This window comes from Camelus bactrianus, chromosome 1 (assembly GCF_048773025.1).
Source record: "Camelus bactrianus isolate YW-2024 breed Bactrian camel chromosome 1, ASM4877302v1, whole genome shotgun sequence".
NCBI lineage: Eukaryota > Metazoa > Chordata > Mammalia > Artiodactyla > Camelidae > Camelus > Camelus bactrianus.
This window is the reverse complement of record NC_133539.1, coordinates 39,378,055-39,450,143: the sequence shown is the minus strand read 5'-3', so window position 1 is coordinate 39,450,143 and position 72,089 is coordinate 39,378,055. Positions and strand designations below refer to the sequence as shown.

General features: G+C 35.8%; 1 protein-coding gene across 1 annotated transcript; it reads right to left on the bottom strand.

Annotated features, from left to right (window-relative positions):
* Window positions 1-47,031: 47,031 nt before the first annotated feature.
* Window positions 47,032-58,942, bottom strand: LOC105077933 (olfactory receptor 5K1-like). The gene is made up of 2 exons (XM_010966424.2): window positions 57,696-58,942; window positions 47,032-51,151 (listed from the first exon to the last, which is right to left on the bottom strand). The coding sequence occupies exons 1-2, from the start codon at window positions 58,614-58,616 to the stop codon at window positions 51,056-51,058; spliced, it is 1,017 nt and encodes a 338-aa protein (XP_010964726.2). The 5' UTR covers window positions 58,617-58,942; the 3' UTR covers window positions 47,032-51,055.
* Between the last annotated feature and the right edge of the window lie 13,147 nt (window positions 58,943-72,089).

The window sequence follows — 72,089 nt, the reverse complement described above, 5'->3', positions numbered from 1 at the left end:
TTTAAGTTTACTCAGCTGTCTTTATCTTTCTTACCTTGCCTTTTCCCCCTTCATTCACTAATCACTCTTTAATGCACTACATATTTGTTAGTACATCTGTAATAGGTTACTCCTTCCCTAATTCCACTCACCCCCATCATTATATAGACTTAAAAGGAAAAGGGTTTCTCTGTTATGTTCATTCCTGTATTTACAACACCTTGATAGTATGTGACACTTTGTAGTACTCAGCTAGTATTTCAGATGAGTGAAAAATTATACTCTCCTGCTCGAGAATTTGAAGTGATATTCGATTAGTTTTCAAACAAATCAGTTTTCTTTATTTTGGTATTCCAGATGCACCATAGTCTCTCTGTATCTTAACTATGAACTTGCTTTCTTCCTCTCAACACCGGACACTTGGCCATGTTTATTCCTTCATTGTTCCTGTGTGTACCTGCTTCATTCATTTATTCATAAAGTTTCCTTCAACTTTAAAAACACCTTCTTCAACTTCTCTTTTCATTCTTCCGCTATTCATTCTTATCTTGAATCAGATCTGCATGAATACATCCCTAGGTCCTTTAAATTAAATTGATTTTCCTTTTCCTAATCTACTTGATAATTACCTGATATTATACTGCATTTGCCACTTTATCATGTTTGACTCGTTATTTGTTGATTGTAAAAGTATTGCTAATCATCCTTAAGTGACCAATCATGTCATCTGTATTTTGGGTTTCTGACAACAAACTGAGCTAGATCCTCAGGACACACTGTATTGATACTTAAAATCAAATACTTACATTATAAAGGATATTGGAAGAGATGATGAGTATAATGGGAACAGGATAAGAAGTTCTTTGATTTTAGAAATGGCTCCTGACAAGAGGCTCATAATCGAGTGGGGAGAAAGACACTTACATTGCTAACTAGCAGGTAATTCAAGCTGTGATAGTAAAAAGAGTAAAATTCTATTTAAAAATATGGTGAATGATGTGAATGAAGACCCAGAAGGAAAAAGAAAGATTTTTCATTGGAAGTCTCATTTAAGATAAACTTTGCAGGATAAGTAGGATTATAATAAGCAATACACATGAGGAAAAGAAGCCTAATGGAAGCATGTAATAAAAGCCTGGAAGGTTGAAAGAGTAAGACCTAATTAGAATATGGATCTTAAACTGGGGTGGCTGAAGCTTACTCATATGTGATATAGGAGATACTTATAGGTAGTATAAGGAAAATGGGAAAATAGATTGGAAATAGTTCTACTTGGTTCCTTCCCATTTATTTTTTCTGCCCCTATCAGTTCACTAAACCTTCTTTCTCAGTGAGATCACAACCATCTCTAAATGCCACCTTCAAAAAACATCTAATTCTCTTCTTAACCAAGCCGTGGTGTTGGGTATAGAAATTCTTCACCTCTGGTTCTGTGATAACGCTTACTGCTCCTGTCTTCCTGAGTGTTAGATCTTTATCTTTTTTTTCTCACTTTTCCTTTAATGATGCGTGTGTTCCCCTTGGTTCTACACTTGACCTTATTCTTTAATTCTAGAGTTTCCCCCAGATTATTTCATCTAATTATGTATCTCCACTATATTCCATCCTTTGGTGGCATGACTAGAGGAGAGTTCCAAGCTATTTTTGGTGTATATTCATATCACTGAATTCATTGGGAGTATATTCTAGATATATACATTTTTATTTATGAATAGGTAAATGTACCACTGTGCTAAGATACTATGTATGTTATAAAATAAGAAAAGATAACATAAAAAGAATAAGAATTAAAGAAATGGTATTAAAAGTTTAATTTTTATATTAATGCTATAAAAACAATGTTGTTCCCACTAACACTATTATTAATTAAATAATCATAATCTTACATTCAGAGAATGAAATGTAATATTATGTGGCGTATTAATAAAATCTTAGGGCTGTGATACAGCAATTCAAGATCTTGTTTGAATTTATTTCCAAATATATCTTAATGTCTGACACAGTTGAAAAGATCCTACACACAGATAAATCTATCCAAATGGAGAAGATTGCAAGTTTTAATAGCATCCCAAAACAGGAGAGGGCTTTTTAGCAGATCATGTTGTGGGGTAAATAGCCTCGATGGGCCAAATGACTCAACAGGCCAATGTTACTAGAGGTATCTGAGGTAGGAAGAGATGGGAGTGGAAAGTTTATGGAAAACTCTAATAGGAGAATTGCTTATGGTTTTGGAGCAAGGCTTTGTTCTCTGCAGCAGAGAATTATGAACTACTCAAAAAAATAACTGCCTAGTATGCTATGAACCCTGATAAAGAGTTCTTGACTTTGAAACATCAAATGACCAAGAGGCCAGAACTGACTACATGAACTGGACTGTATCAGACTAAAAAGTATAAGGTTGAGCAGACCCAAGACCAATTCTTTGGAAGATGAAGATGCCACATTTCAGAATCAGGCATGAGCAGGGTGAGAGAATAGAGTAAGCCACTCAAGTAGGTTACCCACAACTCCTTGTCATCAACTACCACTGCACTGATATTTTTCCCTCAGCTCACATGTCTTGCCTTAAAAGGCCAAGTTGGCTCTTGGACAGTTAACTTGGTATGTTGATGCAAACCAAAATGTATTGCTGTTGAGCTATAGCTCCACCCAGGGTGACCTTGAAAGGCACCAATAAGGGAAAATTCTCCTTTAGACAGTGGAGTGATCATCCATTGTCATTGTATAGACAGAAAAATGGTCCAAGCTAAGAATATATAGATTCAAGGTAGAGGTGAATGATTTGAATATTGGTCATTGGCCTGTGAGGAGAAAGATGAGAAGATCAGGGACCAGGATACACGAGGAAGAGACTTATGAATGGATCTCCTGGAGTAAATATGAAGTGTGGAGATCCTCATATTCATGTAAATGTCCAGCAGAGAGCATCTACCATGGAAGGGCTACTAAACAACCAAGTAGAGGTAATGACTCAGCCAGTTGAGATCATCTTACTTTGTTCATCTGCCACCCCATAGCTGGATTATGGACACTTGAAAACTGGCTATATGACCAGTATGGAGCCATCCATGTACCTAATGGCATAGGCTCCAAATTTTCCAGGCTGATCTAGCAACTGTTCCTGCCAAGTGTTCAAATTGTCCAACAGAGATCACTGCAGTGTCCCCAGTTTGGCAACACCCCTCCAGGAGATCAGTCAGCCACTTGGTGGCAAGAGTGCTGCTGTGAACCTTTTCCACTCTAAAGTGGGAAGAAGTTCATGTTGAATAGAATCAGCATAACCCCAGTAAGTTTTTATCTTTCCTATGTGCAAAGCCTCAGGAAGCACCACTGAGGCTGATAGACTGTTGCATAACATTGCATTGGATCAAGAAATCTAGTTTGCAGTAAGGATGATGTGGTATTGGTTAGTGGCTTGTCATTTGGTTCTATTCTATTATATTCACCCAGAAGTTACTGGTTTAGTAACTGATGTATGGAATGGCCTAATGAAAATATAATTGAGGTATTAGGACTGCAGTACTCCAGGGTGCAGGATCAACCAGGAAGAGTGACCATTATTTGTTGCCATGTTTTCAGCAAATGAATACCAAAAAGTGTCCATAAACTCTTGGGGAATTTGGACTCTATGTCCCTATATCCGTGGATTATATGGGTACATATGTGTTGGTTCTCAGAGTGAAAATGCTCTGAACAGGGGATGTAGAAAGGGGCCCATTATACGTAAAGCAACAACTGCCATTCAGTCTTTTTGGGCTTCTTGTCCCAAGATTCCACCAGGAAAGGGAAGGATCACAAGCATTTTGGGGTAATTAACCCAGGTTATCAGGAGGAGGTAGAGCTATTGTGATGCAATTGGAGAAGGAAAAAATATGTTTGGCATTCAGCTGATTCATAGGCATATGTTGTTACTCTCTTACTCAGATTTGACAATAAGTAGACAAATACTATAGCAATATCCTGAAATGGTTCAGGCATCCAGGCTCACACCCCCCAGGGATCTGATTCTGGATCATCCCACTATGTTAGTCACCTGGACCAGCAGAGGTTAAATGAATCAGGTGGAGGGAGAAGGTGAGTATTAGTGTAGCCTTGAGACTAGTTGCGACAGTGGGAACTACAGGTGACCCATTAATCTTCATCTTGTAAGATTTTCTAGGAAAAGAGAAAGACCCAAATCATGGTGAGGCTTTCCCTGGAAATTGGTATAGTAAATAACAGTAATATAAGAGGTGGTTGCTAATAGGCCTGTGGTTCACAATCCAGATCTCACCTTAATTGTCCAGTAGAATGCTAGTAGGTGACAGCTCTCAACTAAGTTCCTTTCCAGGAAATGTCTTTAGCTGAAGAGAACTCAATTTTGAAGGTTATATAACCTTTCTAGAGTGAAGCCTGCATCCAGTTACTATTCATAGAGGCACAAATTCCAGCCTTCTGCTTTAATGCATGAAAACTATGACGAGACATTCCAGCTTCACATGTGACTGGGCAAAGTCTTTTTGTGACTACATTCAACTGACTCTTCTGCCCAGTTTAATTCCTTCACCCCCTCAGTATGTATGAAGCTGAGGGCCTTCCTCAACAAACTTCTTAGATGCGAATCTCCATCTTGAGTCATTTTCTTGGGTACCTCAACTTAAACAAGTTTCTACATAAATGAAAGAGTATCACAAGTTTGGAAGACACATCTGCATCTATCCATCATAGATAAACCATCTATTAAAGAAATAGTGTATTCCTGTACCTACCTATTAGTCCCAAACTATAGCATCCCCTCACCGCCCCTTGAATAGAATCGTTTATCCTTGCTGACCCAGAATGAAGTAGACATTAGAAATAGAATACAAAATACAAAATGATAGGCTTCATCAGAATGAAACTTATATAAGAACAAATTAGAAAATATGAACAGAAATATTTAATTTGATGAAAATTCTTTCCAGAATAAATAACCATAGACAAAGAACTCTTACACAATACCTCAGTCTGAACTTACTATCTTTAAATAGCATTTGCATATATGGAAAAACATCTTTTATCAAAAATTCATAAATAAAAATGAGAGCTGGACAAAAAGAAAATGTATAAGATGAGAACTACGGGTACAAAAGAAATTGGATTGGATTAAAAGACATAGTCACATTAGAAATAAACATTAAATTATGAGATTCTGAAAATGTAGGAGATTCTATTATCTGTATGTGTCATTGAAGACAGGAAAGGAAATATGAAGAGAATGAAAGTGAAACAAAGGGGTAAAAAGAATTAGAGGAGGAGATTAAGATAGTGATAGTGGAGTGGGACTCTAAGCTCATCTCCTCCCATGAAGACATTAAAAATACATCTACATGTGGAACAATTTCATTGAACACAAACTTGGGACAGGTAGAAATACTCTTATATTACCAAGACTAAAGAAAAATGAACAGAGTTGAGTAGAAAATGAGGAGACGTGATCATGTCAGGGTTTGTGACCCTGGAAGGGGACAGAGAAGCGAAGGCAGTTTCATGGACTCAGAGATCCTGCCTGAGGAGTGACATTTTCTAACCACATATTGGACACCCCAGGCCTGTAGTTCAATACCAGGAAGACAAGTTCTTTTAGCCAGTTTGAAAATCAGTAAGACTAAGAAAAGGGCTGTAAGAAACCAAGATTCCACTCATGAAGACTCTGCACATGCTTACTTACTCCTAGTCACAAGACAGATAAAGCAGATTGAAAATGACCTGCTACCTCCCCAGGACATGCACTGGCAAACACCAAGCATCCACTCTGGTCCCCTCAGGCCTGGTGCAGCTTTCCGCTAGGTTGAAGACTGCCATTGCTGAGAAGAATGCACAGTTGTGGTTGACATAACCAGCTTGGGCAGGGCACTGCATCAACATGGGTCAAGGATGGCCATTACTGGCATCATGGAGGTGGCATATCAGGAGCAGTTTGTGATGGTGTTCTAGGACTGGCCCAACACATGCCCTGGCCCATGCTGAATGCTGGCTCTATCCTGTTTGTCCAGTGCTGCTCCACTCTGAGGTGAAGATGTTGATTCTGAGAGTATGAAGAGTGCACACTTAGAGGGAATGGAACCTGCTCAGAACTGACCTTCAGGGCTTTCCCCCAGAACTTCATTACTGCTCTTCTCCACTCCCTCATAAGGATCTGTCAGCCACTGAGCATAAGAGAAGCCCCAGCTCACACATGGCTTTGGCTTTGGTGCCTCAGTCTTCAGTCCTCCTTCCAGCAGTGATATTTGCCAGCACACCCTGGGGGAAGACGTGATCCATGCCCACTTCAAATCAGGCTCACATAGGCTGCATAGGGGTGATCCCACAGAAGGACACCTCTTCAAGACTGGGATAGGTAATGGTCCCACCTAATTACATAGAGACAGAGTAAATTAAGCAAAATTAGAAGAGGAATTTGTTTCAAATGATAGAACAAGAAAACTGAAAAACAACTAATGAAACAAAGATAAATAATTTACCAGATAAAGAGTTCAAAGCATTAGTAATAAGTGTTAACTGAACTATGGAAAAGAATACAGAGAGAATTTTAACAAGGAACTATAAAATATAAAAAAGACCCAGTCAGAGCTTAAAATACAATAAATGAAATGAAAACCAAACTAAAAGAAATTAACAGTAGATGAGGTGATAAAGAAGAATGCACAAACAATCCAGAAGATGTAAGAATGGACATAACCCAATTAGAATAGCAAAGAGAATAATCAATTTTAAAATGAGAGTTTGTGGACCTTTGGGACAAATCAAGTGTACCAACAATTACATTATAGGGATCCTAGAAGAAGAGAGAAAGAAAGGTGTCAAAAATGTATTTGATTGATGAAATTATGGCTGAGAGCTTCCTGAGCCTGAAGAAGGAAACAGATACAGGGAGCACAGGGAGTCCCAAACAGGATGAACTCGGAGACCCACAGCAAGACACATTATAATTAAAATGCCAAAATTAAAAGTAGAGAATCCTGAAGGCAGCAAGAGAAAAACAAAGAGTCACAACAAAGGAACACCCATAAGTCTATCAGCTAATTTTTCTGCAGAAACTTTGCAGGTCAGGAGGAAATGGCATGATACATTTAAAGTGCTGAAAGGAAAAACCTACAACTTAGGATACTCTACCCAGCAAGATTAACATTTAGAATTGAAGGATAGATAAAGAAATTCTGACACAAGCAAAAACAAAAAGAATTCATCAATACTAAATGGATCCTAACAGAAAATGGGAAAGGGTTTTCCCTAAATGGAAAAGGAACAAATAAAGCAAGAAAAATTTATAGGAAAAGAGAAATCCCAATAGTGAAGACAACTATATAGTGAAAGCTAGGATCAACCACTTAAATGAGCTAGGATGAAGAGTTAAGGGCAAAAAATTACAAAATTATAACTACAACAAGCAGAAATAGACATGAGGATGTAAAATATGGTATCCAAAACACAAAATGTGGGGAAGTGGAGAAAAAGTAGATCTTTTAGATTGGGGTTTGAATTTAAATGGCTATCATTTTTAAACAAGTAGATATATATAGGTCAACATATATGAGTCCCATGGTAACCACTAATCAAAACCTACAATAAATACATAAAACTAGAGAAAAATGAGTGCAAGTATACCACTAAAGAAAATTATCAAACCGCAAGAGAAGAAACTAAAGGATGGAAAAAAGAGCAGAGAACCAGAAAACAAATAATGAAATGGGAATAAGCACATATCAGTATTCACTTTAAATGTAAATGGAATAAATTCTCCAGTCAAACGACATAGGGTGGCTGATTAGATTAAAAACCCCCAAAACGACAATGGAATCCTTCAGTACACTTTGTTCAAGAGACTTACTTTAGGGCTAAATATATACACAGACTGAAAAAGAGAGATAGAAAAAGATATTTCATACAAACAGAAATGCCAAGAAAGCTGGGGATAGCAATACTTATTTTAGACAAAATAGACTTTAAAAAAAAGTCAATGACAAAAGAAAAATGCATTATACAGTGAGTAAGGGATCAATACAAGAAGAGGATATTACACTTGTTAACATATATGCATCCAATACAGGACCACCTAAATATATAAGGCAAATTCTAACAGACAAAAATGGAAAAATTGACAGTAATGCAATAATAGTAATGGGCTTTATCGTCCAACTTACATTTGATTCAGACTGTCAACCAATACGGCAACTGTGGTTATAAATTACACAATAGTCCACTTAGACTTAACAGATATCTACGGGGCATTATATTCCCAACAGCAGAATACACATTGTTTTCAAGTGCACATGGAATATTCTCTAGGATCAGACACACAGTAGGCCATAAAATAAGTCTCAAGAAATCTGAGAGGACAGAAATTATAACAAGCTTTCTTTCCAACCATAATGATATGAATCTAGAAATCAATTACAGGAAGAAAAATGAGAAAAACAAAATACACGGAGACTGAAAAACATGCTGCTAAGAAAACAATGCACCAATCAAGAAATCAAAAAGGAAATTTTTTAAAACCTAGGAAAAAATTAAATAAAAACACAACTTTCCAAGATCTCTAGCACACAGTGAAAGAATTTCTAAGATGGAAATTTGTAATAATACAGGCCTACCTCAAGAAACAAGAAAAATTTCAAGAAAACAACCTCAAATACTGAAAATCTAAAGCAATTAGAAGAAGGAGAGAAAACAGAGCCCAAAGTCAGCAGACAGAGGCAAATAATCAAGATCAGACAGGAAATAAATAAAATAGGGATCAAAAAAGCCCAATAAAGACCAAAGAAACCAAGAGCTGTTTTCTTGAAAAAGCACAAAATTGGTAAAACTTTAGTTAAGCTGACAGAAAAAAAAAAAAAAAGAGAGAGAGAGAGCATACCCAAATAAGCAAAATAAGAAATTAAAGTGGAGAAACTAAAGCAAATATCACAGAAATACAATAAAATCATAAGAAAGTGTTAAGAATAGTTATATGCTAACAAATTGGACAACTTAGAAGATATAAATAAATTTCTAGAAGCAAATAATCTACCAAGACTCAATCAAGAAGAAATACACAGTCTGAACAGATAGATCAATAGAAGTGAAATTGAACTTGTAATTAAAAAAAAAAAAAAGCAGCTCCAAGCAAACAAAAGTCCAGAATTGGAGGGCTTCACAGAGGAATTCTACCAAACATATATAAAGAAGAGGTAATACTTATTCTTCTCAAACTATTCCAGAAGTTTAAAGTGGAGGGAGTACTCCCAAATTCATTCTATGAGGTCACCATTTCCCTGATATCAAAACCAGACAAAGACCCTACAGAGAAAGAAAATTACAGACCAATATGTCCTGTGAATATAGATGCAAAAATCTGCAAAATATTAGCAAACCAAATTCAATAATATATAAAAAGGATCATATACTATGAAAAAGTGGGATTTATGAGGGATGCAAGGATGGTATCTGTAAATCAATTTGATACCTCATGTTAAGAAAATGAAGGATAAAAATTACATGATCATCTCAATAGATGCAGAAGAAATCATTTGACAAAATTCAACATCCATTTGTGATAAAAACTCATCAAAGTTAGCATAGAAAGAACATACCTCAACATCATAAAGGCCATATATGACAAACCCACAGATAATATCATATTCATTGGTGTAAAGCTGAAAGCCTTTCCTTTAAATTTAGGAAAAAGGCGAAGAATGCCCACTCTCACCACTTCTAGTTAACATAGTATTGGAAGTCCTAGCCACAGCAATCAGAGAAGAAAAAGAAATAAAAGGCATCCGGATAGGAAAGGAAGAAGTAAAACTGTCACTATTTGCAGATGACATGATACTATATGGAAAAAAAAAAGTCTTCACCAAAAATCTATTAGAACTAGTAAATGAATTCAGTGATGTTGGAGGATACAAGTTTAATGTATAGAAACTGGATGCTTTTCTAACACTAATAACAAACTATCAGAGGAAGTAAAAAAAAAAATCTTATTTAAAATCACATCAAAAATAATAAACATAATCAAGGATGTCAAAGATCTATACTCTAAAAACTATTAAACATTGTTGAAAGAAATTGTAGATGATTCAGACAAGTGGAATGATATCCTGTGTTCATGGATAGGAAGAATTAACATTGTTAAAGTGGCCATACTACCCAAAGCAAACTACAGATTTAATCTCTATTAAAATACTGATGAGATATCTCACAGTAATAGGACATATAATCATAAAATGTATTGGAACTGAAAAGACCCTGAATAGCCAAAGCAATCTTAAGAAAAGAGAACAAAGTTGGAAGTATCAAACTCCCTGACTTCAGACTACACTATAAAGCTACAGTACTCAAGATAGTGTGGTCTGGCACAAAAATAGACACATAGATCAATGGATCTATGAGCAAAATAAATTAGAGCCCAAAATAAACCCACACACTTATGGTAAAATAATCTATGAAAAACAAGGCAAGAATACACAGGATATAAATAGTCTTTTCAGGTAGTGGTGCTGGGAAAACTGGAAAGCTACATGTATAAGAAATTAGAACATTTTTTCACACCATATACAAAAATAACTGAAAATGGATTAAAGGCCTAAATGTAAAACTGGAAACCATAAAACTTCTGGAAGATAACACAGAAAGAATGCTCTTGTACATAGATCATAGCAATATATTTTTGGGTCTGTCTTCTCAGGCAAAGGAAACAAAAGAAAAAATAAACACATGGTACCTAATTAAACTTAAAAGCTTTTACATAGCAAAGCAGTCAACAAAACAAAAGACAATTTACTGAGTGAAAGAATATATTTGTAAGTGATATGCTGGTAAAAATTTGATATGCAGAATATATAAATAGCTCATAAAACTCAACAACAACAGCAACAGCAAAACAACACAGTTAAAAAAATGGGCAAAAGATATGAATGGACAATTTTTCAAAGATGGTGTACAAATGGCCAGGAAGCACTAGAAAATATGCTCAGTATCACTAATTACCAGGAAATGCAGTTCAAAACCACAATGAGATATCACCTCACACCTGTCAGAATGCTGTCATCAAAAAGTCTACAAATAATAAATGTTGGTAAGGATGAGGAGAAAAGGGAAGCTTTGTACATTATTGGTGTGAATGTAAATTGGTGTAGCTGCTATGGAAAATGGTATGGAGAGTCCTCAAAAAACTAAAAATAGAACTACCATATGATCGAGCAATTCAACTTCTGGGTATGTATCTGAGAAAAACACAAATACTAATTAGAAAAGCTCTGTGTACTCCAATGTTCATAGCAGCATTATTTACAGTAGCCAAGATACGGAAGCCTCTTAAGTGCCCATCCACATATGAATGGTTAAAAGGGTGTGATGTGTGTGTGTGTGTGTGTGTGTATACATACATACAATGGAGTATTACTCAGCTACAAAGGGGAATGAAATTCTGCCTTTTGCAACATGGATGGACCTAGAGGATATTATACTTAGTGAAATAAGCCAGACAGAGAAAGAGAGATACTGTATGTTACCAGTTATATGTGGAATCTAATAAATAAACACATGAATATAACAAAATATAAACAGATTCACAGATGCAGAGATCAAACTGTGGTTACCAGTGGGAAGAAGTAAGTGGATAAAGATTAAGAGATACAAACTACTGTGTATAAAAGAGGTAAGCTTCAAGGATACATTGTACAACACAGGGATATTTTATAACAACTTTAAATGGTGCATAATCTAAAAAATATTTAATATGTTGTATCATGAAACTAATATAATATTGTAAATTAAATATAATTAAAAAGTAAAAAAGAGTATGATTGTATGGAAAATTAGCAAGGTGATACATCTCACACAAATAATAAAGCATATACCTAATAATTAAAAGAAATGATGCATTAGAAATAATGTTTAAAATTATGATCCAAGAAAAATTTGGAGAATAACTGACTTTAATATACATTTTAAAACATACTGGTGATAATTGTTCTAGGAAATGAAGCTCTAAGATATGTCCTAGTAAATGTAAAAGTCATAGTCTTCAGGGTGGGTGTAGCTCAGTGCTAGAGCACATGCTTAACATGGAAGAGGTCCTGAATTCAATTCCCACTACCTCCATTAAAAAAAATTACAAATAACCTAAAGCAAAAGTAATAGTCTCCAAGTTAAGGAAAAATGATCTGTACTTCCACATAAGTTGGAAAGAGATTGTCTGTAAAAAGACAATCTCAATTCTAAAGAAAGGAAATCAGGGCACAAAGTGTATGTGTGTGTCTGAGTATATAAGTTTTTTTGTATGCTACAATTTGTGTAAGAAATATTTTCTTATGTTTGAAAACAATTGAAGGAAATATAGACTAGAATCTAGTGAACTAGTCTTACAGGGAGGGCCCCTCTGGAAAAATGTCTGATTCCCACTCTAAGGCAGGAAGTGCACAAGATTACCCTAAACATCTTACACTAGAGAATGAGAAATGTATCAGAGGCTGCTGCGGTCATATCAGAAGGACTCAGGGCTCATACTGAAAATTTTGAGTTCAATTCCTACTAGCTAAAGATGAGACAACTTTGGCATCAAAATGGATAGGAAGTATAATGGATTTCTGCTGATGAAACACTTTAAAATCTGTGAGTTCATGATGATTCTTCTAATATGTTAATGACTTTTATAGGATGCTAGGAGAACAACTTAATCTGAAAAATGGTAATTAAGTTTATTTATTCTGTTTTTTTCTATGTGAATTGTGTCTGTTTTGTTCTTTCAGGTTTGTCTTTGTTGAAGTAAAGCTTTGAATGTTTAAGTCTGAAAGAAATTAAGAGGAGAGAGAGAGAGGAGAGAGGGAGTCCGGAAATGAGGAGGGGAGAGGTGGTAGGTACATGAATAGGGGAAAGGAAGAGGAGTCATGGAAAGGGGAGGGAAGGATGGAAGTAAAAGAAAGAGAGGAAAAGAGAGGGAAAGGAATGAACAAGTAAAGGAGGGAAATGGGAAGGGATGGAAGAGGGAAGGAATAAGAAATAAAAAATTTTTAAAAAGAGATAAATAAAAGAGAGCCAAGCAGGCAAGTAGGAAAGAAAAAATAATCTACTATTATGTAAAAAAATAAGTGAAAGAAAAAACATGAAAAGATACTTTTTCTGATATTTTATGACGCCAGTGATAAATAAAACTAAAAGTTTCCAGAGAGACGACAAAGAAATGGGAACCAAAATTACATTTAATTTCTCAAAAGCAACACTGTTTACCAGAATGTAAAGGAATGCCTTTAGTGTTACAAAGGAAACTTACTTCAAATATAGGATTCTACAGAAACCAAACAATTAATCTTGTGTGAGGAAAGAACAAAGATTATTTCCAACACATCTTGATTTCAAATTTTGACTCGCAATGAGACAGTCAAGATTTAGAAGCAAAATGAGAGCCTGAACCATGAAGGGCAGTATAGGGAGCTTGGAGGCAGAGTATAAGACACCAGGAATAAGTAAAGGGAATTGTCAGCAGGACAGCTGAACACTGGGGTTAGAGAACCACCTCTCCAGTCTAGTGCAGGAGGATATCAGGCACCAGGAAAAGGTCTTTAGGATAAAAAAAAGCAAAAGCTTATTTAATGGAGTTGAGTTCCAATTGAGGAAATGGTTAATAATTTTTCTTAAATTTGGTCTATTAAACTTTCTTTTAATTGAAGTATTCTGTTACAGTGTGTCAATTTCTAGTGATCAACATAATGTCTCAGTCACACATATACACAAATATATTCATTTTCACATTCTTTTTCATTATAGGTTACTACAAGATATTGAGTATATTTCTCTGTGCTATACAGAAGAAATTTATTTTTTATCCATTTTTATATATAGCAGTATTTGCAAATCTCGAACTCCCAATTTATGCCTCCCAATCCCCTTTCCCCTGGTAGCCATAAGATTGGTTACTATGTCTCTGGGTCTCTTTCTGTTTTGTAGATGAGTTCATTAGTGTCTTTTTTATTTTTTTTTTAGATGCCACATATGAGTGATATCATATGGTATTTTTCTTTCTCTTTCTGACTTAATTCACTTAGAATGATGATCTCCAAGTCCATCCATGTTGCTGCAAATGGCATTATTTTATTCTTTTTTTATGGCTGAGTAGTATCCCATTGTATAAACATACCACATCTTCTTTATCCAGTCATTTGTTGATGGACATTTAGGTTGTTTTCATGTCTTGGCTATTGTAAATGGTGCTGCTATGAACATTGGGCTGCATGTATCTTTTTGAATTAGAATTCCCTCCAGGTATATGCCCAGGAGTGGGATTGCTGGATCATATGGTAAGTCTGTTTCTAGTTTTTTGAGAATCTTAATACTGTTTTACATGATGTCTACACCAAACTGCATTCCCACCAACAGTGTAGGAGGGTACCCTTTTTTCTACACCCTTTCTAGCATTTATCATTTGTGGACTTCTGAATGATGGCCATTCTGACTGGTGTGAGGTGATACCTCACTGTAGTTTTGATTTGCATTTCTCTGATAACTAGTGATACTGAACATTTTTCCACGTGCCTATTGACCCTTGTATGTCTTTATTGGAGAATTGCTTGTTCAGGTCCTCTGCCCATTTTTGGATTGGGTTGTTTTTTTTTTTTTTTTTTTTTTTTTGCTGTTAAGTTGTATGACTGTTTGTATATTCTGGAAATTACTACAAGGATGAGAGAAATGATGAGGTATTTAAATAAACAGATAAATGTTCATTAACTATAGCTTAGAGTTGGTTAATATGTGTACAACTGATACTAAGAAATATAACGTTAAATTTTCATAAAAACAGCTAAAAAAGAAAAAGTTGTTTACCTGAAATGCAAATGTCATGATGAGAAAACCACCCACTTTAGAATATACATCTTAGTACTATTTTAAATAATGGATTCTGAAGGAAAGTTATAAAGATATATAAGGACAACAGTGAGAGAGATCAGTCAAAGCTATTGATATTATTCAGGTGAGAGATGATGGCAGAATGGGATTGTATGAATTAGTGTAAATGGAGAGATATGGGAACATTTCAGATATTTCAGAGACAGTTGACAGTCCTGTGAAAGTTTGGATAGAAAAGCATTAGAAGAAAAGGATTTGCTTCTCATTTCCTCCTTGCACAACTGGTTGGAAGAAGCTATCATCAAAATGGAGAAGACTGAGGAAAACCATTTTTGTTAGAAAATTTTAAAGTTGCTTTTTGATAATGTTAAATTTGAGATGTCTTTGAGGCATTCAAGTAATTGTGTTCTGCTTGGCACTTGGATACGTGAATATAGAGATTGGGGAAGATGTCAGAGCTGGAATCATCTTCATATTGATGCTTATAAATAAGTCATAAAAATGGATTGAGTCACATAAAAAGAAAGAATAGGAAGAGCAGAATTGAGATTCTTACAGCTGATTCTCATAGTGTCCTAACTTATAGACTGGATAAAGACAGAAGAGTCTTCCCCAATTATAATACTTATTACTATTTAGTTTACTGACTTTTAAAATTTCTCTTTTCCCTACTAGAATGTAAGTGTATAGTTTGGGTTGATTTACAATGTTGTGTTAGTTTCAGGTGTACAGCAAAGTGATTCAGTTATATATACATACATGTACTCTTTTTAGATTTTTTTTCCATTATAGTTTATTACAAGTTGTTGAATAAGCCTAGGACTTTTAAAAATATTAATTCTTCTAGTCCATGAGCCCAGGGCATCTTTCCATTTATTTGTGTCTTTTTAAAATTGTTTTCATCAGTTTCTTATAGTTTATAGTTTGTAGTTCTTTCACTTTCTTGCTTTAATATATTCCTATGTATTTTATTCTATTTGATGCATTTGCAAATGAGATTTATTTCTTAATTTCTCTGTTATTAGTGCATAGAAATGTAATTGATTTTTGTATATTGATTTTGTATTGTCAGCTTTACTGAATTGTCTTTTAATTCTAACAGTTTGGGGATGGAATCTTTTAGGTTTTCTAGATGTAATACTATTTTATCTGCAAATAATGCCATTTTATACTTCTCTTCAGATTTGGAACCTTTCATTTCTTTTTATTCTCTAATTGCTCTGGCTAGGATTTCTATTACTGTGATCAGTGCAGTAATGTTAGAGGAAAAACTTTGGATTTTTGCTGTTTAATGTCGTTAGCTGTGGGCTTATCATATATGACCTTTCATTATATTGAGGCACATTCCATCTATACCACCTTGTTTAGAGTTTTTAATCATAAATGGGTTTTGAATTTTGTTAAGTGCTTTTTCTACATCCACTGAGGTTATTATTTTGTAATTATCCTTTGTTATTTTAATGTGGTTTATCACACTGGTCAGTTTGTGGATTTAGAGCCACCTTTGCATCCCTTGAATGTATCCCACTTGTTCATTTTGTATGATCCTTTTAATGTATTATTGAATTAAATTTGCTAATATATTTTGAGGATTTTTCATTTGTGTTCATCAGGAATATGAACCTGTTACTATCTTTTCTTGTGCAGTTTTTGTTCATTTTTGGTTGAGAGAATTGTTGGCCTTGTAAAATAAGTTTGGAAATGTTCCCTCCTCTTCTGTTTTTGGAAGAGTTTGAGAAGTATTGGTATTATTTATTACATTATGTTTATATTTTATTGAAATATAGTTGATTTATGGTATTATATTAGCATCAATCATACACATAGTGGTTCAGTATTTTTACAGATAATTCATTAAAAGTATTACAATATGACTGAAAGTCCCTGTGTTATACAGTACATCTTTGTTGCTTATCTATTTTATACTTAGTAGTTTGTGTCTCTTAAACTCACACCCTTAATTTGCCCCTCACACCTTCCCACTCTACTTTGGTAACCACTAGTTTATTTTCTGAATTTGCTTCTGTTTTGCACATACATTTGTTTGTGTTATTTTTTAGATTCCACATAAAAGTGATATCACATAGTATTTGTCTTTCTCTGTCTGACTTATTTCACAAAGCATAATATTCTCTAGGTCCATCATGTTGCAGAATTTCATACTTTTTTATGGGTAATATTCCACTATGTGTATGTGTGTGTGTACGTACACACACATGTATACCAATCTTCTTCATCAGTTAGTCTATTGATGGGCACATGGGTTTCTTCCATATTTTGTCTGTTGTAAGTAGTGATCCTATGAACACCTGGGTATGTGTAACTTTTTGAATTAGTGTTTGTGTTTTCTTTGGATCTATACCCAGACTGGAATTTCTGGATCACATGGTAGTTCTATTTTTAGTTTCTTGAGGAACTTCCATACTGTTTTCCATAGTGGCAGTTAGAAAATTTTAAAGTTGATATTTGACTAATTTTTGATGATAGCTCTTATGCTGAATATGAGGTGATATCTCATTGTTTTTATTTGAATTTTTCTAATAATTAGTGACGTTGTGCTTTTTTTCATTTGCCTGTTAGCCAGCAGTATGTCTTTTGAAAAAATATGTATTCCATCCAGTCTTCTGCACAAGTTTTGAATAGGTTGGGTTTTTTTTTTAATATTGATTTGTATGTGTTGTTTATATAGTTTGGATATTAACCCCTTGTTGGTCATATATTTGCTAATGTTTTCTCTCATTTCATAGGTGTCTTTTCATTTTATCAACTGTTCTCTTTGCTGAGCAAAAAAGCTTTTAAGTTTAACTAGGTCCTATTTGTTTATTTTTGTTTTTATTTCTTTTGACTTAGGAGAGAGATCCAAAAAAATACCATTCTAATTTATATCAAAGAATGTTTTACCTGTGTTCTCCTCTAAGGATTTTACATTTCAGGTCTTATATTTAGGTCTTTAAACTATTTTGAGTTTATTTTTGTATATGGTATGAGGGAAAGTTCTAATTTCAGTTTTACCAGTGGCTATCCAGTTTTCCCAGCATCACTTGTTGAAGAGACTATCTTTTCTCCATTCTATATTCTTGCCTCCTTTGTTGTACATTAGTGAGCCACAGTTGCACAAGTTTATTTCCGGGTTTTCTATTTTGTTTCATTGATCAGTGTGTCTATTTTTGTGTCACTATCACACTGTTTTGTTTAACTTGGTAGTATTGTCTGAAGCCTGGGAAGTTCCAGCTTTGTTCTTTTTTTCTCAGGATTTCCTTGACAATTTGGAGTCTTTGTGGTTCTATGTAAATTTTAGGATTATTTGCTCTAGTTCTGTGAAAAATGTTGTGGCTATTTTGATATGGAATTCATTAAACATGTAGTTTGCATTGGGTAACATGGCCATTTTATCAGTATTAATTCTTCCAATGCAAAAGTACCGGATAACTTTCCACTTCTTTGAATCAGTGTTTTATACTTTTCATAATGTAGGTATTTCCCTCCCTTGGTTAAATTTATTCCTAGGTATTCTTTTTGCTGTGGCTTTTGAACAGAATTTTAAAAAACTTTTTTCTTGATATATAAGTATTAGTGCATAGAAAAGCAACCTATTGCTATATATTAATTTTGTATCCTCCAATATTGCTTAATTCATTTATTAGTTCCAATCATTTTTTGGTGGAGACATTGAGTTTTCTATATATAATATCATGTCATCTATATATAGTGACAGTTTTACTTCTTTCTTTCCATTTGGATGCCTTTTTATTTCTTTTTCTTGTCTCATTGCTGTGGCTAGGATGTTCAATATTATGTTCAATAGAATTGGTGAGAGTGTGCATCATTGTCTTGTTCCTGAATTTGGAAGAAAGACTTTCAGCATTTCACCATTGAGTACAATGTTATCTCTGAGTTTGACATAAATGGTCTTCACTCTGTTGAGTATGTCCCCTCTTTGCCCACTTAGATGAGAGTTTTTACCATAAATATATGTTGAATCTTGTTAAATGCTTTTTCTGCATCTATTGAGATGGTCATGTGATTTTTACCCTTCCTTTTGTTAATGTGGTGTATCACAGTGACTGATTTGCCAATGTTGAAACATGCTTGTGACACTAGAAAAAATCCAAATTGATAATGGCATATGAACCTTTTTATATATTGTTGAATTTTGTTTTCTAATATTTTACTTTACTTTACTTTTTATTTTTATATCTATTTCATCAAAGATATTTGCCTATAATTTTTTTTTTTTTGTAATGTCTTTGGTTTTGATATCAGGGTAATGGTCACTTCGTATAGTGAATTTGGGAGTATCCCTTCCATTTGAATTGTTTGGAATAGTTTGAGGAAGATAAATACTAATTTTTCCCTCTATTTTTCGCATTATTCCTCTGTGAAGCCATGTGGTCTTGAACTTTTGTTTGCTGAGAGGTTTTTTTTTTTTAAATTACAAATTCTATTTTACCAAGAGTGATCAGTCTGTTCAAATTGTGTTTCTTTTTGATTCAGTCTTAGCAGTTTATATTTCTAGAAATTTGTCCATTTATTCCAGGTTGTCCTGCTTGTGGGCATAAATCTGTTCATAGTGTTTTCTTATGACTTTTTTTTGTAAAAAAACATCCTCTGTGGTATTGGTTGTAACTTGTTTTTCTTTTTTTTATTTTGTTTGTTTGGTCCTTCTTTCTTTTCTTCACAGGTGAATGTAGCTGAAGGTTTTTCAACTTTATCTGTTCAAAAAACTACCTTTTGATTTTGTTACTCTTTTCTATTGTATTTTGATGTCTATTTTATTTAATTCCTCTCTAATCTTCATTATTTCCTTCCTTCTACTGACTTTAGGCTTCAATTGATCTTATTTTCTAATTCTTTTAAGTGTTAGGCTAGGTTGTTTAGTTAAATTTTTGTTTGTTTGTTTGTTTCTTGAGGTAGACTTTTATTGCTATAAACCTCCCTCTTAGAACAGCTTTTGCTGCATCCCATAGGTTTTGGCATGTTGTGCCTCCATTTTCATTTGTCTCAAGGTATTTTTCTAATTTCCTTATTGATTTCTTCATTGGCTCTTTTTTTTTTTTTCAGTAGCATGTGGTTTAGTCGTCCCATGTTTTTTCTTTTATTGTTTTTCTTTCTATAATTGATTTCTAGTTTTACACCATTGTGGCCAGGAAAAATGCTTGATACAATTTCTATCCTCTTAAATTTGTTGAGACTTGTTTTGTAGCCTACCATGTGATGTATCCTGGAGAACATTCAAAGTACACCTCAAAGAATGTTTATTCAGCTCTTTTTGGATGTAATGCCCTGTAGATTTCTATTAAGTCTAATTGAGCTATTGTGCCATTTAAGAGCAGAATTGCTTTAATGACTCTCTTTGCATCATCTGTCCATTGATGTAAGTAGGGTGTTAAAAACCCCTACTCTTATTGTGTAAATATCAGCTTCTTCTGTTAGAATATTCTTCATATATTTACATGATCCTGTATTGGGTACATATATGTTTATATATTTTTTTTTAATTGAAATATAGTCAGTTTACAATGTTGTGTCAATTTCAGGTGTACAGCATAATGTTTCAGTCATACATGAACATACATATATTTGTTTTCATATTTTTTATCATAAGTTATTACAAGATATTGAATATAGTTCCCTGAGCTATCCAGTATGAACTTATTTATCTATTTTATATTAGTGTATGCAAATCTCAAACCTCCAATTTATCCCTTCCCACCTCCTTCCCTCCTGGTAACCATAAGTTTGTTTTCTATGTCTGTGGGTCTGTTTCTGTTTTGTAAGTAAGTTCGATTGTCTTTTTGTTAGATTCCACATATAAGTATTTTTCTTTCTCTTTCTGGTGGGTGCATATATGTTAATGAATGTACTATTCTCTTCCTATATTGATTCTTTTGTCATTATATAATGCTCTTCTTTGTGTTGTTATAGGCTTTGTATTAAAGTGTGTCTGATATGAGTATTGCTATTCCTGCTTTCTTGTCATTTCCACTTGTATGAATTATCATTTTCCATCCTCCCACTTTCAGTCTGGTGTGTCTTTACCCCTGAAGTGAGTCTTTTAAAGGCTGCATGTGAACAGTCTTGTTTTTTATCCAATCAGCCATTCTATGTCTTTGATTGGAGCATTGATGTTTAAAGTAATTATTAATAGATATGCACTTTTTGCTATTTTGTAATTTTTTTCAAGTTGTTTTTGTAGTTCTCTACTTGTTCTTTTTCTTTCTTCTCTTGTGGTTTTGAGAAGGAAAAGACAGGCTCAACTAGCAAGCTTACTGTAAATCTAAGTGTAACAAGTGTTGGTTTGCTAATTCCCTGCTCATGTTTTATTTTATTTTATTTTTGCTAGCCAGCTGGATTTTCAAAGAGACATATCTGGCCTTGAAATGTTGGTTTGCTGCCTCCCTGCCTCTATTTTTGTGATAATGATGCTGCTAAAGCTATTCCATGCCTATTGGCCAAATACCCCAAGCTTGTAATTAACCCTATAAAACTTTATGCACATGTCTTGGAGGTGCTTAGAGCATTGGAGCAGAAGCCCCTCTGAGCCTGCCGGCGTAATAAATCTGAGTACTCCAACCCTCTGAGTGGTGCTTGTTTCTTGGCTGACCTGTCGTTTCCATAACATTTCTGGAGGCCCCAGCAAGAGTCAACCATGCCAGCCCCTTGAACCGCTGGGCTCGTGGCTCTGACCAACCGGGAGACAGGACTCCGGCAGCAAACGAAGTTGTGCCGCCCGACGGTATTCTGGGTTCTCTTTTGTGACGTCGACTTGGCGCCCCTTGGGTGGCTGGGCTACAACCAGAGCCAGACTCGGTGGAGGGACAGACTCACCAGGTGTTCATCTGGACAAGGTAGGAACCCCTGGGGAGAAATCAGGTCCTGTCCCAGTGGACAGAAGAGGAGGCTGATCCCCTCCCACAGGCTTCCTGTCTGACGGTATTCCAGATGGGGAAATCAGGTCCTGTCCCAGTGGACAAAAGAGGAGGCTGATCCCCTCCTACAGGAAACAGGATATTGGGATTGGTGGGAGGACTGTTGTTAACCTCTGTGTGTGTGTGTGTGTGTGTTTGTGTGTGTGAATGAATGTGCAGCCTGTGAAGCATGAGATCAGGCTCGAGTTTGTAGCTCCATGGAATTCTGCTACAGAGTTCGAGTGAGTCCCAACCTGCGGTTCCATGGTGACTTCATACGGCTCAGGGTGGTATCGGTCCCTCAGGGTCCCGATCAGAGTCAGTGGCTTATACTGACCCACCAAAGCTAAGAGGCACCTTCGTCCCCATGAGGGGAGCAGCCAGGCAGATGTAGCAAAAACCCTCCCTTGTCTTGTCTGTGACACCGGCACAGGGTGGCTACACTGGGAGGGAAAGGGAGGTAAAACAGCCAATGAGTCAATGCCCCCTGTGCCCTCAGAGGCTAGAATGCTATTTCTTTGAGAAAGCCTCCTACTTGGCTCTGTCACAGAACACCCAAGACTTATTGTTCCCCTACTGAACTGACCCAAGGAGTGCCCCTTTTGCCTAGCCTCAGACCCCCAGGATTTGAGTTTAGAAGATGAATTTCTTCAGGACTGGGCTCACCCGGCCTTGGAGGTCCCCTTTCTAGTCCATTTGTTTTGCCGTCAGACTTCTCCCACGCCCTTGGTACGTTAGTTCAGGATGTAGAGAGGGTTTAGTGAGGAAGCCTCTGGAACTGCTTGAGGCCTTGAGCTCCAGAGACATCAGCTGTGACTGGAACCCAGACTCCCTGATGAAATTAACCTTCAAACAACTAATAGACCCAGCAAGAGAGTGGTCTTTCTGGGAACTCTGGTGTTTTGAAGAGTGAAGAAGGAAAAGATATAAAGGCTACCTTCCCAAACACCCAAAGCAACAGATCTATTATCCTTAAACATCTAGACAGAATGGGAGGCTCGAAGTCAAAACCCACCACCCTAGGCTGCATGATTAAGGATTTCAAAAAGGGATTCTCAGGAGACTATAGAGTTTGAATGACCCCTGGCAGGATTCGCACTTTTTGTGAGCTTGAATGGCTGACCTTTGGAGTCAGGTGGCCCTCAGGAGGAACTCTGGACCTAGCAACAGTGCGAGCAGTCTATCAAATAATCACTGGAACCCCAGGCCACCCAGATCAATTCCCTTACATTGACTCCTGGCTGAATACTGCCCAGACTCTACCCCCATGGATTTGGTTCTGCTCAAATGGACCTGGACAATGCAAGTTATTAGCAGCTAAGCCGGTCCAGGCCAAAAAGACAGATAGAGAAAAGCCTATTTTCCAGGGAGACACAGAGGACGAGATGTGCCTGCCCCCTCCATATGCCCCTGGGGCACCGACACCTCCGGTCCCACTGGAGACACCGCCACCCTCTGGGTCACCACCTCCCCAACCTGAGGACCCAGAGGCAGAGCCCAGCCCCCAGCCTGAGCCTGTAGGAAGGAGACTCCGCTCAGCACAAGCCGGGAGACCAGCACCGCCGGCCCTCCAAATGCCGCTGCAGGAGACACAAGGGCCGCAGCAAGTTGGGGAAGACGGGACTGTTCAGCCCGGGCACCCTGTACTCTACTACCAACCTTTTAGCACCACAGACCTTCTCAATTGGAGCCATCACACTCCTTCCTACTCTGAAAAGCCGCAGGCTATGATTGACCTCGTAGAGTCTATCTTCCATTCTCACCGGCCCACCTGGGAAGATGTCTGCCAGCTGCTTCTGACTCTTTTCAATACGGAGGAGAGGACGCATTCTCACTGAAGCACGAAAATGGCTGCAGGGCCGAGCCCCCGGGGACACAGTGGATGTTGAGGGGTTGGCCATGTCACGGGCCCCTGACATTAGACCAGATTGGGACTTTAACACCCAAGAAGGAAGAGAAGCACTGCATGAGTACTGGGAGGCCATACTATAAGGGCTAAGAGCAGGAGCCAAGAAGACACCTAACATGTCTAAAACGAACATGGTGACAGAGGCCAGACGAAACCCCCACTGAGTTCTATGAGAGACTATGTGAAGCATTCCGAGTCTACACTCCCTGAGGCCCAAGAAAACCAGCGGATGGCCAACACTGCCTTCGTGGCCCAATTGTGCCCAGATATATGCTGGAAACTCTAGAAACTGGATGGATTCACAGGGATGAATGCTACACAGCTGCTGGAAGTAGCAAACAAAGTTTTTGTAAACTGAGAACGGGAAGCCCAACGAGAAGCAGACCAGCGAATGAAGCAGAAAGCCACACTCCTTGCAGCAGCCCTGGGGAAAACAGGCTTCAGCCAGAATCCTGCACCCCCCACCGGAAGAGGGGACCCCGACCATGGGTGCCTCTGGGTGGAGATCGATGTGCATATTGCCGGGAGACAGGACACTGGAAGAATGGGTGCCCAAACAGAGAGGATGGGAAGACAGCCCCCCGCAAAAGGCCTCCTTATCAGCTGGAGCCACTAGTAATTGCATCAGATTGGCTAGGGTTGATTCAGAATAGGAGAGACCAGGCTCCCCCAGAAGCCCAAGGTCAAAATGTTGATAGGGGGCCAACCAATGACTTTTATGGACACAGAAGCAGAGTATAGACCCCATGACCAAGAAAAAGGCGACTATTATAGGGGCTACTGGGGACTCGACTGCCTGCCATTTCTGCCAGCTATGATTCTGTCAAGTAGGGGGCCATCTAGTGACACATGAATTTTTATACTTGCCTGAATGCCTGATACCATTGCTCGGAAGAGACCTTCTATCTAAATTGGGAGCACAAATTACCTTCGTCCCCGGGAAACAGGCACATCTGACCCTAAGGGGAGAAGCTATGATTCTAGCCGTCTCAGTTCCCCGAGAAGAAGAATAGCATCTATATGAGAGTAGAGAACTCCAGGAAAATCCTAACAAACTCCTGGAAGAGTTTCCATTAGTCTGGGCTGAGAATGGGCCGCCAGGCTTGGCACATAATCAGGCACCACTGGTGATTGACCTCAATCCTGGAGCCAGCCCGGTCAGACAGAAGCAATATCCCATGCCTCAAGAGGCTCACCTAGGAATCGAGAAGCACATACAGCGCCTCTGACAAGAGGGAATCCTAACCAAGTGCAGATCTCTTTGAAACACATTGTTGCTCCCGGTGAAGAAAGCTGAAGGAATAAATTATAGGCCAGTTCAGGACTTACGAAAAGTAAGTGAACTAGTCACTACAATACATCCAGCAGTGCCAAATCCATACACTCTTCTAGGCCTCATTCCAGCAGGCGCCAAATGGTTTACATGCCTAGACCTTAAAGACGCTTTCTTCTGTCTTTGACTCTTACCTGTGAGCCAGCCCATATTCGCATTTGAATGGGAGAATCCCCATACAGGAAAGAAAACTCAACTGACATGGACATGTCTCCCCCAAGGCTTTAAAAACTCGCCCACCTTGTTCGGAGAGGCACTAGCTGCAGACCTTGTAAAATTCCCTGGGGAGACATTGAACTGTACTCTGCTCCAGTATGTGGATGACTTGCTGTTAGCCAGCCCCAGTGAAGAGGACTGTTGGAGAGGAACTTGAGCCCTCCTAGGGTTACTCTAAACAACTGGGTACAAGGTCTCGTGGAAAAAGGCCCAGATCTGCAAAAAGACAGTCAAATACCTGGGATTTATTATCTCAGAGGGACACCGAGCCCTAGGACCAGAGTGAAAACAAGTTATTTGCGCCATACCCAGACCAGAAACAAAAAGGAAACTGCGAGAGTTCCTGGGCGCAGCTGGGTTTTGCCAGATCTGGATCCCCAGGTTTTCAAGAATAGCCAAGCCCCTCTACAAAGCAACTGCTGGATCAGGAAAGGAAACCCTCAAATGGGAAACTGAACAAGAAAATGCCTTTAGGCAATTAAAGGAACCGCTCACCCAAGCCCCAGCACTAGGCTTACCAGATGTAACGCGAGAGTTTAACCTGTTTGTGCATGAAAGAGACCAAACCGCTCTCGGAGTCCTGACTCAGAATGTGGGGCCGTGGCAGCGCCCTGTGGCCTACTTGTCTAAAAGACTGGACCCTGTAGCATCAGTATGGCCACCCTGTCTATGGGCCCTCGCTGCCACAGACTCCCTGGTCAACAAGGCAGACAGACTCACCCTGGGACAGACTTTAAATGTAAAAGTGCCGCATTCTGTGGTGGCCCTGATGAACAGCCCAGGTTACAAATGGATAACTAACACAAGAATGACCCACTACCAGGGGCTTCTATGTGAAAATCCAAGAGTCCGTCTAGAGACTGTGAACCTTAAACCCAGCCACATATTTGCCTGAGAGGGAAGGGTGGCCTGACCACGACTGCAAAGAAATCATCGAAGAAGTGTACGTGAGCAGGCCTGATCTAACCGACAAGCCCCTGCAAAACCCAGACCTGGAACTTTTCACAGACAGCAGCAGTTATGTGCAGGATGAACAATGGCAAGCAGGTTATGCTGTAACAACAACCCAAGAGGTAATAAAGGCAGAGTCCCTTCCCCCAGGATGGTCTGCTCAGCGAGCAGAGATCTGGGCACTGGTCCAGGCACTAAGGGAAGGGAAAGGAAAATGAGTCAATATATACACTGATTCCAAATAAGCATTTGCAACCTTGCATGTACATGGAGCCGTCTATAAGGAGAGAGGACTTTTGACTGCTGGGGGAAAGGAAATCAAAAACAAAGAAGAAATTTTACAGTTACTGGAGGCAGTATGGGATCCAAAGGAAGTGGCTGTTATTCACTGTAAGGGACACCAAAAAGGAAATGACCCTGTGAGCCAGGGGAACAGGCTGGCTGATCAAAAGGCAAGAGAGGCAGCCACCCAGAAACACCCAGTAATGAAAATTATGGCAGCGCCAGAGCTACCCACTGCCCCAGAATATAGCCACGATGAAAACAAGTGGGCACAGGCCGAACAAGGGAAGAAAGGAAAGGATGGATGGTGGATCATAATGGATGGAAGGGTTTTCATCCCAGAACGACTAGCTTATCGCATAGTACAACAACAACACGAAGCCACACACATGGGAAAAACGGCTTTGTAGGCCCTGCTGAAGCGGTATTTCCTGATTTCTCGTCTCCCTACTCTGTGTGCATCAGTCTCCCAACGCTGCTTGCTCTGTGCTCAAAACAATCCAAAACAAGGGCCCACTGGGCCAACGGGAATACAACGATGTGGATTGGCTCCCTTTGAAGATTTAGAAGTGGACTTTACTGAACTTGGGCCCAGTAAGGGATATAAGTACCTGCTGGTTTTTGTCTGCACCTTCACAGGGTGGGTAGAAGCCTACCCCACCAGGACAGAGAAAGCAAGGGAGGTGACAAAGGCTCTCCTCAGGGATGTCATCCTTCGGTCTGGAATGCCTACCTCCAGCGGGTCCGACAATGGACCCGCCTTCGTGGCAGAAATTGTACAGCAAGTTGCAAAGACACTGAGCATCCACTGGAACCTACACACAGCATACCAGCCTCAAAGCTCAGGGAAGGTAGAATGAATGAACAGAACTCTAAAAATAAATGATAGCTAAAATCAGCCAGGAAACCCAGCTCCCCTGGGTGGACATTTTACCCCTGGCTCTGTTGTGAATTAGATGCACCCCAAGATTTAATATTGGGTACTCTCCCTTTGAAATCCTCTATGGGTTTCACCTTTAGTTTTCACCACCACCTTTAGTCAGGATGGGAAATCCCACCCTGGAGATAGGAAATTTAGGGCTCCACCAACAACTGTTGGGACTAGGACAAGTACTATGGGAAATTTGGGATTGGGTAATAGAGAGAACCCCCATTTCATTAGGAGTCCAAGTCCATCCCCATAAACCAGGTGACCAAATATGGGTGAAGGACTGGGAAAAGGAACCTCTGAAACCAACATGGAAGGGACCATATTTAGTGGTATTAACTACCCCTACAGCTGTTAAAGTTGCAAGAATCATCCCTTGGATCCACCACTCCAGGGTTAAGAGAGCGACTTCACCACAGACAGAGAGTCCCTAGAAAATTGAGAGCGTCCCAGGAGACTTGCTCAAGATCAATATCAAGAGGGGCCAGAGAAGGATTGATGAGACCTGCTCTAGCCACACCTGGAAGCTGGCTAGTCAACGCATGGCCGAAGCTTGAGGAAAGCGCAATGAAACTGTTAAATGTATTCCTCTTGTGCTCCCTTGCCTCTTTCCTTGTTTGCTGTACTAGCCTGAGTATTAGCGGTGGGGCTGGCCAGCACCACCCCACCTGACTGGAATATAGGCCATAGGATCCTGATAGCTATTTTATACCTTGTTATAACTAGTGCCATCACTGCAGCATCATGTCTAAGATAATCATAAGGCTGATGTTACTGACGCTAATGCCCTCACTCCCCTTGGCTGCACAATGCACCTACACTGAACTGGGTGACAGGTGGTCCGTGTACCGACCTGTATTTTCAGCTTACTTATCAGCCGAGTCAATGCTATGACTCCACTTCAGAGTGCACGTAGCAGGGAAGATCCTACTGGATCGGCACAATTAAGGCTTATTATGTATCTGGCATCAAGTGCTATGGCACACCCGGCAAGCTGGTGTGCTGGACCAAGCAAACACATGGGATGAGTGATGGAGGAGGGATTCAGGACCAGGCACGCTGGCAAGCAGTCCAACAAGCAGTCCAGAGGCAACACCAGAAATTATTACTTACCCGGGAGCCAATAAAGCTTCCAACTTTAGCCAAGCCTCGGGATCTAGATCCACAAATAAATGGGCTGTTAGCCACAGTCCATGGGATTCTCAATCATTCCAATCCAGACTTGGCTAAAGATTGCTGGCTATGCTTGCATCCCTGCCCCATCCAGCACCTGGCCTTACCTCTGACAAACCTCACTAAAACTTTTACTACGACTAATAGCGATGCTGCCTCTACCACTAGGAGTTCCAGGCTAAACTGGGTACAGCTCGCCTACAAGGCACCAGAATGTTATTTCAATAATGGAACTAATCCTTTAGAGGGCAAACTAACTATAAAACAATGTATTAAATCCTCACACTGTATGGGTTTAGGGTGCCAGCCCACACAAGGATTGTGTCCTAATAATGGGACTTATTTTGTGTGTGTGGTGAATTTGCCTACCGATGCCTCCCTGCCGGGTGGGCAGGGTTATGTGCTTTGGCTTATCTCACTCCCCGAATGGACGTTATGCCTAATAATCAAAGTCCGCCCATCCCTGTCGTAACTCACCAGCATCCATGGAGAATAAAATGAACCATACAGCTGAACCCCTTGCTAGTGGGGCTTGGAGTGGCAACAGGGGTGGGCACGGGAATCGGTGGCATAGCCTCATCCTCTTATTACTATTAACAGCTTACAGGTGAGTTCAGCCAAGATCTCCAATGAACAGCAGAAACCCTGGGAGCTCTGCAAAATCAGATTGACTCTGGCAGAGGTGGTCTTACAAAACAGGAGGGGTCTGGACCTACTCATGGCCAAAGAGAGGGGACTATGCCTCTTCCTAAATGAGGAGTGCTGTTTTTATGCCAATCAATCAGGAATTGTCAGAGGGATGGTTCAAAAGTTACAAGACTGAGTGGAAAAGAAGAAACATATTTTAGATAAGAGCCCATGGACAGGCCCCAGAGATGGACCTCCTGGCTGGCACCGTTCATAAGTCCCTTGCTCCTGGTTTTTGCAGTTCTGCTATTTGGGCCCTGTGTCCTAAACTTCCTGACCCGCTTTGTCAGTGAGCGGGTAGAGGCTATAAAACTTCAGATGTTAGCTTCCAATTATGAGCCCTTGCAACAGATAAGTGATGATGCTTACTCCAACTAGGGTTGTGAAAGCATCAAGAGGAGGGAATGAGAAGGAAAAGACAAGCTCAGCTAAGAAGCTAACTCGTAAATCTAAGTATAACAAGTGTTGGTTTGCTGATTCACTGCTCATGGTGTTTTGTTTTGTTTTGTTTTGTTTTGTTTTGTTTTGTTTTGTTTGTTTTTGCTAACCAGCTGGATTTTCAAAGAGACATATCTGGCCTTGAAATGTTGGTTTGCTGCCTCCCTGCCTCTACTTTTGTGATAATGATGCTGCTAAAGCTATTCCATGCCTATTGGCCGAATACCCCAAGCTTGTAATTAACCCTATAAAGCTTTATGCACACGTCTTGGAGGTGCTCAGAGCTTCAGAGTAGAAGCCCCTCTGAGCCTGCTGGCGTAATAAATCTGAGTACTCCAACCCTCCAAGTGGTGCTTGTTTCTTGGCTGGCCTGTTGTTTCCGTACCAGTTTTATTGTTTCATTTAGCAGTATGCTTTTTTTCTTTTCGGTTTTTGCGTATCTATTGTGGGGTTTTGATGAGTGGCTACCCTGGGGTTCATAAACGTTGACCTGTCTTATACCTTACTCTTTTAAACTACTTATCATTTCAGTTCATACACATTCTAAATGATCTACACTTTTTACTCCCCGTGACAATTTGTGGTATTGATGTTATATTTTACATCTTCATGCTTATCTCTTAATTTTAGTTATAATTTATTTTACAATTTTTTTGGTGTTTTAATCTACATAGTGGCGTATTCAATTTGTTGATCCACTGTCCTTAGTATGTATTTCCCTTTCCTTGTGGGGTTTTTCCCTTTCCTATAGGTTCTTTCTTCTTTTCCATTTAGAGAAGAGGCTTCAACATTTCTTCCCTGTAGATTTAGTATTGGTAAATTCTTTTAGTTTTTGTTTGGGAAGTTCTTTATCTCTCGTTCTAAATGATAATCTTGCTGGGTAGAGTATCTTACACTGCAGGCTTTTCCCTTTTAGTGCTTTGAATATATCATGCCACTCATTTCTGGCCTGCAAAGTTTCTTCAGGGAAATCAGCTGATGACCTTATGGGGATTCCCTACTATATGACTGTTTTTCTCTTGGTGCCTTTAGAATTTTCTCTTTCTCTTTCGCCATTTTAATTATGATAAGACTTGGTGTAGGTCTGTTTGCGTTCATCTTGTTTTGAAGTTTCTGTGCTTCCTGTACGTGGGTATCTGTTTGCTTCTTCAGCTTAGGACAGTTTTCAGACATAATTCCTTCAAATATATTTTTGATCTCTTCTCTTTTTCTTCTCCTATAACCCCTATAATGCAAATATTGGAACACTTGATATTACCTGAAAGATCTCTTAAATTGTTTTTATTTTTAAATTTGTTTTTCTTTCTGCTGTTCTGATTGGTTGATTTTTATTATTGTGTTTTCCAGATCACTTATGTGTTCTTCTATATCAGTTTGTCTACTATTCATTCCTTCTAGTGTGTTTTTTAATATCCGCTAGTGAATTACTGTTGATTGCATCTTTTTAAAACATATTTTCCAGATCCTTGTTAAAACGTTCAGTTTTTAGATCAATTCTTTTTCCTAATTCAGTTTATATTTGTAATTTTATTACATATTTTTGAATTTTTTATTTGGTAAATTTATTTATTTATTTATTTAACATTTTTGAATTGAGTTACAGTCATTTTTCAATGTTGTGTCAAATTCCAGTGTAGAGCACAATTTTTCAGTTATGCATGAACATACATATATTCATTGTCACATTTTTTTCCCACTGTGAGCTACAACAAGATCTTGTATATATTTCCCAGTTCTATACAGTATAATCTTATTTATCTATTCTGCTTATGCCTGTCAGTATCTACAAGTTTTGAAATCCCAGTCTGTCCCTTCCCATCCCCCACCCCCTAGGCAACCACAAGTGTGTATTCTATGTCTATGAGTCTATTTCTGTTTTGTATTTATGTTTGTTTGTTTGTTTGTTTTTAGATTCCATATATGAGCGATCTCATATGGTATTTTCCTTTCCCTTTCTGGCTTACTTCACTTAGAATAACATTCTCCAGGGACATACATGTTGCTGCAAATGGCGTTATGTTGTCGGTTTTTATGGCTGAATAGTATTCCATTGTATAAGTATACCACATCTTCTTTATGCAGTCACCTATTGATGGACATTTATGCTGTTTCCATGTGTCGGCTATTGTAAATAGTGCTGCTATGAACATTGGGGTTCAGGTGTAGGAGTGTCTGTATACAGACTGTGTGTGCCCAGTGCGTTAGGTGGGAGAACTGGGCTTGACATGGATACCAGTGACGTCTTTCCTGACGGTGTCCTGGCAGCTATCACCTTGATGGGGGTGAGGCTGTAGCTGGAGAGTCTAGAGCTGGTGCTTGTTGTGAGGTGTTGGTGGTTGTCACCACTATGTTAGGGGCAGGGTCTAATTACAAGTTGCTGGAGCAGAAGCCCTGAGGATTGTGTTTGAGCTGGCTGCATTCCTTTTAAGTGTGTGTTTTCCCTCTCCCCACACCAGGTCCTTTGCTCTAGAGAAGCAGAGGACTAAAGCAGGTGGTTTCTGTACACAGTTCAGTGCACTGCCTGTATAGGAGTCTTTGACTCTGCTCAGACACAGCCTTAGATACGAATCCCCTTTGCCTCTTACAGCTGATCACTGCCTTCACCCTGTTCCCACTCTTTTTCTGGACCTCCTAGGGAGGCCCAGTATTGACTCTAGGGTATGTTTAGAGATTAGTTGTAGCAGGACAGTCACCATAAGAGATCTGGATGTCTTCTGAGGCACCACTTGAGTAGCAGCCAACAATGGCCACCACTGCCCTATCCAGGCTCCACCCTGGAGGATAGTGGTGGTAAGTGAAGCTAGAACGGGAGTGAGGGGTCAGATATCACAGGGCCTTGTGGTCCAGGGTCAAGATTCTCAAGTGTATCCAAAGAGCAACAGGAAGACAGTAGGCATCCCCTCGAAACATTCAGGATCATCTAAGACACTATTATCCTCACTGCCCATATCCACTTTGTTATCAAGCTGTCATCAAGTCCCATGGATTCTTCCTTTATAACATCTCTCATGTCAGTTCCTTCTACTAGGCTCGTTCAGGACTGGATCCCATGATTCTCAGCTCCTATGTTTCAGGCTCTGCACAAGTGGGACACAAACTTGAGATCAATTAGATCAATTTTGATCAAATTATTTCCCATATTTTGATTAATAGGTAAAATTTTATTTTTCTGTAACTGACAGTATATACTGAGATGGTACTGTCTGTCAAATGGCATAATCATTGAGTGGGTCCTGAGAAGTGTAGAGCAGGGTGTTGCTTGCAGTAAACAGGTGGTCAGAAGTACACCATAACACTGAGCTGGTCCCACAGGAAAATGTGGAAATTTTGTCTTATGGATACATAAGAGAGCTTGTTCAAACCAGTGAACAGTTCTTTTAACATAGAAACACTGTATGAAGGAGAGCCAAGACAAGCTTTCATTAATAGTGGATACTTTTGCAGACACTATGAAACTTTATTATACTAGAGTAGTAACTTTATTATAAATACTGCTGTCTTGTTTAATGCTTGTGTCTTTTCATTTTTTAGAGCATACTACTAAAATTACTTATGTCTGTGTATGATTTGGTTAATTATAACTGTAACTAGTTAGCTGGGGGAGATTTGCGTGAATTAATAATATCCAGTGAAATGTGTAGTAAACCTGACTGTCCTCACTGGAGACTTTATTAAAAGTTTGGCCCTTAGAGACTGGGAGTTGGATAAGTTACACAGTTGCAAATAAGTTTTGTTTCATTTGCAAACAATGCACAATGGACATTATTAGGAAACCAATAGGGATTTCTGGTAAAGGGGTGACAGAATGAGAAACAGTTTGTATTGAGGCAGCCCTTTGGGCCAGAGACATCCTTAGCAAGGAGGGCTAAGACTATCCTTCAAGAATCACACTTTCATTATGTGAAACAAAGAGCCCTAGAAAATCTCTCCAGCAAGCTGATAACCAATTCTTATTATTAAGGAAATGACAACAATCCAATCTCAGGCAAATTACTCTAGTTCCTGGTCCCTAGATAGTCTGTATCAAAGGTTTGTTTCATAAAGGACCTCTACACTCTTGTCTTCAGCTTTAAAATGGTACCTTGAATTGCTATTGGCCTGAATTCCCAGCACCATCAAACCACAGTAATTTAGTCAATAAATATTTCTTGCCCTCCTTCTCTTGTAAAATGTGAGGCCTTCCAACTACAAAAGCACTTAGTAACAATAACAATGGCTGCTTTGATTGAGAACAGAAGCCTTATACAAATATAACTTAGTACCAACAACAAAACCTCAAAAGACAAGTTTCATCTTCAAGGAGGTATTAATGATTTTTAGCGAATATGACTTCTTTATCCAAGAGAATCTTAAGTATTTTCTAATCTGGAGCTGAAAAAAAAGAAGCGTCTTTAAGTTGTTTCATTTTGGTGCCCTATATCAGAATCTCATTTATATTAATATTATATACATATCAATATTTTGATATATTTGTATAATTGATATAAATATCAAGTTATTTATATTAAACATAAATATCAGTTATTGATATTATAAATTTATATTGATATATATATATATCAAGTTATTTATATTTATAATCTTGACGATTAAGATAGCGGTGCAGCTTGAGTTGAAGGAAAGAAAAGGAATTGCCATTTGGTACTTTTTTGGAAAATCATAATTTTTTTCTTCAAGTTTTTGTTTTTACTTTGCTCCCTGTTAGTGTGAATGGATTCTTCTTGACTTCCTTCCTCAATTACCAGGGGCCTTTCAGCTATCAGAATCTGAGTTCACCATTGAAGTTTGATGTATTTTAAAAAGTTAAGATATAATGCACATGTAATATATATATTTGTCTTATGTGTGCAGTCCAATGCATTTTTACCTGTTAATATACTCATCTAATGTAATCACCACTAGATCAAGCTCGGTGTCATTTCATTTCTCCTTAAGTGAGTGACACACACTCTGGAGTAGCTTCTACAGTATTTCCCTTCATTGTGTAGCTCCCTTTCTTCTACCTCACTCTCTTTTCCATTTTCCTTACTCCAGTCTGTGTCTATCCCTATTGCTGTCTGCTTCCTCATCTTCTCCAGATCTGTTTACTTAGAGCAGCTCTCTCTGGTTCCATTCTCCCCTTGGTTCTCCTATCTGGTCTCCCTTCCACTTGTGTAAGTGTATGTGCAGGTTCCTGGGCTCATTATAGCTGGTTGCTCAACCTCATCACTCTCTATTCTGGGTTCCTGCTGGGGCTCTGAATCAGCCCATAATCAGAGCACTTCCAGGGAGGGTGAAGTGAGATTACTATGATTGGTCCCTTCAAGCCCTAGTGTTTGGGAGAAACAGGCTGGCTTTTCTCTTTTAGTAAATGAGCAATACACTGACTCCATCACTGACTTAAGGTGGCTTTCCAACCTGAGGAGTAGATTCTGCATCAAGCCAACCTGACTTGGACATGTCAATCTGACACAGGCATTAAAAACAGTAAGTGAAGGTAACTTTTACGGCAGAAAAGAATGCCAATGTCCACCAGTTCTTTATAAATTTACATTCATTAGAATGAAAAGTTATTACTATAAAATGATTACTTTCATACATACTCATAGAAAAAAAATGAAACGAAGACATAAAATCAGAAATGTATAAAAGGAAGCTAAAATTTAAAGAAATAGACACCCTTGGTGGCTACGTGAAGTTACTACTGTCATTTTAAATATATTCTTTCAGAATGTTTCTCATATTCCTTTAAGAAAGTGAGATCATATTGGAAAGAGCATTTTAACTTAAAAATATTAAGCTGAAATATCTCCCTATCCATAAGCAAAAATATACATCAAAATTAAATGCCTGGGATGAGAAACACCTGGGTGCTCCTCCTCTCGGACTCGTTTGTGAGCAGTCTGGCCAATGCAACCTATGAAGCAAATCCTAATCTTGACTGAAGCCTGACGGAAGCCTCCCCCAGCGCCCAGGTCAGAGTCACAACGCAGAAGCACCTCACTCCAGGAGCCCCGCCAGGTGTGGGGCACTGACGACTGCGCTCCTGGCAGAAAGACAGCAGGCGCGCGACCGCCCGAGGCCAGCACGGGGGAGTGAAGTGCGCATGCGCAGGGGACCCGTGGTCTGTCTGCTTCCCGAGGCGGAGGCGGCAGGCCCCAGGCGGCTGTGCCAGCTTCTGAGTGGGCACTGGGGCACCGCACCGAGGTCGGCCAAGGTCCCAGGCCACAGCTACCCAAGCACCCTGTTGCAGTGCATACTCTCAGGGCCAGTTCCTCCTGGCATCAGGGAAGTGTCTGGAATTCATTTTAGGAGGCGGCCGCTGCCGGTTCCCGGAGCCTTTCCCCTGAGGAACAGCCTCAGGTACATGCATAGTGGTAAGTACCTTTTTTTCGTTCCTTTTTTTTTTTTTTTTTTTTTGCTGTCTTTTTGAGATATAATTGACATACGTCACTGTGTCAGTTTAAGTGGTACAATGTAATGATTTGATACAGGTATATATTGTGAAGTGATTGTGATTGCGACATGACTTTAATTACCTACCTTCCATAATTACCCTTTTTTGGGTGTGTGGTGTGAACTTTCAGTATTTACTCTTTCAGCAGATTTCAAGTGTATAAAACAGTATTGTCAACTATAACTATAGTTGTATTGTCATAACTGGGAGTTTTTACCGTTTGACCAACATCGCGCCATTTCCCCGGTCCTCAGCCCTTGACTACCACCATCCTACTCTGTGTCTATAAGTTGGTTTTTTTTTTTAAGATTTAGCATGTCCTCAAAGTTCATCCATATTGTTTCAAATGGCAGGATTTCGTTCTTTTTATGGCTGAATAAGATTCCATTGTGTGTGCGTGCATCACATGCTCTACATCTGTTCATTCCACCACGGACAGTTAGGTTGTTTTTTGTTTCGACTATTGTGAATAATGCTGTAGTGAACTTGCGGGTGCAGGTTTCTCTTCAAGATAATAATTTCATTTTCTTAGGATGTATAACCAGAAATGAGATTGCTGGATTATATGGTAGTCCTGTTTTAACTTTTGGAAAACCTTCATGCTGTATTTTAGTGACTGTACCAATTTACGTTCCTACCAATAGTACATGAGGGTTCCTTTTTCTTCAGATCATTGCAAACACTCATCTCTTGTCTCCTTGATGATAGCTCTTATAACAGATGTGAGATGATATTTCAGTACGGTTTTGATTTGTATTTCCTTGATGATTAGTAATGTTGAGCTTTTTTCTTCCACCTTATATATATATCTTCTTTGGAAAAGTGTCTATTAATGTTCTCTGCTCACTTTAAATAGAATTATTATTATTATTCTATTGAGTTTCTTATATATTTTGGATATTAACCCCTTTTCAAATACATGTATTGTCAATATTTTCTCTCATTCCTTAGGTTGCGTTTTCATTTTGGTAATGGTTTCCTCTGCTGTGCAGAGTATTTTTAGTTTGATGTAGTCCCACTTGTTTATTTTCGCTTTTTTTTTTTTTTTTAACTTTTGCTCGGGTGTCAAATCCAAAAAACAATCATTGCCAAGACCAATGTCAAGAAGCTTTTCCCCTATGTTTTCTTCTGTGAGTTTTATGGACTTACATTTAAGTATTCAGTCCATTTTGAGATTATTTTTGTGAGTGGTGTAAGATCAATGTCCAATTTCATTCTCTTGCATGTGAATATCCAATTTTCCCACCACCATTTATGGAGAGACTGTCTTTTTCCTGTTGTGTATTCTTGGTGCCCTTGTTAAAGATTAGTTGACCTTGTATGTGTGGATTTATTTCTGAACTCTCCATTCTGTTCCATTGATGTATGTGTCTGTTTTCATGCCAGTATCATAGTGATTTTTTCCAGTTTTATTGAGATGTATTGACATACAGAACTGTATGTTTCAGGTATACAACATAATGATTTAACTTACATACATTATGAAATGATTATCACAATAAGTTGAGTGAACATACATCATCTCATACAAATACAAAATTAAAGAAATGGAAATTTTTTTTCTTTGATGAGAACTCTTAGGATTTACTCTCTTAACAGCTTTCATATAAAATATATATAAAGTGATATTAATTATACTTATCATGTGTTAATTATATTTATCATGTTGTACATTACATCCTTAGTACTTATTTGTATTATAACTGGGAGTTGGCACCTTTCGACTACCATCATCCAATTCCTCCTCCCCTTCTCACCGTGTGCCTCTGATGACCACAAATATGATCTTTCTATGAGTTTGCATGTTTGTTTTTGAAGTGAAATTGACCTACGACACTATAGTAGTTCCTGGTTCATGACACAGTGATTTAATATTTCTGTATGTTTCAAAATAATCACCACTGGAAGTATATATGTCACTATATGAAGATATTACATAGATACTGACTATGTTCCCCACACTGTACTTTGGATACCTGTGACTCAGTTATTTTGAAACTGTAACTTTGTACTGCTTAATCTCCCTCACCTATTTCTTTCCTCCCTGCACGCTCTTCCCCTCTGGCAGCCAGCTGTTTGTTCTCTGTTTTGTTTCTATTTTGTTACGGTTGTTCACGTGTTGTATTTTTTATATTCCACATGTAAGTGAAATCATACAGCATTTGCCTTTCTCTGACTTGTTTCATTAAGCATAATACCCTATAGGTCCTTCCATGTTGTCACAAATGGCAAGATTTCAATCATTTTTAATGGCTAAGTATTTTTCTCTTGAATATGTGTACCACATCTTTTCAATCACTCATCTATTAATGGGCACTTAAGTTGCTTCTGTATATTGACTATTGTAAATAATGCTGCAATCAACATAGGAGTGCATATATCTTTTCTAATTAATGTTTTTGTTTTCCTTGGATAAATGCCAAGGAGTGGAATTTCTGGATCATATGGTAGGTAGTTCTGTCTTTAATTTTTTTAGGAGTCTCCACTCTGTTTTCCATAGTGGCTGCACCGGTTCATATGCTACCAACAGTTTAGGAAGGTTCCTTTTTCTCCACATCCTCGCCAATGCTCATTTTTTTTTCTTTTGGATGATAGCCAAGTGTGAGATGATATCTTACTGTGGTTTTGATTTGCATTTTCCTGATAATTAGTGATGTTGAGCATTTTTCACATGCCTGTTGGTCATTTGTATATCTTTCTTGGAAAAATGTCTGTTCATATTCTCTGCCTATTTTAAAATCAGGTTGCTTGTTTTTGTTGTTGTTATTTTTGATGTTGTGTTGTATGAGCTCTTGCATGTTTTGGGTATTAACCCCTTAGCAGATGTATTATTTGAGAATATATTCTCCCATTCTGTAGGCTGCCATTTCATTTTATTGATAGTTTCCTTTACTGTGCAAAAGCTTTCTAGTCTGATATAGTCCCATTTGTTTATTTTTGCTTATGTTTCCCTTGCCTGAGATAATATACCCAAGAGATATTACTAAGACCAATGTAAAAGAACATACTGCCTATGTTTCCTTCTAAAAGTTTTATGGTTTCATTTTGAATTAATTTTTGTGCATAGTGTGAGAGAGTAGTCCAGTTTGATTCTTTTGCATGTTGCAGTCCAATTTTCCAGCACCGTTTATTGAAGAGGCTGTCTTTTTCCTATTATGTATTCTTGTCTCCTTTGTTGTAGATTAATTGTACATGTAAGTGTGAATTCATTTCTGGTCTCTCTATTCTATTCCATTGATTTGTGTGTCTTTTTTTGTGCCAAGACCATGTTATATTGATGACTGTAGCTTTCTAATAGTCTGAAGTCAGGAAGTGTGATAACCTTCAGCTTTGTTCTTTCTCAAGATTGTTTTAGTTATTCAGGGTCTTTTGGGTTTCCCATCAAATTTTAGAATTTTTTTTTCTAGTTCTGTGAGAAATGCCCTTGGTTATTTGATAGAGATTTCATTGAATCTGTATTTTGCCTTGGATAGTATTATCTTTTTAACAAGTTCTTCTAGTTGATAAACACAGTGTATCTTTCCATCTGTGTCATGTTCATTTTCTTTCATCAGTGTCTCAAAATTTTCTGAGAACAAGGTTTTTACTTCCCATGCTGATATTTAATCCTACGTATTTTATTCTTTTTGATGTGATTGTAAATGGGATTTATTTCTTGCTTTCTCTTTCTAATAATTTGTAGTTAGTGTGCAGAAATGCAACAGATTTCTGTATATTAATTTTGTGTCTTGCAATTTTGCTGAACTCATTGATGTGTTCTAGTAGTTTTTTGGTAATGTCTTGAGGATTTCCTGTGTATGCTTTCATTTCATCTGCCAGCAGTGACAGTTTTCTTCTTCTTCCTTTCCAATTTGGATTCCTTTTATTTCTTTTTCTTGTCTAATTGTCATTACTGGGACTTCCAATACTATGTTGAATAAAAGTGGCAAAAATGGGTATCCTTGTCTTTATCCTGATCTTAAGGAAATGCTTTCAGCTTTTCTCCATTGAGTGTGATGTTAGCTGTGGTCTTGTCATATATGGCCTTTATTATGTTGAGGTAAGTTGCCTCTATACCCATTTTTCTGAAGAGTTTTATGATAAATGTTGAATTTTCTAAAAAGTTTTTTCTGCATCTATTGAGATGATATGATTCTTTTTAAATTAATTAATGTAGTTTTTGATTGATTTGTGGATATTAAACCATCCTTTCATCCTTGGGATAAATCCCACTTGATCATGGTATATGATTTTTTTTTAATGTACTGTTGAATTTGATATGTTAAAGTTTTTTAAAAAATTTCTTTTTTTATTCTTTTTTTTGTATTGTAATTAGTTTACAATGTATCAATTTCTGGTGTACAGCAAAATGTTGCAGTTGTATATATACATACATATATTTATTTTCATATTTTTCATCATAGGTTGTTGTAAGATATTGAATATAGTTCCCTGTGCTATACAGTATAAACTTGTTGTTTCTATTTTATATATTGTAGTTACTATCTGCAAACCTCGAACTTCCAATTTATCCCTTCCTACCCCTTCCCACCTTGGGAACCCTAAGTTTGTTTTCTATGTCTGAGTCTTTTTTCCATTTTGTAAGTAAGTTCACTTATGTCTTTTGTTTTTAGATTCCACATGTAAGTGATATTATGTGGTATTTTTCTTTCTCTTTCTGGCTTACTTCATTTAGAATGACAATGTCCAGTTCCATCCATATTGCAGCAAATGGCATTCTTTCATTATTTTTAATGGCTGAGTAGTATTCCTGTGTGTGTGTGTGTGTGTGTGTGTGTGTGTGTGTGTGTATACATGCACAGATACACACCATGACTTCCTTATTCAGTCATCTGTCAATGGACATTTAGGTTGATTCTATGTCCTTGTTATTGTAAATAGTGCTGCTATGAATACTGGGGGCGTGTATCTTTTCAAATTGGGTTTTCTCCAGATGTATACCCAGGAGTGGGATTACTGAATCAAAGGGTAAAGCTATTTTTAGTTTTTAAGAAATCTCCATAGTGTTTTCCATAATGGCTGTACCAAATTACATTCCCACCAACAGTGTAGGTGGGTTCCTGTTTTCTCCACATCCTCTCTAGAATTCATTGTGGACTTTTTAATTATGACCATTCTGCCTGGTGTGAGGTGATACCTCATTGTAGTTTTGATTTGCATTTCTCTGATAATTAGTGATGTTGAGCATCTTTTCATGTGCCTATTGGCCATTTGTATGGCTTCATTGGAAAATTACTTGTTTGGGTTTCCTGCCCATTTTTGGACAGTTTTTTGTTATTAAGTTGTATAAACTTTTCGTATATTCTGGAGATTAAGCTCTTACCAATCACATCATTTGTAGATATTTTTTCCATTCCATAGGCCTTTTGTTTTGTTTATAGTCTCCTTTGCTGTGCCAAAGCTTATAAGTTTCATTAGGTCCCATTAGTTTATTTTTGCTTTTATTTCTATTGCATGGATAGACTGCCCCAGGAGAACATTGCTGAGATTTGTGTTAGAGAGTGTTTTGTCTATGTTTTCTTCCAGGAGATTTGTAGTGTCTTATGTTGAGATCTTTAAAGCATTTTGAGTTTATTGTATGTTGTGAGGGAATGTTCTGACTTCATTGATTTATATGCATCCATCCAGCTTTCCCAACACGACTTGCTGAAGAGACTGTCTTTTCTCCATTGTATATTCTGGCCTCGTTTGTTGAAGATTAATTGACTAAACGTGTCTGGATTTATTTCTAAGCTCTCTGTTCTGTTCCATTGATCCACATGTCTCTCTTTGTGCCAGTACCATGCTTTTTGACTACTGTAGCTCTTTAATATAGTCTGAAGTCCAGGAAGATTTTGGCTCCAGCTTTGTCTTTTTTCTTCGGTATTGCTTTGGCAATTCTGGATCTTTTGTGATTCCATATAAATTTTAGGATTATTTGTTCTAGTTCTGTGAAAAATGTCCTGGGTAATTTGATAGGGATTGCATTAAATCTGTAGATTGCCTTGGGCTGTATGACCATTTTAACAATATTGATTCTTCCAATCCAGGAACATGGGATATCTCTCCATTAAAAAAAAATTCTTCTTTAATTTCCTTAATCAGTGTTTTGTAGTTTTTCCATGTATAAGTCTTTCACCTCCTTGTTTAGGTTCCTTCCTAAGTATTGCATTTTGTTTTTTGATGCAATTTTAGAAAGGATTGTTTCTGTGCTTTCCTTTACTGATATTTCATTGTTAGTGTAAATAAATGCAACTGACTTCTGTTTGTTACTCTTGTATCCTGCTAGCTTGCTGAATTATTTTATCAGTTCTAGTAGGTTTTGTGTGGAGCTTTTGGGTTTTCTATGCATAGTATCATGTCATCTGCATATAGTGACAATTGTACCTCTTCTCTTCCGATTTGGATCCATCTTATTTTTATTGTATGATTACTAAGATTAGGATTTCCAATACTATGTTGAATAGAAGTGCTGATAGTGGACATCGTTGTCTTGTTCCAGATTTTAGCAAGAAGGCTTTCAGCTTTTCACTGTTGAGTATTATGTTGACAGTGGGTTTGTCATAAATAGCTTTTATTATGTTGAGATATGTTCCCTCTATACCCACTTTGGTAAGAGTTTTTATTATAAGTGGGTGGTGAAGTTTATCAAATGCTTTTTCTACGTCTATTGAGATGATCATGTGATTTTTGTCCTTTCTTTTGTTGATGTGGTGTATCATATTGATTGATACATATGTTGAACCATTCTTGTGTCCCTGGTATGAATCCAACTTCATCATAGTGTGTGATCTTTTTTATGTGTTGTTGAATTCTGTTTGCTAATATTTTGTTGAGAATTTTTGAATCTATGTTCATCAGCAATATTGGCCTATAATTGTCCGGCTTGTTTCCATATAGTTGTTCATAGTATTCTCTTATGATTTCTTTGTATTTTTGTGGTGGTGTTTGTAATTTCTCCATTTTCTTTTTTTATTTTGTTTGTGTCCTCTCTCTTTTCTTCTTGGGTGAGCCTGGCCAGAGGTTTGTTGATTTTGTTTACTCTTTCAAAAAACCAGTTCTTGTTTTGATTGATTTTTTTCCCATTGTTCTCAAAATTTCTGTTTCATTTATTTCCTCTCTGATCTTTATTATTTCTTTCCTTCTGGTGACTTTGGATTTTGTTTGTTCTTCTTTTTCTATTTTTTTTTAGATGGTAGGCTTGGTTGTTTATTTGAGATTGTTATTTTTTGAGGAAGGCTTTTATCACTATGAACTTCCCTTGTAGTACTCTTTTACTGCATCCCATAGATTGTGTGTGGTTGTGTTTTCATTGTCATTGGTCTCATGGTATTTTTAAATTTTGTCTTTGATTTCATCATAGATCCATTGGTTTTTTAGTAGCATGTTGTTTAGTCTCCATGCAGTCATTTTCTTCTTATTTTTCTTTCTGTGTTTTATTTTTAGTTTCATGCCATTGTGGTCAGAAAAGATGTTTGAAATAATTTCTGTCCTCTTAAGTTTGTTGAGAATTCTTTTGTGTCTTAGTATATGGTATATCCTAGAGAATGTTTCATGTGAAATTGAAAGGAATGTATATTCTGTTTTTTGGAGATGTAGTGTCCTAAAAATATAAATTAAGTCTAACTGTTCCATTGTGCCATGTAGTGTCTCCATTGCCTTACTACTTTTCTGTCTGGAAGTCCTGTCCAGTGATGTTAGTGGGGTGTCAAAGTCTCTTACTATTATTGTATTCCCACTAATTTCTCTCTTTATATTTGTTAGTATTTGTTTTCTCTATTTGGGTACTTCTATATTGGGTGAATATATGTTAGCAAGTGTAGTAGCCTCTTCTTTTATTGTTGCTTTTATCATTATATTGTGTCCTTCTTTATCTTTCTGTATGGCCTTTGTTTTAAAGTCTATTTTGTCTTATATGAGTATTGATACCCCTGCTTTCTTGTCATTTCCATTTGCATGCTATATCTTTTTCTGTTCTCTCACTTTCAATCTATGTGTCCTTTCCCTAAAGTGGGTGTCTTGTATGCAGCATATTGTAGGGTCTTGTTTTATTATCCAGTCTGCCACTCTGTGTTGTTTGTTTGGAGAATTTAGTGCATTGACATTTATGGTTACTATTGATAAATGTGTGTTTATTGCGATTTTATACTTTGTTTTCCAGCTGATTTTGTATTTCTTCTTTGTTCCTTTCTTTGTGTGTGTGATTTGATAATTTTCTTTTGTATTAGCTTTATTTCTTTTCTTTTTGGGCTTTGTGATTCTATTTTATGCTTTTGATTTGTGGTTACCTTGTTTTTTCAAATATGTTTACCCATTTATATATCTCTTTGCTTTAGACTGGTAATCATATAGAGTCAAACTATATAGATAGTCTCAAATCATATAAACTCAAACGGATGTGCTGTTTTATTGAGGATTTTTTGCATTTAGTTCATCAGTGTTATTGACCTGTAATTCTTCATTTTATATGGTATCTTTGTCTGGTTTCAGTATTGGGGTAATTCTGGCCTACGGAATGAGTTTGGAAGCATTTCTTCCCCTGCAATTTTTTTGAAATAGTTTGAGAAGAATAGATGTTAAGTCTTCTCTAAATGTTGGGTAGAATTCACCCAAGAAACCTTCTGATCTGGACTCCTGTTGCTGGGAATTTTTAAATTACTGATTCAATTTCATTACTAGTTATTGCTCTATTCATATTTTTCATAGTTCAGTCCTGGTAGATTGTACATTTCTAGCTTTGTACATTTATTCTTGGTTGTCCATTTGATTGGTATATGATTGTTCATAGTGATTTCTTATGATTTCTATTTCTGTTGTGTTAATTTTAACTTTTCCCTTTTCATTTCTGATTTTATTGATTTTTGCTTTTTTTTCTTTATGACTCTGACTAAGCTTCATCATTTTTGTGTATTTTTTTCAGTGAACCAGGTCTTAATCTCACCGGTCATCTCCATTGTATTTTAGTCTCTATTTCATTTCTTTCTGCTCTGATCTTTATAATTTATTTCCTTCTACTCACTTTGGACTTGTTCGTTCTTTTTCTAATTTCTCTAGGTGTAGGGTTAGGTTGTTTATTTGAGATTTTTCTTGCTTCCTGAGGTAGGTGTGTATGAATATAAATGTTCCTCTAAGCTGCTTTTGCTGCATACCATAGATTTTTGGATCATTGTGTTTTAAATTTCGTTTATATCTAGATGTTTTTCATTTGTTCTTTAATTTTTTTCAGTGACCCTTTGGGTTTTTAGTAGCATATCGTTTAGCCTTTTTTATTTGTGTTTTCTGCAGTTTTTTCATGTAGTTGCTTTGTCATCTCATTGCCTTGTGTGAGGAAAAGATGCTTGATATGATTCTAATTTTCTTAAATATACCAAGGCTATTTTTACTGCCTAGCATGTGATCTATCCAGGAAATGTTTCATGTGCACTTGAGAAGATTGTGTCCTCTACTACTTTTGGATGAGTTGTTTTATATAAATATGTTAGATCCATTTGGTCTAATATGTTGTTTAAGAGCAGTCTTTCCTTATTGATTATTTGTCTGGATGATCTCTACATTGATGTAATTGGAGTGTTGAAGTCCCTTATTATTATGTCATTGTCAATTTATCCCTTTATGTTTGTTAAGATATGCTTCATATATTTAGGTGTTCCTATGTTGTATGTATAAATATGTACAATTGTTATATCTTGTTATATGATTAATGCCTTGGTCATTGTGAAATGTTCTTCTTTCTCTCTTGTTGCAGTCTGTTTTAAAGTCTGTTTTGTCTGGTGCAAGCTTTGCTTCCTTTTCATTTCAATTGGTATAGAGTACCTTTTTCCTATCCCCTCACTTTAATTTTGTGTGTGTCTTTAGATCTACTCATCTTCCTGGTGCAGGACTTTCCAGGAGCCCAATGTGGAACTGAGACTCCTCCCTCTTAGAGACAACCTATGCGATTGCAAATATCCTCCCATGTAAGGGTCACCCACCTAAGGTATGGGTCTTGACTCTACTGCATTTCCTCCTCTTATATCCACTTCAGTGTGCTTCCTTCTTCATATCTTTAGCTTTAGAATATCTTTTTTGCTAGGCTTCTGGCCATTTTCATGAACACTTTATATTTATATGGTTGTAATTTTGGTGTGCCCATGGGATGAGGTGGGTTTTAGAGTCTTCCTATTCCACCATCTTGGCAACCAACTTCTCATGTGTAGATTTGAACTGACAAAAGGTAGAATGAGTTAACTTGAAGCTATATTAATAGGGATTATGCAATTCAAAAGATACAGAGAGAGAAGAATGAAGAAAAATCAACAGAGTATCAGAAAAATGAGGGACGCCACTAAATGCATCAGCATATGCATATAGGAGTACCAGGAAGAGAAGAAAGTGAGAAAGAAGCAGAACAAATACTTTGAAGAAATAATGGGATAAAACTTACCAAATTTATTGCAAAACCATAACTTACATATCCAGGGTGTTTAAGATATTCAAAATATAAAATGCAAGCATATTAATAAAGAAATACATAATAGTAATACTGCTGAAACTCAAAGACAGAAAACCTTGAAAACAGCAAGGGGAAAATCACCCATCAATTATTGGGGAACCCCAAGTAGTTTAACGCTGACTTCTCAGTAGAAACAATTTAGGCTAAAAGCAGTTGGATAACATATTTGTAGTGCTCAGGGAGAAAATAATGTTGTCAAACAAGAATCTCATGTCCAGTAAATCTATATTTCAAAAATAAATACAAATTGAAAATTTACTCAGATAAACACGGACAGAGAATCTGTTGCTAGCAGATGTACCTTATGGGAACATTTAAAGAACATTTAAAGAAAATTTACAAGCTGAAAGCAAGTAGCACAGGAAGTAATTCAAATCCATGCAAAAAGCCAAAGAGCATTAGTAAAATAACTAAGCAATTATAATGGTTTAAATGCCTATTTTTTGGTGGGGGTGGGCAGGGCAGGAGAAGTAATTTGGTTTATTTATTTTTAGAAGAGGTACTGAGGATTGAACCTGGGATTTCATGCATGCTAAGCATGTACTCTACCACTTGAGCTATACCCTTCTCACCTTAAATGCCTGTTTTAATTTTTTTCACATGATTCATTTAAAAACCAATTTGCAAAAAATAATATGTATATAATAAAATCTCAGACTTGTATCATACAGAAATGTAATATGTGTGCAATATATTTACTAATAACTCACAAAGAAGGTTAGTTGTAACAAAATGTATTGGTCTAAGGAAATGTCAACAGATTTGTAAAGTGAAAATTATAATATTGTATATGTCTCAAACATTAATACCTATAATATGTTATAACACTAATACCACAAAATGGAAGAAAGTAAAAAGAGTTATATAGGTGTAACATTTTTATATATTGCTAGAGTTAAGCTAGTATAAATTGGATGCTGATTCTGGTAGGATGTATGTTTAAACCCTAGAGCAATCACAGAAAACTATACAATATAAATGTGATAAGATATAATATGTTATTTAGAAAGAGTGAATTATTAAAGAAATTAAAATGTTACATTAGGAAATACTCACTTAATGAAGCATTAGAAAATTAGATGAACAAAAATACATGAGATATACAGAAAACAATAAGGAAAAAAGCAGTATTTCTCAAAGCAATATTGAGAAAAAATAACAAAGCCAGGGGCATCGCTCTCCCTAATTTCAAACTGTATTACAAAGCTACGGTAATTAAAACAGCATATTGGCATAAAAGAGACACATAAATCAATGGAACTGAATAGAGAGCCCAGAAATAAACCTATGCATATATGTTATAATTAATTTATGATGAAGGAGCCAAGAATATAGAATGGGGAAAGGACAGTTTTTTTTTAATTACTGTCACTGAGAAACCTGGACAGCCACATAGAAGAGAATAAAATTGGAGCACTATTTTGTATCATATAGAAAAATTAACTCTAAGTGAATTAAAGACTTGAACATAGGACCTGACAACACAAAACTCCTAGATGAAAACATAGGTCATCAGCTTCATGACATAAGTCATGGCAAAGATTTTTTAATCTGACACCAAAAGCAAAAGCAACAAAAGTAAAAATAAGCAAGTGGGACTATATCAAATTGAAAAGCTTCTGCATAGCAAAGGAAACCATGAACAAAATGAAAAGGCAACCTACTGAATGGGAGAAGATAATTGAAAATAATATTACTGATAAGGGGCTAAGATCCAAAATATCCAAATATACATATAACTCAATAGCTTAAAAGCGAACAGTCCTTTAAAACAAAGGCCATAATGAAAGACAATGAAGAGCATTATATAATGATAAATGGATCAATACAAGAAGAGGATATTACACTTGTTAGCATAAATGCACCCAGTAATGGATTCTAAATATATAAGACAAATACTAACAGATATAAAGGGAGAAATTCACAATATCATAGTAGTAGGAGGCTTTTAACACCCCATTGACATCAATGGACAGATTATCTAGACAGAAAATAAATAATGCAACAGAGGTCCTAAATGACACAATAGACACATTGGACCTAAATCATATCTATAGGACACTGCATGTAGAAAAGCTGAAAACACATTCATTTCAATTGTGCATGTACCATCCTCTAAGATAGGCCAAATACTAGGTCACAAAACAAGTCTCAACAAGTTTAAGAAGATAAAAATTATTTCAAGCATGTTTTCTGGCCAAAATGTTTTGAAATGAGAAATCACCCACAGAAAGAAAAAACAGGAAAAGAAGAAACAAATGGAGACTAAATGACATGCTACTCAAAAGCCAAACGTTTAATGATGAAATTAAAAGAGAAATCAGAAAATAATTCAAAACAAATGAAAATGAAAACACAGCTTTAAAAAATCTGTGGAGTGCAGTAAAACCAAGTAAGAGGGAAGTTCATAGCAATACAGGCCTTCCAGAATCAAGGAAATCTCATAAACAACCTAACCTACCACCTTAAAGAATTAGAAAGAAAGAATAAACCTGAAAGTGAGCAGAAGGAAGGTAATGATAAAATCAGAAATGAAATAAATAAAATAGAACAGGAAAAAGAATAGAAAAGGTCAGTAAAACTAAGAGCTGTTTTCTGAAAAGAAAACAAAATTAACAAACAATTGTATTCACCAGGTTCACTGAGAAGATGCAGGACCCAAATAAATGAAATAAGAAATTAAAGAGGAGAAGTAACAACTGATACCACAGAAATAAATACAAATTTATTCTCTTACCAAAGCCTGACAAATAAATCATGAGGAAACTCTAAACCAATATGTGTTATGAATATACATGCAAAATTCTAAAAATACTATTAAATCCAGCAACATATAAAAAATGATTATACATAACAACCAAGTGAATTTTATTTCATGAATGCAAGGTGATTTAACCTTCAAAAAAAGGAATCAAATAAAATCATATCAAGAGACAAAAGGACAACTATGTCAGCATCTCCAAAGAGAAAGAAAAATGCTTCACAAAATTTTAACACCCTTCCATTATTAAAAAAAAGAAAAAAAGTAGAAATAGAATAGAACTCATGAATCCTGACAAAAGACGCTTATTAAAAAACTCACAGCTAACATACTCAGTGATAAAAGACAGAAAAGTTTCCTACCAACTTGAGATAAAGATGAGGATATCTGCTCTTGCCATTACTAGTCAACATTGTTGAAATTTCTGTGCAGATCAGCTGGGCAAGATATGGGGTGAAAGGCATTCAGTATGGAGAGGAAGAAGTGAAAAATGTACCTGTTTCTGCAGATAACATAATCTTGTACATAAAAAATCCTAACGAGGCAACTTAAAAAACTGTTAGAACTAATAAACAAGTTGGCAAGCTTGCAGGAAACCAGATTAATATATGTGTATTGATTGTGTTTTGTCTCTTTGCCATGAGCAACCAAAAGAAAATTTTGAAAAGAATCCCCTTTTTGGTAGCATCAAAGAGGAAATACTTAGGAACACATCTAAGAAAAGAAGTACAAAACTTATACTGAAAGCTATAATACATTGTTGAAAGAAATTCAAGGATGTAGAAATAAATGGAAAGACATCTTGTGTTCATGGATCAGAAGACTTGATACTGTTAAAATGACAGTGCACCTCAAATTGATCTACAGATGCAAGGTAATAACTGAAAATCCCAGCTTGCTTCTTTATAGAAACTGTTAAGTTATTCCTATAACTCATAGGGACTCCAGACAGCCAATACAGTCTTGAATAAGAAGAATAAAGCAGTGGAACTCATACTTCTGATTTCAAAACCTGTTTGAAACATACAATAATCAAAACAGTTTGGTACTGGCACAAAGCTCAACATTATAGATCAATGGAAAACAGATGAGGTTCCTGAAATGTACCCTCTAATTATGGGCAGTTGATTTTTTGACAAGAAAGCCAGATAATTTAAATGGGGGAAAGAATAGTCTCTTCAGCAAATTGTCCTGGGGCAATGAGATATCCACATGCAAAAGAGTGATGTTGAACCCCTGCTTCCAAACCTAAACAAAAGTTAACATATATTGTATTAAATTCCTAAAGAGTGAAAGCTAAATCTATAAAACTCTGAAGAAAAACATAGGTGTAAATATTTATGACATTGTATTGTGCAATTGTTGCTTGAATATGACACCAGGAGCACAGGCAATATGTTAAACAAACTAGACTTCTTCAGAATTGAGCCCTTTTTTGCTTCAGAGGCTGCCATCAAGAAAGACAACTAACAGAGTGAGAGAAAATATATGGAAATCATAAAATTGAAAATGAACTTGTATGTAGAAAATAGAAAGGACTCTTACAACTCAGTAATAAAATCACAAATTACCCCATGACAAAAATGGCAAAGGATTCTGAATAGTCATTTCTCCAAAGAAGATGCAGGTCAATAGTTCATGACAAGATGCTCAACATTATTAGCCTAGGAAATCAGTGAAACCCACAGTAGGATACCACTTTACATGAAATATAAAGCTGTCATAAAAAAGGCCAACAGTAGTCACAAGTACTGTTGCTGATGTGGCATAATTGAAAGCCTCACGCACTCATGTTGGGAATGTAAAATGGTGGAGCTACTTTGGAAAACAGTATAGGAGTTTCTGAAAATGGTACAAAAAATTTACTATATCTGTGACCCTGCATTTCCACCCCAAGGTATATACACAAGAGAAATGAAAACATATGTCCATACACAAACATATGAATCTTCAGAGCAGCATTATTCATAATTGAAAAACTGGTTCTAATGTTTGTATTGAAAGGCATAAGACAGAAATATCCAATAAAATACTGAAGAGGAAGAAGAATACAACTGAAGGACTCACATTACTTGAATGCAAGCCTGACTCTAGAACTACAGTAATAAATACATCAGGGAGTTTTAGAACGACTAGACACACAAGGGAACAAAATAGCCCAGAAATGATCCAGACAAACACATCTGATCTTTGACAAAGGAGCAAAGGACAATTCAATGAATAAAGGATGGTCTTTTCATAAATGGTCCTGGAACAATTGGACCTCCATCTGCAATAACCTAGGTGCCAACTCTACACATTTTATTAAATTTAACCCCAAATAGACCATAGATCTAAATGTAAAATGAAATGCTATAAAACTTCGACAGGAAAACATGGAAAATTTATGTAGTCTTCTGGATGATGATGAAATTTAGGTACAAAACAAAAAACAGTCTATGAAAGAAAAAACTAAGTTTAAGTTATAATAAAATTAATGACTTCAACTCTATGAAAGATACTTTTAAAGTATTAACAGACAAACCAAGGACTGTGAGAAAATATTTGCAAAACATTCTGATAAGGGACTTTCATAAAAATATACAAATGCTGAAAAATCAACAAGCAACTCTCCAATTTAAAAAAATGGGCCAAAGATCTGAAGAGGCATCTTACCAAATATGAAGTACAGATGAAAAACAAGCATGTGAAAAGGTATTCAACAATTATTTGTCATTAGAGAATTTTAAATAAAAGCATTAATGTGATACCTAAAAGAATGATTAAAATAGAAAGAAATATCAACCACTGACAGGAATGTAAAACAGCAAAAAATACACACATATCACTCTGCCAGTTGTGTGGGCCTTGAAGCAAAGACAATGCACAAGCAGGTAGCATACCTATTGCCTGTATCATGTTTTTTTTTTTTTTTTTTTAACATTTTTTATTGATTTATAATCATTTTACAATGTTGTGTCAAATTCCAGTGTTCAGCACAATTTTTCAGTTATTCATGGACATATACACACTCATTGTCACATTTTTTTCTCTGTGAGTTATCATAACATTTTGTGTATATTTCTCTGTGCTATACAGTGTAGTCTATTCTACAATTTTGAAATCCCATCTAATACCGTTATCCAATAATAGGGACTAGAGGTTTTTGGAGAAATGTCTGATTCTAGGACTAGAGCAGGAATTATATAAGATGACCCTGGAGCATCTTGTAATGCCAGAGAGTTAAAAACAACAACAACAACAACAACAACAAAAAGCTAAACAAACAAAAACTACCGCATATACACTGTGGATAGGAGTATGTCAAAGGGATACTGGAGCCAAAGGAAACAGCTCCCAATGGTCAAAGCTAGAATGATTTGAGCAAAAAAAAAAAAAAAAAAAAAAAAAAAAATTAAAAAGGTAGTACTTGATTATATCTCAAATAAAAAAATAAATATCCATGCATCTGTAGTAATGTAAATAAATGATTGAACATATAATACATTAGGTGAATAGAAAAATCTGTGCAGAAGAATTCCAACTAATTTAAGTAGATATTTTGCCCCAAGTACGTGGTGCATACATAGCTCCTCTCTACGTGTGGGCTGTGCATACTGACTTCCTGAAATATAAGACACAGGAAAGAGAAGAAAGAGTAACTTTAGAGACGTTTAGAAGTAACTTTTGAAGAAAGAGTGGAGAAACCTGGCAAACAGTCCCTCAGCCTTGTGGTCAAAGTCATCAAGAGTTACAAGTCATAAAGGTAGTATTTACCGCTGAAATAATATGGTGAAAATGACAATTTATCCCTGTGCTCTTCCTTCCAAAACCTCACCTCCGTCTAATCGTATGTAAAACATCAGGGAAATCTCAGCTGAGAGACAGTCTACAAAATGTGCAATTAGTATTCCTCAAAACTTACAAGGATATGAAAACAAAGAATGTTTGAGAAACTGTCAGCTCAGAGAGACCTAAGGAGTAATGACTGAATACAATGTGCTATCCTGAATGGGATTCTGGAGCAGGAGGCTATGAGGTTAAAAAAAAATGGAAATCTGCATAGAGTACAGAGTTCATCATAATGTATCCTTACTGGTTCTTTAAGTATAACTAAGGTACCACACTAATGTAAGATATTAATGATATGGGAAAATGGGTGTGTGATATATGGGAACTCTCTATCTTTGTTATTGTCTACAAATCTAAAACTGTTATAAAATTTAAAAAATGTATTTAAAGAAAAAGGCTTTGAGTTAAAGCTCTTCTTTTCAGAATGAAGCCAGGTGATACACTGGAGGGAAAATAACCATCAGTTTTCCACCTTCAAATATAGTAATTGTTTCAAGCAAAGATTGTGATTAGATGCTCAAAACATTTATGCAAAGTTATTAATGAACAGGAAATTCACATGGTTCAATGTATCACACTACACATGAGATTTTAATTAGCAAGGAAGCAAGTTATCTTTACCGTGGAAATATCTGATAGACATTGCCTTAACCAAGTTATCGAAGTCAGCATCCCCAGTAACAAGACAAATTGATGTTAACAGATCTCATGAAGCAAGAAGGAAAACATATTACACCTATTATTGCTGAAATATTTAATTGGAATTAATCATGAGGGAACGTTATAAAATAGCAGATTGTGGGATATTTTACATGACATGTGACCTGACTATTTGAGAATTTAAATGTCATGAAAGGAAAAAAAATGCAGAAGATCCTTCTTGATTAAAAGAGACTAAATAATAATAAAAACTGAATGTACATAGTGGCTTTTAATTGAATTCTTGATTAAGAAAATAAATCACTATAGAGGCTAATTTTGGCAAAATTGGAAAAAATTGATTGTGAACTTTTTATTATTAGGTGATGTTAAATTTCTTGGTGATAATGATATTCTGATAATGTAAGAAATGTCTTCGTTCTTTTGAGATGTATGTTGAAGTGTTTATAGGGAAACTGCTATTCATCATGTACACGCATACACATGTATACAAATTAAATGGATTAATTGTACTAAATGTATAACAATTTTTAAATCTTAGTTTAAAAAATACATGGATATTTTCTCGGTTTTTCTTTAGGTTTGAAACTTTTCAAAATACATTTGGAGGAAAGTGTCATTAATCCACATCTTTCTTGAATCTCTGCTCCATTCCTCTGCCCACTTAACAGCTTAAATTCTTGAAACTTATCCTCTCATGCCACTTGTTCTTCTTTATGCTATGTTATATATATAGTACAAATTAGTGGTTAAGAACATGGAATCTGGAGCCAGATAGCCTGGGTTTGGTTCCTGAACTTTACCTTAGTATTTCTGTGGGTAAATTATGGAACATCTCTGCCCCTCATATTTTTAGAGTGCAATTATGGGAAATTAAAATAATGCAGCAAAAGTAAAACCAAATAAATGTGCTGAATAGTTGAATGGATGCAGATGAAAAGTTAAAGAGTGAGGATTAATTTAAAATAGATAAAAAACAAATTTCTTGTATATAGCACAGGGAACTATATTCAATATCTTGTAGTAACCTGTAATGAAAAAGAATATGAAAATGAATATATGTATGCATATGTATGATGAAACATTATGCTGTACACCAGAAATTATACTTGATGATGCTTCAATTAAAAAATGAGAGATAAAGCAGGAGATATGTATATTTCAGTTAATATTTATTCATTTGCAAATAAAGCATCTTTTTCAAACAAGCTTAAGCAGTAAGAAGATCTGTTGGATTATAAACCACAGGAATAGTTTATTCCAGTGACTCTGGGTCTGTTTCTCCATGATTCCCTCAGTTATGCCCTTCTTCATGTATTGACTTCATCTCCAGGCTGCTTCCCCTCTAAATGGCAAGATTGACATAGACTGTGCCAGATTTCATATCCACACACCATGAAATTCAGAGGGAGAAACTGCTACCTATTTTGTGGATCTTTTCAAATAAAGGATACATATTTCCCAGAAACTTTCAGAAAATCATTTCTTTTGTCTCATTGGACCCAAATAAATCACACATTCTTCCCTTAACAGACCTCTGGGATTCAGTGTTGCCAGGATTGGGGTGGGTGGTGCAGAAATACTTAACAAAAATTGTGATACCCTTAGAAAAGGGAAACAAAATCTATGCATGCAAGTCTGAAAACTAAAAATATCCAGTAAAATAGAGGGTGGATACAGAATGTGCAACATTTATGTAATTCAGAGCTCCTCCAAATTTTTGGTATCTAAATTCCCTTTTGCTCATAAAATGTCTTAGGACCATAAAGAGTTTTGTTTATGTGGATTAAATCTATCGGTATTTATAATGTTAATGATTAAAACCAAGAAATTAAAATATATGTATTTATGAATTCATTAAAAATAAAAATAATAAGCCTATTACATAATTACTTAATTATATTAACACTTATTGAAGGGAACATTTATTGAATGGCCAACTATGTCAGGTTCCTTATTAAGTATTGGTGATATGAAATCAGTTATGACATGTTTCATACTCACAGGAAGAGATAGATCTTCATTTTATTATCCAACAGTTACAATTTCTTACTTTTTTCTTTGAATGTTGCTTATATCTGTGCACTCCTCTCCTTTTAGAGTATTCTTCAGTTTCAGTTCTCCTTATCTAATACATGAAGAATTGAATTTAGTTTCCTTGCTTCAGGGCTTTCCAATCAATTACTAGATCAGGCTTCTGAAAGATATGTATTTCTTTGTTCCAGGAAGACTTTAGTTTTTGATGCTTCTAAGATAAATTTAGATTTCTTAAGGTGGCATTTAAGAGACTCAGTAACCTGATCTGCTTTTAACTTTTTCCCCCCACATTCACCAACAGCTCTCACTGTTAGGTTTGTCCACTTTCTGACTTTGTGCCATTGTTCCTGTCCCTCATCCCCAACTCCCAGTGCCACACTCATTGCCATAAACATAGACTCTGGTCATACCCATTCCTATTGTTCTCCAAATACCAATTTTATTTTTAAAGGCACAGTTTACTTCTGAGGCTACTTAAGACCTAAATACTCCAGGCTACAAGGACCTCCATTTTCTGAACTCCCAAGCATGTGAGGAAAAAGCAGTATTGATTCAAATTCTAGCTCAGTCTGGATGACCTGGATGAACTTGGGCAAGTTCCTCAATATTTCCAAGTATGAGTCTTTGTTGAAAAGGGTGAAAAATTATGTGTATTAAATTGGTAGGTAATATATATGAAAAGTCTAGATTAGTGCCTAACAGATGGTAGGTTCTGAGTGAATTTTTTCTTTCATACTTGCACATATAAGGATCAATAAACATTTTTTGTTTAGATATTTAAATTTTTACTATATTCTGCCTGATTTATTCTTGAATAGTACTTGCAACTTTTTGCTAGTGCTCAGCATATGTTAGTACTTTTCATTGAAATCAGGTTAATGGTATTTCTAATTCTAGGGATGTCCATATAAATAGAATTATCTTCAAACTACAGAATGATAAATCACCAATGTACAGAGACTTTTTCAGTTTATATATATATATATATTTTTTTTTAAGATTATTTTCCATTGTAGGTTACTACAAAATATTGAATATATTTACCTATGCTGTACAGTAAATCCTGTTGCTTATCTTATTTATGTATAGTAGTTTGTATTTTTTAATCCCATACTCCCAATTTATCCCCCCCTTTCCCTTTTGGTAACTATAAATTTGTTTTCTATTTCTGTGAGTCTGTTTCTGCTTTGTATATAGATTCAGTTGTCATTTTTTTTAGACTCCACATGTAAGTAATATCATACAATACTTGTCTTTCTCTGACTAACTTCACTTAAAATAATATTTTTTAGGTCCATCCATGTTAGTGCAAGTGTCAGTGGCATTTCACTATAAATGGCATTATTTCATTCTTGTTTATGGCTGAGTAATATTCTGTTGTGTGTATGTGTGTGTGTGTGTGTATACACATATAACAATTCTTCTTGGACAAATTGTCTGTTGCTACGAACTTGGGTTGCTTCCATGACTTGGCTATTTTAAGTAGTGCTACTGTGAACATTGGGTTGCATGTATCTTTTGGAATTAGAATTTTCATCTTCTTGGATATATGCCCAGGTAGGATTGCTGAATCATGTATTACCTCTATTAATTATTTAGTAATCTAGTAATTATTTAGTTCACCCATGGTGGAACCTAGTAACTTAGATTTTGTAATACATTTACATTTTAGCAGAATCTCTCCTTTCTGAACTTATTTATTTGACTCATACACCATCATGTTTTAGAAATTTAATACTTTATATGCAAAGTGGCCATCTCCCACTTTCCCAGTATTTCTTGAGTTTGAAAAAGGATCTTTATTAAAATCATTTATCCATAGGAAGTGATACTTGTTTTAGAATATTATGTTATCTTCCTAATTTTTTTCATAACATTTATTACTTCCTTGTTTCTTAGACTGTAAATAAAAGGGTTCAATAAAGGAATCACTAGAGTATAAAAAATAGCAACGGGTATATCTTTATCTTCTTCATTAACTGAATTTGAATTTGGTCGAATGTACATGAAGACAAGAGAACCATAGAATATTGAGACAGAGAGAAAGTGGGATGCACAAGTAGATAAGGCTTTGCCTTTTCCCTCTTTGGATTTCATTTTGAAAATTGTGAAAAGGATGAAAAGGTAAGAGACTATAACTATGGTAATAGTAAAAGTCTGAACTGACCCTGCAAGGATACATATCATCAATTCATTGATATAAGGGTTAACACAGGAGAGTCTGTATAATGGAAGAACATCACAAAAAAAGTGATTGATTTGATGAGACCCACAGAACCTTAACCTAAATAGAAGGCCTATGTGAATTATGGAATGCAGGTTTCCAGCTATGTAGATCCCTGTTGTCATCTGAATGCAGAGTTTCTTTGACATCATGGTGTGGTACTGCAGTGGGTTACATATGGCCACAAAACGATCATAGGCCATTGATGCCAGGAGAAAGCAATCTGCAGTTTCAGCAAGACAGAGAAGATAAAATTGTGCCATGCATTCATAGAGGGAAATCATTCTGTCCTTAGAAAAGAAATTCTGTAACATCTTGGGAGTAATGGCACAGGAACAGCAGGAATCCATCAGAGCAAGGTTACCGAGAAAGATGTACATTGGTGTGTGAAGACGATGCTCCATAAATATCAATGCCACCAGGCCAAGATTCCCCACCATAGTGATAAGATAGATGGTGAGGAACACCAGAAATAGAAGAGTTCTCAGCTCTGGGTGATCTGTAAATCCTACAAGGATAAATTCAGTTGTCAAGGAGTGGTTATTCTCCATCACCTTTTGCTGTCTGTTGAGATAGAAATTATGGACATGTAAGATCTAAATTAGAATATATATAATTTTCCCTTTAAATTTTTCTTTTTACAACAAGAATAGTTTCTCCTCCACGCTTCTCTTCTTGTCTCCTGTGATACAGTAAAAAAACTCTAGGGTACATTTGTTCTCCTAACATGTCAGATTCTATGACCTCAACTCTGTTAACTCAGAATTCACAAGACTATTTTGAGATTCATAAGAAGGATTCTTCCATTGCCTTTATGAATTTATACAAGTATAGTGAATAAATCTAGGGTACTCATATTTGCTTTACTGTTCCTAAATAATGCCAATTTTAGTTTTTATATTAAAGATCCTTAAAATAAATTTTATATCAATTTTCCTACATTCAGTTTTTCATTGAGCATAAAGTTCATATACTCTCCCAGTGGTGTGAATGTTTGAAAATATTATACTACAAATATGTTAAATTTATACCTTAGGAATTTCATGAAGTTGACTAAGGATTAATGAGAGGACTAGTCAGTTTTAAAGAAAGTAAACTCAGAGAGCTAAAGAATTAAATTGATTGATTATTACCTCTTTCATCCCTTTTCTCAGTGTCGTACCCGTTTCTTTAAAGACTAACTTTGTGCATGCCATTATTCCTATTGATTTTTACCATATATTTGGATCCTTTCTTCCTTTATGTAAAGCTTAGTGTATATGTATAATGGTACTTAATAAAGTTTTAACCAAATGCCCGAGATCACTCTGCTTTACAATTTCTCTACTCTAAATCATTCCTTATGTACCCAGCACAGTTTGCAATGGCTGTTGTACAATCCACAGTGCTTTTTTTTATATGTGCACACACAATTTCCTTTTTATACTATAGGGATTTTGAGGTTAGCTGTGACTTCATGCTTCTTGTAACAGCTATACTCTGCTCTGGGGAAAAAGCAGTACTGATTCCAGTCCTGCCTCCACCCCAGTGACCTGGGATGTGTGAACTTGTTTTCAGTATCCTACCAAGAAACCTTAGTGACTTTTTTGGTGGTCCTCACAGTGATCCTTATTGACCTCTTCTGCAAATTGAGTCTGTTAATTTTGACAGAAATATCAAAAATCTATTCATAATTCATCATTAAAAAAATTAAGGATTAATATCCAAAATATTTAAGAAACTCAGACAACTCAATGCTAGATGTATAAACAATGAATTTCAAAATGGGCTGAGGAATAAAAAGAACTTTTCCCCAGAAAACATCCAAATGTCCAACAGACACATGAAAAGATGTTCACGTTAGTAATCATTGGGGAAACGCAAATTAAAACCATGATATATCACCTCACATTTGTAAGAATACCTAGCATCAAAAAGACAAAATATTACAAGTGTTGCTGAGAATATGGAGGAAAAACACCGTTGGTGGGAATTTAAATTGATTTAGTCAGTATGGGTAGCAATATGGAGGTTCCTCAAGTAATTAAAAATAGAACTAGTATATGTTCTCACATTTCCACTTTTGGGTATGTACTCAAAGGAATTGAAAACAGATTATCAAAGCGATAGCTGCACTCCTGTGTTTACTGCAGCATTAGTCACAGTAGCCAAGAAAGAGAAGCACCTAAGTGCCTATCATAGGAAGAATGGATGAAAGTACACATTCAGCCATGAGAAAGAAGGATATCCTTCCATTTGTGACAACATGGGTAGACCTCAAGGATGTTATGCTAAATGAGAGAGGTCAGACAGAGAAAAACAAATACTGTATGATGTAACTTACATGTGGATCTGAAAAAGCCAAGCTCATAAAAACAGAGTAAAATGCCAGGGGTGGAGGAATTGGAATGATGTTTGAGGACATTAACTTGCACCTAATAGATCTGTCTGTAGATCTAACGTGAATTATACTCAATATAGACAACAATATTTTATTATAATCATCAAAATTCCTAACAGACAAGATCCTAATTACTCCCGCTACAAAAAAGAAATGACAATATATTGCATGATAATGTGCTAACTCATGCTACTATGGCAGTCATATTGCCATATACCAATGTATCAACTGAACATGTTTAATACCTTAAACTTACACAGTGTTATATGTCAAATATATTTCAATATCAGATATATTTCAATGATGTATTTTTTAAATAAAAAATGTGGTATCTTTTATATGAATTGACTCATCTATTATTTTTCTGTTTCTAAGAAAATTATGTAAGATTTTCTGAAGTATGTTACAGTAGATTCAAAGCTAATAAAAGTAAGCTTGCCTTTATACTTTAGTTTTCCAACACTTTCAAAAAGGAAATACCATTTAAATATTAATCCAGCTTTTGAAAACACATTTTGTCTTCCTTTAAATGGCTATCTTTTACTGTTATTTAGTGATCCAGTAGGAATAAAGACTGATGTGTTTAGTCATACTAATTCTGTGGTCAAAATGAATTTATTTTTTCATATCAAAATAAAGGCCCTTTGTTGAAAATTTTATTTATTTGTTTAAAAATAGGACATATAACTGTTTATTCAGCCTAGCTAGAAAAAACGTTCCATATAAGTGCCTGAATTATTTAACAGAATTACTTGTGTCCCTACCTTTGTATTTTGAAGTTCTCCTTAATCAGAAAAGTTCAGAGTGAATTGAAGTGTCAATCTCATCCTACTTTTTCCAGAGCCTTCAGTTTGGGGAAAAGCTGGAAAAATAATGGAGTAGTTGAAATCTAACAACAATTAAAAATGCTTAATTCCTTTGATAAATAAATATTCATGAATACTAATATTAGAAGTGAAAAATAAATTAGAGTACTTGCCTTAGTTAGATTTCACTGAAAAGAGTTTTGTAACACCTCTTGTTTCATTTATGGTGTTAGGTCTCATAGAATTTCAGAATATAAACCTTCGTTTTTAAAACATTTGGGATTAAAAGAATGAAAATGTGGGTGACTACAAATAGGTCAGAGACAATAATTATGTTCCTTACTGTACTAATTTAAAATTTTCTATTAAATCCTAAGGGGTTTCCTGGCACCGACATCAATGTATTTCTGTAGGGAGATTCATCACCAGCATATATAAAGATGCCCTGTGAGACAGTGAGGTTAAAGCAAATTATAAGTAGAATATAAAAAAATAAAACAAATTAATGAATATACTAAACAGAAACAGACTCACTGATGTAGAGAACACTAGTAGTTACTAGTGGTAGAGGAAATGGCATGATTAAGATAGGGTTAAAGGATTAACTATGTATAAATAAGCTATAGTGATATATTGTACTACACAGGAAATATAGGCAATATTTTATAACAACTTTAAATGGACTATAATCTATAAAAATAATGACTCACAATGTTGTACACATGAAATTAACATAATACTGTACATCAAACAAACTTCCATAAAAAAAGGAATTAAAGAGAATTGAATAGTATGGAAAATTAGCAAGGATGATACATCACACAAATCATTGGATGCACTGAAGGAAAATAACAATGAAACAAAAATAATATTTAAAATTATAATCTATGGAAATTTGGAGAACAACAGAAGACTTTACTATATATTTTGAAACACTCTTGTGATACTTGGTTCAGAATTAGGAAGTCTAAGATATGTCCTAGTAAAAGTGAAAGTATTAATCTTCAGGTTAAAGAAAAATGACCTGCACCTCCATGTGGAAAGGCAGTTTCACTTCCAAAGAAATGAAATCAAGACAAAAAGTGTGTGTCAGTGTGTGTGTGTGTGTGTGTGTGTGTGTGTAATGTTTTGTGTGTATGTTACCACTGAAGTAGGAAATATTTTCTTAATATTTGAAAAGATTCAGAGGAAATATAGACCAGAACCTAGTGAACTAGGCTTACAGGGCCTGCCTGAAAAAGTGTCTGATTCTCATTATGAGGCAGGAAATACACAAAATTAGCCTAGACATCTTTTTTTCTTTAATTTAAGTATAGTTGATTTACAGTGTTGTGTTAGTTTCTGGTGTATAGCATAGTGACTATACATATATATATTATATACATATACATATATATATATATATATTCTTTCTCATTATAGGTTATTACAAGTTATTGAATATACTTCCATGTGGTATGCACTGTGACCTTGTTGTTTATCTATTCTGTATATAGTAGTTTGTATCTGCTAATTCCAAACCTCCCAGTTTATCTTACTCCCTTCCCCTTTGGTATCCATAAGTTTGTTTTCAGCTATACTTTAATGAAATTTAAAAAAATAGAAAAACAGCAAAAACAAAAACCCCTCAACTTACAAAACAGAAACAGACTCACAGACATAGAAAAGAAACTTATGATTACCAGGGAGGGAAGGGCATGGAAAGGGATAAATTGGGAGTTCGAGATTTGCAGATACTAATATATATAAAATAGATGAACAGCAAGTTTATACTGTATAGCACAGGGAACTATATTCAGTATCTTCTAACTTATGGTGACAAAGAATATGAAAACGAATATATGTATGTTCCTATAAGACTGAAGTATTATGCTGTACACCAGAAATTGACACAACATTGTAAACTGACTGTACTTCTATAAAAATATAAAAAAGAAAAAAAAGAAAAAGAAAAAAGATCCAACAGTGCCGGCCTTCCTAGTATTCAAGAAAAAGTGAAAATCTGGATTTTGAATATGAAATTTGCAGATTAAAAGATTTTTTTAATTGACACATTTAAAAAAAAGAGTGAGATATCCCCTTACACTTGTGTCAGAATGTCTACCATCAAAAAGACCACAAATAACACATGTTAGGAAGGATGTGGAGAAAAGGGAACCCTTGTACACTATTGGTGGGAATGTAAATTGGTGCAGCCACTCTGAAAACAGTATAGAGATTCTTCACAATACTAAAAATAGAAGTACCATATGGTCCAGCCATTCCACTGCTGGGTATATATCTGATGAATACAAAAACACTAATTCAAAAATGTACATGCATACCAATTTTAATAGCAACATGGCTACTTATAGTAGTCAAGATATGGAAGCAACCTAATTGTCCATCAGCAGCTGAAAGGATAAAGCATATGATGTATACACACACACACACACAACACACACACACACACACACACACACACACACACACACACAATGGAATATTATTCAGCCATAAAAAAGAGTGACATTTTGCTGTTTGCAACAATATAGATGGACCTGGATGGTATTATTCATAGTGAGACAAATCAGAGAAGAGGAAAATACTGTATGTTGTCATTTATATGTGGACTCTAAAAAATAAAACAAATTAATGTGTATAACAAAACAAAAACAGATTCACTGATATAGATAGCATATTTGTTTGTACTGTTGAGGAAAGGGGAGGAAAAAGGGGCAAGACAGGGATAGGTGATTAAGAGGTATGGACCATTATGTATAAAATGAATAATCTACAAGATATATTGTACAGCACAGAGAATATAGCCAATATCTTATAACATATGCATTATAATCTGTAAAATACTGAATCACTATGTTGTACACCTGAAACTAATACAATATTTAAGAAGGAATAAAAAGGAATAAGAGACAGAGCATATGATAGTATGGCAAATTAGCAAGGGGGATATACCCCACAAAAATTGGAGCCCCTAAAGGAAAATAATAATGTAACAAATTTATATTTAAAACTGTAATTCAAGGAAATTTGGGGATTGACAGAAGACTTTAATGTACATTTTGAAACATACTCATACTTGACCTAGAAAAAGTAACCCTAAGATATGTCTTAGTAAAAGTAAAAGTATTAGTCTTCAAGTTAGATAAACACGATCCATACCTATGTAGAAAGGCAATCTCACTTCCAAAGGAAGGTAATCAAAGCACAAAGTATATGTGTGTCTTTGTATACTCACATACAAAGACCGGAAACTAGGCTCCTAGGACCCCTGTGGAAAACTAATTCCCATTCTGAGGCAGGAAATGTGCAAAATTAAGATAAACATCTTACACCAGAGAACAGGAAATGTATCACAGACTTCTATGGTCATATCAGAAGGATTTAGGAACCATGCTAAGGTTTTTGAGTTGAAGTCCTACTCGCCAAAGATAAGACAATTTTGGCATTAAAATGAATAGTAAGGATAAGTATTTAAGATACAATATATTAAAATCAATGAGTTCATAATGATAATTTTAATATGTCAATCTTCATAGGATATTAGGAAAAGAACTTATTATTCTAAAAACTGGTAATTAGGTTTTATTCTGCTTTTCTTATGTGAATTATATCTGTTATGTACCCTCAGGTTTGACTTTGTTGAGGAAGTAAAGATTTGAATCTTCAGAGTGAAAGAAAGAGGAAAAGAACAAAGGAAGAAGGGAGTTACGTAGGGAGAGGAGAGATAAGAGAAAAGGAGATGGGTGGAAGGGGAGTCAAGGAGAGAGGAGAGAAGCATGAAAAAAGGATGGGAAGAGATGGAAAAGAAATGGAGAGGAATGGGTAAGAAAAAGGATGGAAAAGTGAAGGGGTGGAAAAGGGAAGAGATGGAAAAGGTAGGAAAAAGAAAATATGTATGAAGTATGAGTATGAAGGGAAAATGCCTTCAACATTCAAAATGAAAAATACTTCAAATCTAGGATTCTATGGAAATCAAACTATTAATCATGAATGAGGAAAGAACAAAGATCATTTGTAGCACATCTAGACTACAAAATTTGTCTGCCAAAGAGACAATCAAGATTTGTTAGCAAAGTTAGAGAATAAACCATGAAGAGCAATATAGAGAGTTTGGAAACAAGAGTATCCAGCACAGGGAGTCAGCAAAGGAAGGTCTCAGCAGGACAGCTGAGTGCCAGGCCCAGCGGGCAGCCTCTCCAGGCAGGAGCAGGAGGATGGAGGGCACCAGGAGAAAGTCTCTAGGATAAAAAAAGAACAAAAGATTACATAATAAAGTTGAGTTTTTAAGGAACATATCTGATAGACACATGATGGATCTAACTGAGCAAAAGGAGTTTTTATTAACTTAGAAATAATGCCACAGTCATACAGGAAAGAAAATATAAGCATAGCTATGAAAAGTATTTGCACATCCCTAATAAAAACTGAATATCAAATTATCGAAAATATTCATATACTGTCAAAGGTGAGAGAAATATGGAGGTGTTTAAAAAATAGGTATTCATCAACCATAATAGATTAATGTCTACAATTGACATTAGGAACTATAAAGATAAATTTTCATGGAAATAGCTAAAATTTAGGCAGTTGTTTATCTGAAAATGCATATTCTTGAAGGGCAGGATATTACTCATTTTAGAATTTAACTGTTAGTAATATTTAAAAATTATTTTCTGAATGATGATTAAGAAGACAAGGACAGCAGTAAGGGAGACCAGTCTTAGCTATTAATACTGTTTGGGTGAGAGATGATGGCAACATGGAATTATGTGAATTCATGTAAATGGAGAAATTTGGGCACATTTCAGATAGTTCAGAGACAGTTAACAGTTCTTGTGAAAGTTCGGATGGGATAGCAGGAGATGGCGGATGACCTCTAATTTCTTACTCAGCTGGTGGGAGTGGCAGAAATCAAGAGTGACAAGACTTGGGAAAACCATTTTTGTTGGACAGTTTGAGAGTTGCTGTTTGATCATGATAAATTTGAGATGTTTTTGAGGTGTTCAGATAACACTGTCCTGCTTGGCAGTTCAGTGCATAAGTCTGGAGATTAGAGGAGTTGTCAGAGTTGGAAATATACATTCTGAATCATCTTCGTATTGATGGTTTTAAAAGTCTAAAAATAGGTGGAGTCATTTAAAAGAATAGGAAGAATAGAATAGAGACTCTTACAGCTGAATCTCATAGAATCCTAATATTTAGACTGCGTAGAGGATGAAGAGTCTTCCCCAATTATAATACTTACTACTGTTTAGTTTAACAGCATTTAAAAATTTCTCTTTTCCCTACTAGAATGTAAGTTTATGGGTTGGGACTGTCATGGTTTTGTTGTGCAGATTACATAGGCTTGAAGTAGGCCTTTCTGTTTATGCGTGTGCATATGAGTGTATGATTGTGCATGAGCAAAATGGAGGCATAATAAATCAATGAATAAGAGAAGAGTTAGTTAATAAATGCTTTTGGAATGACTAGTTAGCTATAAAAAATCAAACTGATTCTCAGTTTATTGCATTCTAAAAACAATTCCAGTTGAGTATAAGTGCTATGTAAAAAAAAATTAAGCTATGGAAAAAGAAAAAAATACAAATTATGTTTATAAAATATCTCTGAAACTGGGGGGAGTCTCATGAATTTTAACACAAATGGAAGCAGTAACTAATTAACTAATTGACCTAAAAGTGGAATTGCTGGATCATAAAGTAATTGTTCTTAATTTTTAAATAAATTTCCATACTTCTTGATAGTGACTGTTCCAATTTACATTCCCACCAACATGATACAAGTGTTTCCTCTTCTCTATGTCTCACCGATACTTGTAATTCTTGGGTTTTTGATAATAGCCATTCTAACAAGTAAGGGGTTATAACACATTGTGGTTTGATTGTGGCATCTCCCTGATGATTAGTGATATTGAGCACCATTTCATATTTTGTCTTGTTTAGCCAACTGTTATGTCTTCATTGGAAAAACATCTGTTAAACTCCTCTGCCCATTTTTTAAATGATTGTTTGGTTTTTCACTACTGAGTTGTAAGAGTTCTTTATATATTTTGAATATTAACCCTGCACCAGATACATGATTTGCAAATATTTTCTCCCATTTAGTAGGTTGACTTTCCATTTTGTTGATGGCTTTCTTTGCTATGCAGGTGTTTTATAGTTCAATTTAGTCGCACTTGTTTAGTTTTGCTTTTGTTGTACTTTGCTTTTAGTGTCAAATCCAAAAAATCACTATGAAGATCAATGTCAGGAGCTTACTGCTTATACTTTCTTCTAGGAGTTCTATGGTTTCAGGTTTTATGTTCAGTTCTTTAAACTATTTCAAGTAAATTTTTTGTATGGTATAAGATAGTGGTCCACCTTCATTCTTTCCCATGTTGCTGTCCAGTTTTCCCAGCACCATTTATTGAAATGACTGAGCTTTCCTCATCTTATACTTTTGGTCCCTTTGTTTTAAATTAATTGATTGTACATGAATGGGTTTGTTTCTGGACTCTCTGTTTTGACTTGTGTCTGCTTTTATGCCATTAATATGCTTTTTTGATTACTATAGCATTGTACTGTATATTTTCTAATAAGGAAGCATGGTATGTCCACCTTCATTCATTCTCAGGATTGCTTTGGACACTTGAAGTCCTTTATGATGTCATATGCATTTTAGGATTGTTTGTTTCTTGAAAAATTCCATTGGAATTTTTAATAGGGATTGCTTTGAATCTGTAGGTTGCTTTGGGTAGTATGGGACATTTCAACATTAATTTTTCCAATCTGTGTTCCTTGAGCATTTTTTCCATTTATTTGTGTCAACTTTAATTTTCCCCCAGTTTCTTATAGCTTACATTTTATAGGTCTTTTACCTCCTTGCTTTAATTGATTCCTTTATCTTTTATTCTAGGTGTTTTGTAATGCAGTTGTAAATGAGATATTTTTCTTATTCTTTCTTTCTTTTATATGTTAATAGTGTGTAGAAATACAACTGATTTTTGTATATTGATTTTGTATCTTGCAGTGATACTGAATTTGCTTATTATTTCTAAAAGATTTTATGTCAGGTCTTTGGTGATTTCTATATGTAAGATCATGTTGTCTGCAAACAACAGCATTTTAACTACTTCTTTTCAGATTTGGGGTCTGTCTTTCTATTTTCTTTTATTTTTCCTTATATATTTTTTTATTGAAAAATAGCCATTTTACAATGTTGTGTCAATTTCTGGTGTACAGCACAATGCTTCAGTCATACATGAACATACATATATTCATTTTCATATTCTTTTTTCACCATAAGTTACTACAAGATATTGAATATAGTTCCCTGTGCTATGCAGTATAAATTTGTTGTTTATCTATTTTATATATAGTAGCTAGTATCTGCAAATCTTGAACTCCCAAGTTATCCCTTCCTCCTCCCTTCCCCCCGCCCAGTAACCATAAGTTTGTTTCCTATATCTGTAAGTCTGTTTCTGTTTTGTAAATAAGTTCATTTGTCTTTTTTTTTTAATTCCATGTATAAGTGATATCATATGGTATTTTTCTTTCTCTTTCTGAATTACTTCACTTAGAATGACATTCTCCAGGACCATCCTTGTTGCTGCAAATGACATTATTTTATTATTTTTTATGGCTGAGTAGTATTCCGTTATATAAATACAACACAACTTCTTTATCCGGTCATCTGTCAGTGGACACTTAGGTTGTTTCCATGTCTTGGCTATTGTAAACAGTGCTGCTGCGAACATTGGGGTGCATGTATCTTTTTGAATTAAGGTTCCCTCTGGATATATGCCCAGGAGTGGGATTGCTGGATCATATGGTAAGTCTATTTATAGTCTTCTGAGGAATCTTTGTGCTGTTTTACACAACGGCACCAAACTACATTCCCACCAACAGTGTAGAAAGGTTCCCTTTTCTCCACACCCTTTCCAGCATTTATCATTTGTGGACTTTTGAATGATGGCCATTCTGACTGGTGTGAAGTGATACCTCATTGTAGTTTTGATTTGCATTTCTCTGATAATTAGCAATATTGAGCATTTTTTCATGTGCCTATTGGCCGTTTGTATGTCTTCATTGGAGAATTGCTTGTTTAGGTCTTCTGCACTTTTGGATTGGGCTTTTTGTTTTTTTCTTACTGAGTTGTATGAGCTGTTTATATATTCTGGAAATCAATCCCTTGTCAGTCTCATCTTGCAAATATATTCTCCCATTCCATATGTTGTCTTTTTGTTTTGCTTATGATTTCCTTTGGTGTGCAAAACTTATAAGTTTAATTAGGCCCCATTTGTTTATTTTTGCTCTTATTTCTATTGTTTGGGTAGATTGCCCTAGGAGAACATTGCTGAGATTTCTGTCATACAATGTTTTGACTGTTTTCTTTAAAGGTTTATATTGTTTTGTCTTATGTTTAAGTCTTTAAGCCATTTTGAGTTTATTTTTGTGTATGGTGTGAGGGAGTGTTCTAACTTCATTGATTTACGTGTAGCTGTCCAGTTTTCCTAGCACCATTTGCTGAGGAGACTGTCTTTACTCCATTGTATGTTCTTGCCTTCTTTGTCAAAGATTAATTGACCAAAGATTTGTGGGTTTATTTCTGGGCTTTCTATTCTGTTCATTGATCCATATGTCTGTTTTTGTACCGTTACCATGCTGTTTTGATTACTGTAGCTCTGTAGTATTGTCTGAGTCTCAGAGGGTTATTCCTCCAGCTTCATTCTTTTTCTTCCCAATATTGCTTTGGCAATTCTGGGTCTTTTGTGATTCCATATACATTTTAGGATTATTTGTTCTAGTTCTGTGAAAAATGTCCTGGGTAATTTGATAGAAATTGCATTAAATCTGTAGATTGCTTTGGGTAGTATGAATGTTTTAACAATATTAATTCTTCCAGTCCAAGAAAGTGGGATATCTTTCCATTTCTTTAAGTCATCTTTAATTTCCTTAGTGTTTTGTAGTTCTCCATATATAAGTCTTTCACTTCCTTGATCAGATTTATTCCTAAGTATTTTAATTTTTGTACGTAATTTTAAAAGGGATTTCTTTACTTTCCTTTTCTTATATTTCATTGTTAGTGTGAAGAAATGCAGCTGATTTCTGTGTGTTAATCTTGTATCCTGCTACCTTGCTGAATTCTTTTTTTTTAGCTCTAGTAGTTTTTGTGTAGAGCCTGTAGGGTTTTCTATGTATAGTGTCATGTCTTCTGCATATAATGACAGTTTTACCTTTTCTCTTCCAGTTTGGATCCTTTTTATTTCTTTTTGTTGTCTAATTGCTATGGCTAGGACTTCCAATACTATGTTGAATAAAAGTGGTAAGAGTGGACATCCTTGTCATGTTCCAGATTTTAGGGGGAAGACTTTCAGCTTTTCACCATTGAGTATTATGCTGACTGTAGGTTTGTCATAAATATCTTTTATTATGTTGAGATATGTTCCCTCTATACCCACTTTGGTAAGTGTTTTTGTCATAAATGGGTGTTGAACTTAATTAAATGCTTTTTCTGCATCTATTGAGATTATCGTGTAATTTTTATTCTTTCTCTTGTTGATGTGGTATATCATGTTGATTTGCATATGTGGAACCATCCTTTTGTCCCTGGGATGAACCCAACTTGATCATGATGTATGATGTTCTTTGTGTGCTATTGGATTCTGTGGGTTTGTAGGCATAATTCTTGGTGTATTTGTGGGAGAGGGTGAGCTTTGAGTCTCTCTACTCCACCATCTTGGCTCCTCTCCCTACTTTTATTATCATTTAATTTCGATTTTCTTCTAGATTCCCTTGTGAATTCTTTGATGCATGGATTATATAGAAGTACCTTTTTCAATTTACAAATATTTGCAATTTCTCTAGATACCTTATTACTGTTTTCTAGTTTAATTCCATTATGGATAAAGAACATACCCTGTATAATTTTATTTCTCTTAAATTTGTGGAGACATGTGAATCCAGCATGTGATTATCTTGAAAGGAATCTATTTCCTGATGATATTGGTTGTCTTGTTCTGCAAATTGTTAATTATGTTAAGAAAGTTGATAGTGTTCTTCAGGTCTTGTTTCTTCTTTTTTAAAAAAAAATTATTTATTTAATTATGCTTTTAATGGAGGTGTGGGGGATTGAACCCAGGACCTTGTGCATGCTAAGCATATGCTCTACCACTTAAGCTACACCCTCCCCACCCCAGATCTTGTTTCTTCTAACTATAATTTTGTTTATCACTTAGTTGAGTTGTTTTATTACTTGTTGAGAGAGAAATGTTAAAATCTTCAATAAAGATAATAGGTTTATCTAGTTCTCTCTTTGATTCCATCAGTTTCCTCCATTATTCTTTATTATTAGGGTCATACACATTGAGGGCTATTATGTCTTTTTGAGAAATTGATCCATTTATTAGTGTAAATGTTTTTTTTTTAATTTCTGGTAATATACTTTGTCTTTTTTTGTGTTCTTCTGAGGGTTGCCACCAGTTATAATAACACTAACTTTTTAGTAAATAACAGTTAAAAATGTTAGTCTCTATATCATGTAGAAAACAGAAGGTAGAGTTATGCATCATTGTTACAATAATAATAGCTTTTATAATTGTCTATACATTTATCTTTACTGAGATCTGTATTTCTTCCAACAGTTTTGAGTTCCCATTTACTGTTCTTTTACTCTACCTGCAGTACTGACTCCCTTTAGCCTTTCTTGTGTCATGGGTCTAGTGGTAATGAATTCCCTAAGTTTTTGTTTATCTAGGAATGTCTTAATTTCTCCCTCATTTTTGAAGACATTTGGTCAGATGTAAAATTATTCGTTGACAGTTTTCTTCATTTTTGCACTTTGACTACATTGGCCCA

Coding starts and splice junctions, on each gene's coding strand:
- LOC105077933 (XM_010966424.2), bottom strand. CDS start 58,616: ATGGAGAATAACCACTCCTTGACAACTGAATTTATCCTTGTAGGATTT. Junction 51,152..57,695: donor TTATGAAAAAAATTAGGAAG/ATAACATAATAT, acceptor ATTTTCAGAAAC/TCCTATACTGTTTTCCAAAG.